We start from the raw sequence: 71,822 nt of genomic DNA on the forward strand, positions 1-71,822 counted from the left end.
ATGAAAATATTAAAATTCAGTTGAAAATGTCAGTTCCTATGGCTTTATGATGTATAAATATGAATTTAAAGCAAAGGTCAAAATCTAGAACGTCCAATTAACCTTTGACCTTGACCTCATTTTCAAGGTCATAGACTAAACATCTCGAATCAAAAGACACTAGTTCCTTAATATGTATGGTTCATGAGTAATATCACTTTACGCATAACTCTAAATATAAGAGGGGCGAAAACTCCCATTTATTGTCTACGCACCCTTGCAACCAAAATTTATAAGTTACGACATGTCGCAACTAACAATTTAGTAAAAATAATTTGTCGATATCTTATAAGGTTAATGAAAATAAGTGAAAATAAGCCAAAATCAAAATTTAGAATTTGACCTTGACCTTTGACCTTGACCTAATTTTCATTTTGTTGGACCAAGGATCTTAAATCAAAAGACCCTAGGTCTCTATCACTTATGGTTTACCAGTTAGAAATGCATATCACCTATATCATATATAAAAGGGGGGATAACTCTCATATGGAGTCTCCGGATAGCTTCGGTCAAAATTAATCAAATCATCTTGAGGATGTAACGAGCAATTTGGTAAAATAAATTTGTCTGTTTCTTATACGGTTGTGAAGCCTTAGAGATAACAAGAAAAACAGTGTTCGGGGAGATAACTCTTACAAGGTAAAGGTTTTTGTTACGCGGTGTCAGTTTCAGAAGCGTATTAACTGTTCGATATCATATACCATATATCTAAGCGACATCTTGCGAAACAAAAAAACAGTGAAGGAAAAAAAGTTGGCGGAAGAAAAAAAAAAATAATAATAATAATAATAATAATAATAATAATAATTAAAAACCAATTGTTCAGAGAACCATTGATGGTCTTTCCACCAGTTAGGACCTTTTTTATATAAAAATATTAAAATTTGGTTTTAAATGTCAATTTTAGCGCCAAATGACAGCTTATTGAACGCTTATTCAAAAAATATATGGTTTCTATAAAAAAAAATATATAGAAAAGGGAGATAATCTTTTACTTCCGGTTTAAAAAGTTTACTTCCGGTATTGTTTGATAGTTTACTTGACACTGATTCCAAAAATATATGGTTCTATATACTTTTACATTGATTTAGTACAAAAAATATCTACTTCCGGTTTACAAAAGGTCACTTCCGGTTGTGTTTTTTAAGTCACATTGCTTACAACTTCATGCAAAAAGTCCCATAGCTTTATCATGTGTACATATGAGGTAAAAGCAAAGGTCAAAATCTAGAACGTTTAATTAGCATATGACCTTGAGCTCAATTTCAAGGTCATAAACCAAGGACCTCAAATCAAAAGACTCTAGTCCTCTACTTTATATTGTTAATGAGTTATATTACCATACTTATGATATTAGATATAAAAAGGGGGAAAACTCGCGTCAAATGTCTACGTACCCTTTCGACTAAAATTTATGTGTAACGACATGTCGTAACTAACAATTGTGTGAAAATATTTTGTCGATATCTTGTATGATTTCTGAAAATAAGAGATAACAAGCCAAAAATCAAAATTTTAATCATGACCTTGACCTTTGACCTTGACCTCATTTTCATTTTTTGGGACCAAGGACCTCAAATCAAAAGACCCTAGGTCTCTACCACTTATGGTTTTCCAGTTAAAAATGCATATCACTTATATCAAATATAAAAGGGGAAATAACTCTCATATAGAGTCTCCGGATAGCTTCGGTCAAAATGAATCAAATCATCCTGAGGATATAACGAGCAATTTGGTAAAATAAATTTGTCGGTTTCTTATACGGTTGCGAAGATTAAGCGATAACAAGAAAAACAGTGTTCGGGGAGATAACTCTTATATGAGAAAGTATTCGGTTTAGCAGGGTCAGTTTCAAAAGCGCATAAACTGTTCGATATCATATTTCATTTATCTAAGCGACATCTTGCGAAACAAAAAAACAGCGAAGGAAAAAAAATTAGGCGGAAGAAAAAAAAAAATAATAATCAGAAGAAAACCAATAGGTCTTTCCACTGAAAAGTGGAAAGACCTAATAATCAGAACAAATACAATAGGTCTTTCAACTGAAAGGTTGAAAGACCTAATAATAATAATCAGAACAAAAACAATAGGTCTTTCACCTGAAAGGTTGAAAGACCTAATAATTAAAAACCAATTGTTCAAAGAACAATTGAAGGTCTTTCAACTAATAAAGATCTATTTTGATATGAAAATATTAAAATTCCGTTGAAAATGTCAGTTCCTATGGCTTTATGATGTATAAATATGAATTTAAAGCAAAGGTCAAAATCTAGAACGTCCAATTAACCTTTGACCTTGACCTTAATTTCAAGGTCATAGACTAAACATCTCGAATCAAAAGACACTAGTTCCTTAATATGTATGGTTCATGAGTAATATCACTTTACGCATAATTGTTAATATAAGAGGGGTGAAAACTCCCATTTATTGTCTACGCACCCTTGCAACCAAAATTTATAAGCTACGACATGTCGCAACTAACAATTTAGTAAAAATAATTTGTCTATATCTTATAAGGTTAATGAAAATAGTGAAAATAAGCCAAAATCAAAATTTAAAATTTGACCTTGACCTTTGACCTTGACCTAATTTTCATTTTTTTTTATCAAGGATCTTAAATCAAAAGACCCTAGGTCTCTATCACTTATGGTTTACCAGTTAGAAATGCATATCACTTATATCATATACAAAAGGGGGGATAACGCTCACATGGAGTCTCCGGATAGCTTCGGTCAAAATAAAACTGAACATCCTGAGGATATAACGAGCAATTTGGAAAAATAAATTTGTCGGTTTCTTATACGGTTGCGAAGCCTTAGAGATAACAAGAAAAACAGTGTTCGGGGAGATAACTCTTACAAGGTAAAGTTTTTTGTTACGCGGTGTCAATTTCAGAAGCGTATTAACTGTTCGATATCATATACCATATATCTAAGCGACATCTTGGGAAACAAAAAAACAGTGAAGGAAAAAAAAGTTGGCGGAAGAAAAAAAAAAATAATAATAATTAAAAACCAATTGTTCAAAGAACAATTGAAGGTCTTTCAACTAATAAAGATCTATTTTTATATGAAAATATTAAAATTCAGTTAAAAATGTCAGTTCCTATGGCTTTATGATGTATAAATATGAATTTTAAGCAAAGGTCAAAATCTAGAACGTCCAATTAACCTTTGACCTTGACCTCAATTTCAAGGTCATAGACTAAACATCTCGAATCAAAAGACACTAGTTCCTTAATATGTATGGTTCATTAGTAATATCACTTTACGCATAATTCTAAATATAAGAGGGGCGAAAACTCCCGTTTATTGTCTACGCACCCTTGCAACCAAAATTTATAAGTTACGACATGTTGCAACTAACAATTTAGTAAAAATAATTTGTCGATATCTTATAAGGTTAATGAAAATAAGTGAAAATAAGCCAAAATCAAAATTTAGAATTTGACCTTGACCTTTGACCTTGACCTAATTTTCATTTTTTTGGACCAAGGATCTTAAATCACAAGACCCTAGGTCTTTATCACTTATGGTTTACCAGTTAGAAATGCATATCACTTATATCATATACAAAAGGGGGGATAACGCTCATATGGAGTCTCCGGATAGCTTCGGTCAAAATAAAACAGAACATCCTGAGGATATAACGAGCAATTTGGAAAAATAAATTTGTCGGTTTCTTATACGGTTGCGAAGCCTTAGAGATAACAAGAAAAACAGTGTTCGGGGAGATAACTCTTACAAGATAAAGTTTTTTGTTACGCGGTGTCAGTTTGAGAAGCGTATTAACTGTTCGATAATATATACCATATATCTAAGCGACATCTTGGGAAACAAAAAAACAGTGAAGGAAAAAAAAGTTGGCGGAAGAAAAAAAATAATAATTATAATAATAATAATAATTAAAAACCAATTGTTCAGAGAACAATTGAAGGTCTTTCAACCAATAAGGATCTATTTAGATATGAAAATATTAAAATTCAGTTGAAAATGTCAGTTCCTATGGCTTAATGATGTATTAATATGAATTTCAAGCAAAGGTCAAAATCTAGAACGTCCAATTAACCTATGACCTTGACCTCAATTTCAAGGTCATAAACCAAGGATCCCAAATCAAAAGACCCTTGGTCTGTATTATGTATGGTTCATGAGTAATATCACTTTACGCATAATTCTAAATATAAGAGGGGCGAAAACTCCCATTTATTGTCTACGCACCCTTGCAACCAAAATTTATAAGTTACGACATGTCGCAACTAACAATTTAGTAAAAATAATTTGTCGATATCTTATAAGGTTAATGAAAATAAGTGAAAATAAGCCCAAATCAAAATTTAGAATTTGACCTTGACCTTTGACCTTGACCTAATTTTCATTTTTTTGGACCAAGGATCTTTAATCAAAAGACCCTGGGTCTCTATCACTTATGGTTTATCAGTTAGAAATGCATATCACCTATATCATATACAAAAGGGGGGATAACTCTCATATGGAGTCTCCGGATAGCTTCGGTCAAAATAAAACAGAACATCCTGAGGATGTAACGAGCAATTTGGAAAAATAAATTGGTCGGTTTCTTATACGGTTGCGAAGCCTTAGACATAACAAGAAAAACAGTGTTCGGGGAGATAACTCTTACATGGTAAAAGTTTTTGTTACGCGGTGTCAGTTTCAGAAGCGTATCAACTGTTCCATATCATATACTATATATCTAAGCGACATCTTGCGAAACAAAAAAACAGTGAAGGAAAAAAAATTTGGCGGAAGAAAAAAAAAATAATAATCAGAACAAAAACAATAGGTCTTTCACCTGAAAGGTTGAAAGACCTAATAATCAGAACAAATACAATAGGTCTTTCAACTGAAAGGTTGAAAGACCTAATAATAATAATAATAATAATAATAATAATCAGAACAAATACAATAGGTCTTTCACCTGAAAGGTTGAAAGACCTAATAATCAGAACAAAACCTATAGGTCTTTCAACTGAAAGGTTGAAAGACCTAATAATCAGAACAAACCCTATAGGTCTTTCAACTGAAAAGTTGAAAGACCTAATAATAATAATCAGAAGAAATACAGTAAGGTCTTTCCTTATAGAAAAGGAAAGACCTTAATTAAAAACCAATTCTTCAGAGAACAATTGAAGGTCTTTCCACCTCGATAATAAGAATGAAATTTAAAAATCGATGTTAGAAAATGTCACTCCTTGTTGATGTAATTTGGTTCTTCAAATTGATATAAAAAAAATAAGATTAATAGGTATATGCAGAAGACTTAATTGTTTTATTATGAACAGAAAATCATTTTTAGCAAAGGTCAAAATCTAGAATGTTAAATTGACCTTTGACCTTGACCATAATTTCAAGGTCATAGGTCAGTGATCTCAAATCAAAAGACCCCAGGTCAATCATTTGTATGGTTGTGGAGAAATACTGATTTGAATTACATAAGGGGAAAAAACTCCTATAAGGGTTAACCAAAACACTTCGACTGAAATAGGTTGAAGTTGCGCCTTTTTGTAAACAGTAATTTTGCAAACAAATCATACCATTAACTGTAACAGTTTCTTTTGAACAACGATAACAAGCAAAATTCAAAATTTATAACATGACCTTGACCTTCGACCTTGATCTCAATTTCGAGGTCATATTTCAGTGAACTCAAAACGGAAGACTGGAGGTCAATCACTTGTATGGTTGTCGAGAAATACTGATTTGAAATACATAAGGGGAGAAAACTCCTATAAGGGTTAACCAAAACACTTTCACTAAAATAGGTTGAAGTTGCGCCTAATTGTAAACAGTTATTTTGCAAACACATCATATCATTTACTGTCACAGTTTCTGTGGAATAACGATAACAAGCAAAATTCAAAATTTAGAACATGACCTTGACCTTTGACCTTGACCTCAATTTTCTTCAAATGGACCAAGGACTTCTTATCAAAAGACTGTAGGCCTCTACGACTTAAAACGTATGAATTGATCCAACAAATCGTCTATCTTAAATTTTCAAAGGGAAATAACTCCCATAAGATGTCTTCTGATCACTCAAGTCAAAATAAACAAAATCATTCTCAAGAGCAGACGAACAATTTGGTGAAAACAGTTTGCTAAAATCTTTTACGGTTTTAGAGATATAGCGATAACAAGAAAAAGGGGGCGCGGGGAGATAACTCCTATAAGAATAAGTGTTCGGTCACACAGGGTGAGTTTTGAAACCCCCATTACTGTACAACATCATTGGCCAAAAAATCCATTCGATATGTTGTAAGACAAAAAAGCATCTCAGACGGCAGAAGAAAAAAAAAAAAAAAAAAAAAAATAATCAGAAGAAAAACAAAAGGTCTTTCCACGAAAAGTGGAAAGACCTAATAATAATCAGAAGAAATACAGTAAGGTCTTTCCCTTTAGTAAAAGGAAAGACCTTAATAAAACATGTTGTTAAGATGATACACAACATCAGTACGCAGAATCTATACATCAAGACCATCGTGTATTATTTGAGAAGTTGATACGGAATATTTATCAACAAGGTCTTGGTACCTTCCGATGAACTTTTTTAGAAAAAGGACGAGACGCAATCATTAAAGAGAGAAAAAATATGATCAACAATTGTCAAAGAAATTTCAAGATAAAAAAAAAACGCACCAACTAATTTAACAAAAGTTGTATCAATGTTCGGTTATGCAAATAATGAGGCAGTTGGAGAATGGTCATCCTTGCTGTGTTACCAATGTAATCAGTTAAATGGAAGTCAAAATCTCCAAGAATAATGGTCCAAAGTTAAAATAATTTTGTTTTTCTATTTATAGAATTTATACAATATTTCCGACGGTACCAGATATGTGAGCAATTGGGGGGAAATAATTATTGGATTGAATCAACACAAAAAAATATGCGTTAGGAAAACACAAATTTGAATAAACGTGATAAGTCATTTTTACGTACGAAGCGATTTAGTCCAATCAGAATAACCTGATATCGGCTGTAGTTCAAATAATTATGACGTTTGACATTCAGTCTATTTTATTTTTTCTGTGACGCCTTCCTACGACGTCATAACGCTGACACCATTTTTTCCGTTGAGAATTTATGGGGATTTATCAAGTCCTATCAATGACACCAAATTTTGGCGTGACATCTTCAATAACGATAGAAAAAATGTTGCAAAGATTCAAAGTACTGAACTCCGAGGAAAATTCAATCGAAAAGTCCCTAATTTAATGACAGTACACATCAAACGAATGGACAACAACTGTCATTCCTGGCTTGGTACAGGTATTTTCAAATGTAGGAAATGGTGGATTCAACCTGGTTTTAAAGCGCTAAACCTCTTACTAATACGACAGTCGCATCAAAATCCATTACATTTCCAACAATGCGTGAACAAAGCAGACATGATAAACAAAAGTCAAAATATGGGTAGTCACCACTGTATTACAATCTCAAAACTAACAATCATTTACAAAAAGGCACAAAGGCATCTATAAAATTAAAGAACACATTCAAAGTTTGGCGTGTCTGGTGTCAGAAAATGTTATCATATCTCATAGGGAAAAAATGTTCAATGTTTATTCAAAACAATTAAAATTACACATCCGGAATGGTGGTATACGGGGTTTAAAAATCAAAAGTTATGTTAGAATTATTTCAGAAATAGACCGAGATTTAAAATTGTTCAGGAGTTTTTCAGAATTTTTTTAAATCATCATATAGTTTATACCATTACGCGAGTAAAATTATTTTGTCGTTCAAAGTATTTTCAGATTCATAATAGAACAACATAATGACATATAATAGAACAATAACATAATGACGGGATCTTTTAAAAAATGCAGAGTCACGTTATAAGAACCAACTTAACACACCATCCTAAATGACACATTGACGGGGTGTACAAGTACCGAGCCACGTCAAATAGATATCACAGAAAACGACAGTAAAAGTAATATTAATAATAGAACAAAGACAAATGAAAGAATAATATAACACATTGTTTTATAGATGATAAACAACGTCAGTACGTATAATCTATACATCCTTAAGATGTGAATTTGATGCTGAATATTTATCAACAAGGTCTTGGTACCTTCTAATGAACTTGTTTAGAAAAAGGACGTGACGTTCTTTGGCATATCCCTGTCTCATCAATTTTCTGCTCAGACACTGTTGACATTTTACAAAGTCTGAGTAGGAGCTGTAAGCTCTTGAATATCGAATAAGTTGGGAAATATATATCCCATATACAGGTGAAGTTAATATATTGCTGCTAAAGTGGGGGAAATTTATAATTCTGGTACTGAGATGACTGTGTATGTCAAATTCGAGATATAAGTCTAAAAATGAGGCGGAGGAAGCCGTGTCTGTTATTTCTTTAAATGTCTAGTGCTTGGGTATATATTAATGGAACCCAATCAGAAAAGTCCAAATTGTTAATGGAAAAAACATCATCAATATATCTGAAAGTAAAATTAAATAATCTGGCTTTTTTGATCTTCTTCTTTTTGACAATTGTCTGAAGAAACTCCGATTCATATAAAGAAAAAAGAGGTCGGCAAGGAGAGGCACAGTTAGGAAAAAATCACCTTTTTTGTGTTTATTGGTGAAAAGATATATTTTCAGAAATACTATACAATAAGATACGATTCCATTTGAGATGGGCAAAGAATTATTTTTATTTCAAATTTGTTTCCTAGAATTTCAAAGATACGTCACTTCCGTCAATTATTAAATACCTAACTCGGTAAAATTTCGGATATAAAAATCGAACGTTCCGGAAATTGTAGTTCATTTTTCAGTATTATTGAAGAAAGAGCTTACATTTTTTAATGACATCATGTCGAGTGTAACATTTTCTTCTTTTTTTCTTTTTATTTGGCCTTTTTAACTTTTTTGGATTTGATCGTCACCATATATTGAATACAAAATTCAATCGTGATATCTATGATGAGTTTATTTATTGCGTTCTTTTTTTACTATTTTAAGTATTTTGGATTTTATTGTTTCATATTTTTCATATCGTACTTTTTATAGCCAACAATGCGATTTAGATTTTTTCATTGCTGAAGGCCGTATGGTTGACTATATTACCTTGCATCCTCTTGATTTGAACTCATCTTCCGAATTTCATTACACTTTATCAATTGTTTGGAATGCGTAGAATATACCGAAAGTTTTGAATGAGTAAAGTTGTGGTGTAAAATACCAGCTTCAGTCAAAATAATCAGAGTATCTTATTCTTAAAATGGTCTTGATTTAACACGTTCAGTTGAGTAATTGGAATCATCCATAGCTAGACCTCATAGTCAGAAAAGCCTGGTGATACATTAATTACATAAGCTTGTGAGTTGGTAAACATGTACACTGAATTTCTCTTGAATTTCTTCCCTGCAATGTATTCATTTCTTTGGTTCACATGTTGCATGAACGTGTCTACATGTTTTGTAGGGGTTTAAATGACTCGCAACTGTGCATGCACAGGTTACAAAAGTATTGGGCCACTTCTGAGGCCAGTTGCTTCTTGTAAATGTAGGCCCTCATGCGTGTTATATCTTCCACGTGAGCTTCCTCCGTCCTCTTTTAGGCATACGTATTTGGGAAGTCATCTAAAAAACAAGGACAAATAAAAGTCTCCTGTTAAACACAGGGTCTCGTCTGTTGTAAAAGTTCCTATAATTATATCAGTTTGCTCAACAACAACACAAACAGATCATGACCATATAATAAATGGCCTATTATCCTATTTTATTTTTAGAAAACACGACAACTTTCCTTTTGCTATTGCTATCCATTTGAATTTTATAATTCAGGTCATTTATTTTCTTGCTCACTAGACAATGACCAATAATTAGTATATTTGTAGTTGTTATTTGTAATTCCTTCCCTTCAAATCTCATTACGGTACCTTTTGTTAGACTTAATATTCGTATAATTTTGTTAGGGGTAGAGCAGTCAACAATGAGTTGTAATCGTAATCACTATAATTAGATAACCAATAGGTCAACAAAGGACGAAAGACAAAAATACCAGAGCTCAATGACGGGATGTGTAAGTACCGAGCCACGTCAAATGGATATTACCAAAATTAGACAGAACAGTATACGTAAAAGTAACAATTTACAAAGATAATTAAACACTTTCTTAAAATGATTAACTACGTACAGTCGCTGTATAGAAATGTGTACTAGTTAAGTAATAATGGAAACTCAGCTCCGAAATATATATAAGAAATTGTTAAAATTAAAAAGCATACAAGATTACCAGAGGTCAGAGGCTCCTGATTTTGGAGAGGCGCAACAATGCGGTGGGGTTAAACATGTATTTTGAGATCTCAACCCTCCCCCTTTACCTCTAGCCAATGTTGAAAAATACAAGCACATAGCAATACGCACAGTAAAAATCAGTTTAAAGAAGTCCGATGTTAGAATAGGTAACAAAAGAAACTAAACAAAATGACAATGATACATATATGAACAAAAGATTACTAGCAGTTACTGACGTATCAACAACTGGTTTTAGTATAAGTGTGTTTATTTCCGATGCAAAGACCCTTTAAGTGAATCAATCTGTAATGACCTGACAATAGTATCGTAAATATATCCCTTCTTAATAAGTCTGTTTAAAGGTTTTGTTAGCTTAATATAAAAACAGAAGATGTGGTATAATTACCAATGAGACAACTCTCAACAAGAGACCAAAATGACACAGAAATAAACAATTAGAGGTCACCGTTCGACCTTCAACAATGAGCAAAACCTTTGCGAATGCCGACATTTTTGTGCTTTGTAATGAATACTACCATAAAAGATTGGATGTGAAATACCTGAACGTTTAAGATGTCTGCATGTTGATTTATATTTATGAATGATATCCTTGTACCGATGATAAAATTTATTAAATGTTTTGACTAGTTTGTGATATTGAAAATCAAGTGTAAAAATTAACAGTAACACATATAAAAAAAAAAATCAAAAATTAACAGTAACACATATAAAAAAAAATCCCTAAAATCTAATACGTTGCTACATACACGAGCGAATCGTACAAGTAGAGATTTTTAGATACCATAAGATGGTGACAAGGGAGCATCACCATCAAAAAAAGGATAATTTACAATAGGAAATGAATAGTAGCGGGACATTATGTTTTCTGGTTTGGGGGTCCGTTCGTTCGTCCGTTCGTCCCGCTTAAGGTTAAGGTTTTTGGTCAAGGTATAGTTTTTGATGAAGTTGAAGTCCAATCAACATAAAAGACAATAACAATCAAAACCAAGGAGTAAACAAAGAATCCTATAACCAAAAGACATTTACATCAATCAACAGTTATAAATGATAAATAAGAAACAACACGAACTCCACTAAAAACCGGGAGTGAAATCAGGTGCTCCGGAAGGGTAAGCATTTCATGCACCGTATACGGCACCCGTCGTGTTATTTCTTTGTTCAGTCCGGTAATGATGCAAGGTTATTATGACTGAAGAAGAATATCAGATATGATTTCTGACACACTTTTGTCATAATGGCCAATCAGCTCATGATGGCGACCGTCAAATTTCTTGAGTGATAACCTGTATTTGATTGATTCATAGCCCTAAGCAACTTTTAAGAAAGCAGTATTCCTCGTTCAACAAAATTAACGTACTTAGAGCTAGCTCTAGAGTAACGTATCAATTGAGACACATATACTCTATAAGCTGGTGCCGCTGGGATGTTGCTACACAGAAATGGAAAGTTGACTATAGGAAAATTAAAATCATCGCGTTTGTCATAAATTTTGGTATTTAACCTACCATCAGTAGTCATTTCGAGAAAAAGGTCTAAAAATGAAGTAGATTTATCTGTGTCGGTGGTGTCTTTAATTTGAAGTTTACTTAGATATATTAAATGTAAGTGATCACTGAATCTATTATTATTAAGAGACAGTACATCATCAATTTACCGAAAGGTGAAAAAATGACTGGGTTAATTTCTTTTCTCCTTTCGTTACTAGCCCTTGGATAAATTATACTTCATAGGAATACAAAAACAAATCTGCAAGTAGAGGATCGCAATTGGTACCCACTGGGATTCCAATAGTCTGTTGGAAGACCAAACCTCTAAATTCAACAAATATGTTGTCAATTAAAAAGTCCAGCATGGCAGTGATATCCTGGTCGGTGTATTTTTTGCTCGACTCTGTATTATTTTTAACAAAGTAAGCTGAATTCCTGCCCAAAACTAGATATCTTAAACGTCTAGTGCCCTTTTTGTTAAAGAAACATAAGCTGGCGAGTTCTTTCAGTCGAGCTTTAAGATAAGTATGTGGAATAGTGGTGTAAAGAGTTGAAAAATCAAAGGTTTTAATGTTAGTACAATGTTTTAGTGATTGAGATTGTAAATTCACCAATAACTCTTTTGAATTTTTCAATATCCACATCTGATTAAGACCGCTTCTTGAATATGCCGTTTCGGAATATTTCTGAAGTCCTTCATTGACTGTAGTGAGTATGGCAGTAAGAACTTTAGAAAGGGGTTTAGTGGAACACTTGGAAGAACCTGCAATATACCTTTCCTTATAAGGATTCTTGTGAAACTCAGGAATCCAATATAAGGATGGAAGATCCTTTGGATTAACACAAAAGGAGATTATAACCGATTTGTGATCTCCTGCTTCGTAAGCGTACTTAGTGTATATGTAAACATGTTCCCTATGATATTATCTTTCTAATTCTATTGCCATATTAGATTCTTGATCCCAATTTCACGGTCCACTGAACATAGTAAATGATAGTGCAAGTTCAGATTAAAGTTTTTGGTCAAGGTAGTTTTTGATGAAGTTGAAGTCCAGTCCACTTGAAACTTATTACAAATGTTCCCTATGATATTATCTTTCTAATTGAATGTCAAATTAGAGTTTTTACCCTAATTTCACGGTCCATTGAACATAGAAAATGATAGTGCGAGTGGGGCATCCGTGTACTTGGGACACATTCTTGTTTTGTATTAAGCTTCCCGTTAATGATATATATATATCAAGATCCAGTAAATGGCAGTGTTCATTTTTAGTATTGTCTTCATTTAAAAATAGTTCAACAGGATAAATCTCTTTAAAGTGCATACTGAAGTCGTAATAGATGAGAGCATATATATCATCCGAATATCTAAAGTGTTATTAATTTTTTGTAAAACTAAGGATTTTCTTATCCCAGGCATAGATTACCTTAGCCGTATTTGGACTTGACAATATACGGAATTTCCAAAGCAAACAAAAATGATATCTAGTAAAAGTTCAAGGGAAGTTATAGTATCAAAGCATAGTTCTTTTGTTACTAAAATTTACCTAAGAGAGTTTGAACATATACATTCGCATTCTGACTTTTATTTGCCTATTTGATAATATATTGAAAACAACACGTTATTAATTTCTTGCGTCCGAAGCGCTTTTCTGGATTTACCTTCATCAGGAACGCTCAAAGCCAAACATTTGAAATCCGAAGATGTATAAGTACCGAAACCGTTGAAGAGCTGAATGTAAAAAAATACCTAAAATAATTAGCCAAATTAATCTAAAGCCAACTTTGCCCGAGGGAGTTGAAACCTTAGTTTCTTAATAATTTATAAATTTATAAACGGACAATTTTAGTAAAGTTTGTTAAATCATGTCAGTACCGAAATACTGACTACCGAGCTGATGATACCCTCGGGGACTGATAGTCCACCAGCAGAGGTATCGACCCAGTGATGTAAAATATTGAAAACAACACGTTATTAATTTCTTGCGTCCGAAGCGCTTTTCTGGATTTACCTTCATCAGGAACGCTCAAAGCCAAACATTTGAAATCCGAAGATGTATAAGTACCGAAACCGTTGAAGAGCTGAATGTAAAAAAATACCTAAAATAATTAGCCAAATTAATCTAAAGCCAACTTTGCCTGAGGGAGTTGAAACCTTAGTTTCTTAATAATTTATAAATTTATAAACGGACAATTTTAGTAAAGTTTGTTAAATCATGTCAGTACCGAAATACTGACTACCGAGCTGATGATACCCTCGGGGACTGATAGTCCACCAGCAGAGGTATCGACCCAGTGATGTAAAATATTGAAAACAACACGTTATTAATTTCTTGCGTCCGAAGCGCTTTTCTGGATTTACCTTCATCAGGAACGCTCAAAGCCAAACATTTGAAATCCGAAGATGTATAAGTACCGAAACCGTTGAAGAGCTGAATGTAAAAAAATACCTAAAATAATTAGCCAAATTAATCTAAAGCCAACTTTGCCTGAGGGAGTTGAAACCTTAGTTTCTTAATAATTTATAAATTTATAAACGGACAATTTTAGTAAAGTTTGTTAAATCATGTCAGTACCGAAATACTGACTACCGAGCTGATGATACCCTCGGGGACTGATAGTCCACCAGCAGAGGTATCGACCCAGTGATGTAAAATATTGAAAACAACACGTTATTAATTTCTTGCGTCCGAAGCGCTTTTCTGGATTTACCTTCATCAGGAACGCTCAAAGCCAAACATTTGAAATCCGAAGATGTATAAGTACCGAAACCGTTGAAGAGCTGAATGTAAAAAAATACCTAAAATAATTAGCCAAATTAATCTAAAGCCAACTTTGCCTGAGGGAGTTGAAACCTTAGTTTCTTAATAATTTATAAATTTATAAACGGACAATTTTAGTAAAGTTTGTTAAATCATGTCAGTACCGAAATACTGACTACCGAGCTGATGATACCCTCGGGGACTGATAGTCCACCAGCAGAGGTATCGACCCAGTGATGTAAAATATTGAAAACAACACGTTATTAATTTCTTGCGTCCGAAGCGCTTTTCTGGATTTACCTTCATCAGGAACGCTCAAAGCCAAACATTTGAAATCCGAAGATGTATAAGTACCGAAACCGTTGAAGAGCTGAATGTAAAAAAATACCTAAAATAATTAGCCAAATTAATCTAAAGCCAACTTTGCCTGAGGGAGTTGAAACCTTAGTTTCTTAATAATTTATAAATTTATAAACGGACAATTTTAGTAAAGTCTGTTAAATCATGTCAGTACCGAAATACTGACTACCGAGCTGATGATACCCTCGGGGACTGATAGTCCACCAGCAGAGGTATCGACCCAGTGATGTAAAATATTGAAAACAACACGTTATTAATTTCTTGCGTCCGAAGCGCTTTTCTGGATTTACCTTCATCAGGAACGCTCAAAGCCAAACATTTGAAATCCGAAGATGTATAAGTACCGAAACCGTTGAAGAGCTGAATGTAAAAAAATACCTAAAATAATTAGCCAAATTAATCTAAAGCCAACTTTGCCTGAGGGAGTTGAAACCTTAGTTTCTTAATAATTTATAAATTTATAAACGGACAATTTTAGTAAAGTCTGTTAAATCATGTCAGTACCGAAATACTGACTACCGAGCTGATGATACCCTCGGGGACTGATAGTCCACCAGCAGAGGTATCGACCCAGTGATGTAAAATATTGAAAACAACACGTTATTAATTTCTTGCGTCCGAAGCGCTTTTCTGGATTTACCTTCATCGATGTGTGGGTTTTTTTCTTAATAAGATTAAGAGACTTTGAGACATCATTTTCTCAAGCTACAGGTTGTGACAAAATGACACATTTTGTATGGATTGTACAGGAAAAAGCACCATTATGTGATTAGGACTTAACTAAATGATAGAATTGTAAAATAAAGTATGAGAATAAAGCTTTCAGATAATGCTTTGAGAATATCAAAAGAAAAGATAGGGTCACCAATTTTTTTCCTTGCTAAAATACAAAAGACACCCATACCACCTTAATAGCCAGCCATACGGTATGTTTTTTTCTCATTTTTGAAGGTCGTATATGCAGTGGCCTACCATTGCTTCTACCACTCCAATTGAATTATGGTGGATAGTAGCCTCAATGGCAATCATACCACATCTTATTTGTATACGTACAAGATAAACCAGTTAACTTATTCGATTGTAATGGTTTGGCACAATAATTGGTGTTGGAATATGTCATGTATTTTGAACCTATATTAATTATAGATTGAAACAACGTTGATAAACCACAATAGGTTACAGAAAAATGCGGTTATATAGAAAGGAATCGACAGTATGCATTGCATTGATGGTCATTTGAGAGAAAGACTTGGAGTAATTGCAAGTTAAAGTTTTACATGCATGTCCTGGTAACTTTGATAACTATTTCCGTATTCACGACTTGTCTCTGTATTTTCCCGTCATATTTAAAACAACAAGTGTTACTGATGGAGCATGAAAAACATACGTCTAAGAACACCTACAGCGACTGGGTTATAAAAAATAAGTTCTACCTTAACTGAATTTTCCAACTCCGGGCTGAAAATGTCCGTATTTGTTGGTGAAGAAATTGTGGCATGAAAATATTTAGCGAACTAAAGGATGCCTCATCGCTACATTCCCGCCTATGGAGCTACCTGTTGTTTGTATTGATTGTCATGGATATGAATGCATTAAATACTGGGAAGTTAAGCCGACAACCAGTCAGATTTGTAGTGTAAATCGTGTTTGTTAATCTTTCGTTTATAATTTATTCTGATCTTTGTATATTTAATTGCACCTTGGTATCATTGTTCACAGAGCATACATCATAGTTTTCAAAAAGAGCATACATGGTTGTTGGTGTTTATTTTCTATCAATGTGTAAATAATTACAATTTTTTATTTAAAAATTAATACCACTTTTAGTTCATGAGGTACTGCAACATAACTTTTGTTTTTTAAGATCTACGAGTAGAAAAAGGAACACAATAAATGTGATAGTTATCAACGCAAGGTCTTTTCTTAAATTCATATTGTGACCAGTTACTTTTTAAAATTTTCAATGCAATGCAAAAAAATACGAATTTGAAGATCATTGAACACCCAAAATCCAGAAAGTTGTTGCCAATTACAGCTGAGAATAACTTGACTGTCTGAGTATTTACAATTTTTTCGCTATAATTCTATTTTTATTTTGGTCAACTGATAAAAACAGTTAATAGATTGCAAAAATAAAGGAAGCAGGAGCGAAAGTAAACTGTGATTGGAATTGACGAATTATTTTTTTTAAACGCACCAAATGCGAACGTCTTTAACCCATTATTAACCGATTATACCATTTTCATAGAACCACGAAGCTAGTAAATATGCTTGAAAAAATATAGTTGGTACGTTCAAAGAGTTTTATTTTACTTATCTTCATTAAAACTCCATACCAAAGGGAAATAGAAGTTCAAGTGAAATTAAATACATTAAATTAGTTTTTGTGAAAAATGTAGAAATAATATGTTCTGGTTCAAATTATAAAACATACCCCCAACTTCGAATACCATATTTGTACGTAAGCTAATTAAGTAATGTCTTCAATTAAATAAAATGTGTTAATTATTTTACATTACTCAAAACAAGACGAAAAAATACAAAACAAAAATTGCAGATTACTCGTTCTACTAATGTAGACTTCTAAACAAGTAATTTCTGCAATTCAGTTAATAATATAAAACCATACATATATACATTATTCAACAGAATCATGCGTCACTTTATATTTTCTTTATGATACAATAAAACATCTAATTTTGCGTTTTACTGTAGGTAATTTTGTCTTTTTAATTAATGGGAGCTGGCTTTTGTCATTGGAACATTCATAGGCGGATCCAGGGGAGGGCCCTTAGGTCAGTCAGTGGGCCCTCCCCTTATGAAAAGTTCTGGATCCGCCACTGACATTGATATGTTTCTTTATTCCTGGTCCGTTTGTTCGTTTGAAGTGTAAAAAAAAATATATTTCAGATGATACATGTCGTCTGCACTTCTATAAACAATGAACGAATATTTCAATCGAAAGGGCAAATCATGTTTCCTAGGTTATAAGATATATTGAAGAGGAAAAGGTTACCATAATTGACTAAACACGTTGTCGTAAAACAGACAGATTATCTTCCAGTTACATATCTTTTAGACGATATTTACTCGGTAAACTTCGGAATCAACATATGATTTATGATTTTATAGTAGGTCTCTGTTTGTCGTTTGGCAACTTTTCGTTTGATTGCGGTCTCGTTGAAGTACATTTTACTTTTATTCTTAATTGCAATTGCGGATAAATATAGCTTACTTCTAACAATTTTTTGGACAATTTTCCAACATTCATCAAAATCAGTCATTGATTTTATATATAAACAAATATGTTTTTAACATTTACGATTGACATCAACATCTGAAATACTAGATCGCTACAGTAAACATTGTTATATACCACAGAACAAAATTATCAGAATGAAAAGTTAGAAATGATATTCTATCACTGTTTTTGTACAGTACAAAAGGCTTTGCTCGTCTAGAGACGGAGTGATCTAATGTTAAATCCAGGCCAAGCACATGATAGATTCAGAACACATTTTTAAACTCAAAGAAACTGCAAAAAGATGTGGCTAAATCTCACAACAATACTCGACCATATTAGATCTTCTTATTTACTGAAATGTCTTCTTCGTTTGCGTTTGTGTTAGAACAATTTAAGAGTTGCATATTTGTGTTATACTTGAAAATGAATTATTTGTCCAGTACAGTTTAACTACCATATATACAATGTTGTTCATTAAATAATTGCCATGTAGTTATTTTAACACTTAACCTCCTCCACCTAGACGATTAATATAATCGGTAACATTCCTCCTATTAATATAGTCCATATAATTGCCATCTAATAATCGTTTGCCATTATTTTGAACCATCCAGCATTCTATTTTAGAGTTAGTTGCTAAATTCAACCGCCTGCCTAGTGATGCAAATACTTTTCGTGGCTTTCTAGTGTTTCCGTGAACTTTTAACTTGCCACGAGTGCGTCCATTTTTAAGAGTCTTTTTCTTCTCTAATGTCACTTTTCTGTATAAAAATTGCCCTAAAATGTAATATTAAGAATTATACTGCACTCGTTCTATTTAAGCAGTCAAAATGCGTTGACCGTATATTTCTATGTCATATACAGTCACTGACCTGATATCACTTTTCCTCATGAATATTTAAATAGAAATTGTCGAAATTATGTTTAATTATTCATACGACCTCTTCAACCTGTTCTTGTTTTCAATGTAAACAACGATGCGTTTTTAAAACGACTTAAACTTGTTTCTTTTGCAATTTTTTTAATATGTTTTTGTTTGCAACCTATAAATCATTATGTTTTATGTTTATTGTTGATATTTTAGTCTGCAACGAATTCGTTCACCATTGATTGCGGTAATGATGTACATTTCATCGTGTTTTATATTTCTCCGTCTGTGTGATATGAGGCCTTTTTAAAGGGTGATTTTTCCCAATATTTAAATTTAAAAAAATAACATTAACACAATAAACAACAATTGAAAATGTTTTTTTAGATTGCAGTATAAAGACAATAATAGTGCATTGACTTGACATATCAACGATATAAGGATTCGGCCCGAAACGGGGAAATGCTCGGCACAGCCTCGCATTTCCCCGTTTCTAAGCCTCATCCTTATATCGTTGATATGTCAAGTCAATGCACTATTATTGTCTATTTATGTTTTTCTTGAATGGAAAATGAGAAAATACTACGCAAGAGCAAAACAATATCAATATGATGAGAAAACTGAAAGCTCCTAATATTTCAATGAATATTCACCAAACCGGATTTATTTTAATTGCCGAGGATCATTGGTTTTGGTTGTAAAAGAACTTTTCTATACCACATAACGGTTACATGTATGTTTTCTGTCATCAGTCATTGGGCTTACGAGTGTTAGTGCCAAACCTAGGGCATTATGTTTTTCAATCAACTTGAAACTTAAAATATACAATGTATGTTCTTTATGATATGATCTTTCTAAATTTAATGCCAAATTAGAGTTTTTGTCCCAAATTCACGGTCCACTAAATATAGAAATTGATAGTGAGAGTGGGACCCTATGAACACATTCTTGTTCATAAATTAAGTATCTTTGATAATCACAGAAATTCTATGGTTTTTCTATTAATGATTTACTTTTATATTTGCAATTAAAAGATGCGGTAATACAATTTTAGTTTTGTATTCAACATTGTGTGATACTAGTAAATGCTATACAACTGTCTTACCAGACTAGTTAATAGAGAATGATATTTTTAAGAAATAAAAAGTCTTTGCATATGTCAATTTGAGTTCATTTATATTTTTGGAGTTTAGTATGAAGCTAGTACACTTTTTTTATTTAAAATTCAGCTTAAGCCCGCTCTGGGTGTTGGATTTTCTCGCTGTGTTGAAGACCTATTAGTAACCTCCGGCTGTTATCTGCTCTTTTGTCGGGTTGTTGTCACTTTGAAATATCCCCTATTTCGATTCTCAATATTATTTTGAATAACTTACCTAGTAGCCCATGAGTGGACTCAGAAAATCCACGATCTTCTACTATATAAAACCCCAGAAAATCGACCTTTCCTGCACGTTTCTGTGACTTGGTTCTCGTATGTTTCATGACTAATAATGTTATTCTGTTTGGAAACATTACAACAATCATTTCGCCTGTCCCGTCTGTTACAATTTTTGTTTTATATGACGTCATTACTTCTGATGACAACCATTTATGAACATCACCATTCAATATCCATCTTTCAGGGGTGATGCTTATATGTGTACCAAAGCCAGAGATTACTATACTTCCAAGGTAAGTTTTTAGCTCTTGGCTGCTGTCTGTTGAATCATCTTTTCGTTTCTTTCTGATAAATATTCGTTTGTTTGATACAATTATGCCATTAACAACAATACCTGTGAAAAAAAACAAAACTGTTTACTCATAAAGAAAAGTTGTATTACCAATTTTGAATATGATGTCTGTTTTAAATAACATCAAGACTATGTATGTAAGCTAATACTAACAATTACCACTGCCCTTTCCTCGATCTTGATATCTATATCACTAACGGAAAGCTGAATACTAAATGAGATCTCACAAACATGTTTAACCCCGCCGCATTTTTGCGCCTGTCCCAAGTCAGGTGCCTCTGGCCTTTGTTAGTCTTGTATTATTTTAATTTTAGTTTCTTGTGTACAATTTGGAAATTAGTATGGCGTTCATTATCACTGAACTAGTATATATTTGTTTAGGGGCAAGTTGAAGGACGCCTTCAGGTGCGGGAATTTCTCGCTACATTGAAGACCTGTTGGTGACCTTCTGCTGTTGTTTTTTTCTATGGTCGGGTTGTTGTCTCTTTGGCACATTCCCCACTTCCATTCTCAATTTTATGTAACTATGTATTAAAAAAAGATTGGAAATGGTAGATGAACACTCAATTAAATAGGCTTAGTAAATGCAGTGAATCTACAGAAAGAAATTTTTCTAACGATTTTCAATGTTAGAAAAACTTATACAAAACATACATGTAAAGACAATATAACACACTTTAATATCACTTTTTAAAAATTAAAATGAAGAAAACTATTACTTTAATAAACACAAATCTCATACTAAATAAAACGGAGAATGGAAATGGGGAGTGTGCCAAAGAGACAACAACCCGACCATAGAACAGACAACAGCAGAAGGTCACCAACAGGTCTTCAATGCAGCGAGAAATTCCCGCACCCGGAGGCGTCCTTCAGCTAAACAAATATATATACTATTTCAGTGATAATGAACGCCACACTAAACTCCAAATTATACACAAGAAACTAAAATTAAAAATAATGACAAGACTAACAAAGGCCAGAGGCTCCTGACTTGGGACAGGCGCAAAAATGCGGCGGGGTTAAACATGTTTATGAGATCTCAACCCTCCCTCTATAACTCTAGCCAATGTAGAAAAGTAAACGCATAACAATACGCACATTAAAATTCGGTTCAAGAGAAGTCCGAGTCTTATGTCAAAAGTGGTAACCAAAGAAAATAAACAAAATGACAATAATACATAAATAACAACAGACTACTAGCAGTTAACTGACATGCCAGCTCCAGACTTCAATTAAACTGATTGACAGATTATGTCTTCATCATATAAATATCAGGCACAATCCTTCTCGTTAGGGGTTTAGTATCATACCATCATAACCTATATGAGAAGAACATAATCCGTGTCATGCCAACAACTGGTTTTTAAATAAATGTCTTTAGTTCCGATGCAAAGCCGACCCTATAAGTGAATCAATATTAACTCCAAAATATGCAATCTTTAATGACATGACAACAGTATCGTAACTATATCCCTTCTTAATAAGTTCAAAGGTTTTGTAAGCTTCTGATGTGAATACTGACATTTTTGTGCTTTATAAAGACTATTTCCATAAAAGATTGGATGTGAAATACCTGAACGTATAAGAAGTCTGCATGTTGAGCTATATTTACGAATGATGTCCTTATACCTTATATCAAGTTTTCATGGATTCTATTGCATGTGTTATTGTTGTTTTATTTGTTCGTTTTTCGTATTTTGCTCTGGCATTGTTGATTTTGTTTGCCCCTCTTTTTTAAAGCCAGAAAGAATCTACAAATATTCCCTGTAATTTGATAAAACAGAATTTTTTTTCAGTACCATACAATCAGTCGTAAGTGTAAAACCATTTACCTGAAATTTCGTCTCTGACTAGATTAATAATGTCTCCAGGTATACCCATGATATCAAAGCATACCGATGTATCAATCCCTTTCATGTGTACTATAAAATGGGGATCGTTGTCAACTACAATAAAAAAAAAACTATTTAATTATATTACATCAAATATTTCCTTCGGTCGTTTAAGTCAGTTAAGCCATTTAAAAATATCTGACTATTTATTTTATTTAGTTCAAATGACTAATCGATGACCAAAACATTTTGATGTACATAAATGGTGTTTCATTTTATCTAAAAATCGAAAATGAAAATGGGAATGGGACGTGTCCAAGAACAAACAACCCGACTAAAGAGCAGTAACAACCGAAGGCCGACAATGGGTCTGCAATACCGCAAGAAAAGCAAGCAACCGGAGGCGAGCTTCATCTGGACCATTGAAAAAATGAATACTTAGATAGTTCAACGAAAATGAACGTCAAACTAAACTACGAAACATATAATGAACCATATCAATTTAAAAGAAAAACAACATGCATTAAACTTTAAGACTTACAAATGCAAGAGGTTCGTGACTAGTTCTAACCGTAAACACGTTGTCCATATGAGTTTTAACCAAATAGACCGAAAACACTCTTAATTTCTTCGTAACATAACCATGATCACGAAATTGACTTAACCCTCAGTCAAACATAATAATGATCACGAAGTTGATTCAACGTTCCGTCAAACATATTTTTGTCCTTTCAACAAATGATCATTTTTTAAATGTAAAAATTTGCTTATTCAAAATCTTAATCTGTAAAAAAATTTAATTTAATTATGCATTCTTAAACTTCAAAATTTTATATGAAATACTATCAACATTAATTCATACAAAAATATACTCGTACCAAAGGACGGAGAAGTCATCGTAAAAGCTTGTGCTTGTGGAATGTTGTTACTCCAATAAGAATATGGATCATCTGAAGCTCCAAATTCATTGTCTGAAAGAATGAAAAAATTGATATTAACGCTATACAAAATATGAAAACAAAGGACCTATTTTGATAAAGTATACATTGAAACAATAAAAATTACAAAATAAATTACAAAAACTGCATCGAAATTCATTGCACAATTCCTATGGATAAATGGATGTGCACTGTATACCGTTTTCCACTGATTGTACTCGTTCTTGTAATTCTCAAGCGAACTTTATACATTGATGTTAATAGAATTATGTTGTACAGTGACTATACTCGACATTTTCTTGTATCTTATAGCCACGTATAACATATCTATAATACTATATACCTAAAGTACATTTGATGTCGTTGTTGAATAATATATGATATAATAAGACATAGGCGAACTGCTATAGGAATACAAAACAGAAGGTCTCTCTTTGAACAGTTAGGGACGACATCAAAAGTTCAATGTAGGATAAAAAAAAAAAAAAAAAAAAACTTAATTCATATAGTTTTTTTCACTACCCCCCCCCTCCCCCCTTTACCTCCATCTTAACTTAATTTGGGAAAGATGCCAATTAAGCAAAACTTGCAGCAATGTTGACCCCCACGGCCCCACCCTTTTAAACTATTTGAATTAAGTTTTTTATCCTTCATTGATTTTTTTATGTCGTCCCTTAAAATTTCGACACAAACAATCATATTAAGTTTTGGGCAAGTACACAAACGTATTTCTAATGTGATATTTCATATGATATTCGCTTGAATAATAAAATTTTGATGCGGTCTCTGATCTTTTTAACATCATACGTCAATTACGATTTATCTTTTACGCGAATAGGTCACCAACTTTGTGTACGCACAAACATACAGATATGGTCATGCTTTATCCAGAATTCGACAAAGCTTACATACTGATAAAAGAAATAAACATAAAACAACACATTTTAAATTGCATGCATCCGAAGTGCTTCCCTGGATTTATCTTCATCAGGAATGCTCAATGTCGAATATTTGAAAGCCAAGTATAAGAACCAAATCAGTTGCATTTATTTATTTTATTTATTAACCTATGTATTTTATTATTCCTCACCCTGGATAAAGAATTGCACAATGTTAACATAATGCACGTTTCAATTTTCTATATGTTGTTATTTGTATATATAGGTCTTTTCGTTCGCAATAGTTATTGACCTGTTCTAAACGATTTGGATTAAGAAAATACTGCAGTCGGACATCTATAAAAAAAAAAACAGATGCTCCGCAAGGGGCGTCTATACGACCGCAGAGGTTGAACCCTGAACAGTTGGGGTTAGTATGGACACAACATTCAAGCTGGATTCAGCTCTAAATTTGGATTGTGATTAAATAGTTGACACAGCATAGGTTTCTGACACAGAATGAATGTGGTCTAATGAACTTAAAATAATTTGTTTGCCTTTGAGCAATTCACTATGCAGTTGAATATTAATCCTTTTTTTTCTCACATCCCCCTTTCCCTTATTCCAAAACTGATCTCAATTTAAATTTCTAATGGAGTTTGCAACAATAACTACTCATTTAAATTCATCATAAAATATTAAAATGTAAAACAAGTGCTTGTAATCACTGAATGGTAAAGATTGTTTTAATTTATTAGTTGGTAGTAAAAGTGAATATACTTACTATTCTGGACAAAGAAAAATAACTCTAATTTTCAAAGAATATTTCATAAAAACTGCAATTGAAAATTTCTTGCTATTGCGCAATATTGTGAAATTAGATATTTCTTGCTATTGCGCAATACTGTGCAATTGAAAATTTCTTGCTATTGCACAATACTGTGCAGTTGAAGATTTGTTGCTATTGCACAATACTGTGCAATTGAAAATTTTCTTGCTATTGCACAATACTTAATATAATAATGTTGGACTCCGATTGGGACCAACTTGAAAACTGGGCCCACAAAAATCTAAGTACATGTTTAGATCAGCATATCAATTTTTGTTAAAATCAAGCTAAGTTTAATTTTGGACCCTTTGGACCTTAATGTAGACCAATTTGAAAACAGGACCAAAAATTAAGAATCTGAATACACGGTTAGGTTTGGCATATCAAAGAACCCCAATAATTCATTTTTTCATGAAATCAAACAAAGTTTAATTTTGGAACCTTTTGGCCCCTAATTCGTAGGGACCAAAGCTCCCAAAATCAATCCAAAACCAAGAAAAATGCTTATTTGGGACCTGTTTTTGCCCCTTATTCCTAAACTGTTGGGATTAAAACTCCCAAAATCAATCCCAGCCTTCCTTTTGTGGTAATAGACCTTGTGTTTAAATTTCATATATTTCTATTTACTTTTACTAAAGTTAGAGTTCGAAACCAAATGTCTTCGGACGACGACGACGACGCCGACGCCAACGTGATACCAATATACGACCCAAAAAAAAATTTTTTTTTAATTTTTGCGGTTGTATAAAAATGAAAACAGCACGTTATAAATGTCATGCATCCATAGCGCTTTTCTGAATTTACCTTCATCAGGAATGCTCAAAGCCAATGATTTATAAACTATTTTAAAACATGTTGATCATATGTCTTAAGAGTAGATAAATCTTATCTCGCCGATGCACAAATACAAAAAAAAAATACTCACCGTTCGGATCTATAACGTTGTTTTGGCCTCTATTTAAAGGCGTGGTAACAACCATAGATGTTAATGGTGTTACAAAGTTATACTGTAAAAAAAGAAAGAAAAAATCTTATATTTACCACAGACTATAATACTTATTTATCGCTGCAGAATGATGTATGTGAGAAAGAAAAAAGAAAAAAAATCTAAAACACACTTCAATCTAATAATTATGAGTACATTAAAATATCAAGTATTGTTTTCTAACAGAACTTTTGAATTTCTGTTTATGCATTTGCAGGATTAGTTTTAATTCATTTAAGTGTTTGTCAGAGAAAATAAATAGTTGGTATTCTTGGTTTGCTAACAATTAAACTTCAAACAATTCTGCATCAAATTATTTCTAGAATTGAACTCCGGTTGATATAAAACATAACTTTTTGCCTTGATGAAAAAGTCTAAATATGACCAACCAATGACCTAGCCCTGTTCAAATTCATTTTAAACTTACGGAACATAAAATTAGAAACACATGAATCATACATCATCTTTCAAAACAAGACATTAAAATGTAACTTGGAGTTCGTACTTTATTTTGCATTTAAATTTTTGTGATTGGAGGAGTTTTTTTGTAGACGAATTGCGCGTATGGCGTACAAAATGATAATCCATGTATCCTTGATGATGTTTTTTATACATTCCCAATAAATATGTGTGTTTTGTTCATAAAATAAAATAATAAAAAGAATCATAAAACCATACCTTAAGAGCTAGCTTTAAAGCTCGATATTTCATATCATGTCTCGTTGTCGTATTCAACTCTCGCAGTCTATCGTTTAAAAGTTGTTTTATTGTTAAATAAGCCCACATTTTCTCTGCAATGTGAGAATAACTAAATCCTTCAAAATTCTTTTTTTCACTATGATCCGCTCCGTGTATATAAATATTAGAAGCTGATCTCAGTTCCATTGTGCCATTTAATCCGTTACCCGTGACGGAAAGTCTCAACTCTTGCAAATCTCGCGAGGCTAGTTGTCCAGTAATAATAATTTCTGAACCTTCAAAATAATTTGGAATTAAGGCATTCGTAATTGATGACTTAACTGTCTCTTTACCGATAAACTGGAATGTTAAATTAGAAATTAAAACTGATGACACTTCATCATAAAAACCTGTCAATTGTAGTGTTGCGTCAGAAGCTTCATATATTTTTCTACAAAATGCATTATTCTGAGCTGACATTTTCTTCATAAAATTATAATCAGCATTTTCACCAAAAGCAAGACTAAAAATCGGAACACCTCTAGTGTTTCGTCCTTGTATCGAGTTTAATATTTTAGCAGTATCGGTTTCACCAGCTGTTGGGTCGCCGTCTGTTAGAAATATTATCACAGGTGTAGTGTCACTATCACTTATGTTTTTATTCAAAATGGCACTTAATCCTTCTAATACAGCGTCATTTATATTCGTCCCTGAAAATTATAATATAAAGCAATCACTTGTGCTCATAGTAAACACATCTGATAAAGGAGAGACGAAAGACATTGAATGGACATTCTCACTTATAAGTAAAAAATAAACTGACAACGTCAAAGAAAATAAAAACAGACAAACAACAGTTCACAAAATACAACATAGAAAATTAAAACCGAGCAACACGAATCCCATCAAAACTGGTATTGATGTCACGTGTTCCTGAAGGGTAGGCAGATGAATAAAATATATTGCTGGAGTTGACTTAATATAGGTTCCCTAATATAGAATTTGCGGGGGCTATTGAACAAAATGTTACGAATCGTAAACTTAAAGTTGTCCTTTTGGAAGTTTAACCGACACCGTAATGATTTGGTTGACCGTTATATAACATATGTTGACAACAGGCATGGTTCTCTTGTCATTTCTACAATCGTGTTATTTTTTCTGTGTTTGGCGTGTTTTGTTGGATATTGTTTTGTTGGTGTTGTTTTTTTTTTTTTTTTTTTTTTTTTTTTCGTTTTCGCTTTTCTTTATGATCATGATGTTGTCTGTGTATATAATAAAACAATTCTTATTATGAAGTTTTGATTTGGTTTATTGTTAGTTTACTTTACAGAAATATTAAAAAGATGTAATACGATTGCAAATGATAAAATTGAGAATGGAAACGGGGAATGTGTCAAAGATACAACAACCCGACCACAGAGCAGACAACAGCAGAAGGCCACCAACGAGACTATCTACCAAAGAGGAGATAACATATATATACATTTGTATTAAAGAGTGTCCTTACCTCCTCAATAAATCATGTGTTTATCAAACACTCACATATGGTGTGCTGCAGCTTTTCAGTTTATAAAAATACACATAAATAGAAAAGAGGTGTTACTCTTGAAAATGTGCACACAAAACTTGTATTTGTCTACTATAGCAGCATCATTTAAATTTGTTCTGATGTCATTTCTCTAGCGAAAATCTTTAACATAGGCATATCACAAGAACAGGAAGGCATATTGGGAAATTGTTGGAGACAGTTTAATGGTTTTAAAGTAAAAAGATCTTTAATACTAAAAGAATGTTTTGGGTAGATAACAATTGTTAATTCCTGTTTGTTGTTATGGCTTAAACTTTTATGACAGCCAATCCAGAGATCGCATGAATCGTAGTTTTACTATATAATTGTTAAAACTCAAATAAGAAACGAACTTAAACCAATCTATATTATTAGACGACTTCCGTATACATGTTCACATACTTACATCCATCAGCAGTTAAATTCTTGATAAACGTTTTTGCAGAATCTATTGCATCAGGTGTGGCATATTCAACTGGCAAATCGGTTGACCATCTTGATATTTTATCATTAAATTCTATGATGTTGAATAAATCATTTTCTTGTAAATCGTCTAAAATTTGCATCATAGCATCTTTTAGTTGTTGCATTTTAGTTCCAATCATTGAACCACTTGTATCCAATATAAACAAAATTCTTCTGGCCATTCGATGGAGACCAGTCGGGGCAAAGAAATGCACAAAGAAGCCATCGACGATCTGTAAATAAATAGTAAGATTAGATTGAGTAATGCTTGCTTAACGACTAGTCAATTATTAACTTCAAAAATTCATATTTAGATAGAGTCAAAGTCAGAGTTATTAGCAAGATTAGAGTTATTCCGCTTATGATAAGACCAACACAATTTAATTTGATATCTGTCCTTATATATATATTTTTTTTCAAATGAAAGTATAACTTGGTAATGGCAATGGTCTTATTTCGAGATACGCTAAAATATTATTCTTTTTCTGTTTCGATTGAACAATAATAAATGCAACATTCTGATTATTGATATGAAATAATTGTGTTGTTGCATTTCGCAGACAAGTCATTTCTTAAAGGTTTTGCGCAATGGATAAATTTTTATAAGTGTTCGTTTCATATTCAAAATTATTCAATAAACTTGACATAAACTTAAAGAAGTCAGAGTTATCAGACATATTTTCCGATTTATAATAGAATAAATTTATGCGATGTATACGTTATTGAAACAACAACAAAATACACAAAAACATGGGGCACCCGAAGGTCAAAATATGGTCTTCAATGATAATCATTTGCAAGTATCTATAAAACATATCAAGATCTAAATCTAGAAACGCTGTGAATAAATTAAATAGTTACTATGATCAAAGATCATAAATCAATTCTAGATTATCTAAATGAAAGAAACACAAACAAAACACGAATACTACTAACTATATTCCTTATTACTTGGGAACAATCATATTTTGTGAAATTTAACAAGTTTTGGTAGGGAGCAGTTCATACGTTTATGAGCAACCGAATACATTTTTTAAGTCTATATTCATTTAATTTTTACTTCGTTCTATATTAGTAGATCAATCAGAATAAGTCATCAGTTACAATTGAAATGTAATATTGTGGCAGTTTGGAAAGCCATCACCATAATTCGGGATATCTTGGTGTTTGTCTTGATAAATTCCACTAAATTTTTTAACTGATACATGTATATACCGAAATTTTCTCGTGTATTTTTAATTCAAAAAAATATTATTTTGCTCAGAAATAGATGACGACTGCATCAGCCAAGTAGCAGTTTCGCTGTATCGTCGAGATACAACTACCCAATTTACAGTCACATATAACATACGATATAAACACGAGATGTTCATATTTTGGTGTGGTATAAGTGAAGATTGGCAGTTCTTATAGCAGCATCTTAAAGGTCTTCAATATCACAGAGAGATATATTCAAGTAAATTTTGCTACCACCACTAAAGGTAAACTATACCAAAAAATTGTCTAACTCGTGTCACATATATATATATCCCTAAATAGATATAACCAGATGTGGTAGAAGTGTCAATGAGACAAGTTGAACTCTCCATCCATGTCACAATTTGTAAAAGTAAACCATTATAAGTCAAAGTAAGGTCGTCAATACGGAGCCTTGGCATCAAGCTATCAAGGGCCCAAAAAATAGTATAAAACAATTCAAACTAGAAAATCAACGGTTTAATCTTTATAAAAATAGTGTACAATTTCGATCTAAAACTAACTTACTAGCACATCGCCAGCATCCAATTTTCTATCAACATCATATTCAACGATGAACAAGCCCGAGAGTCCATGCATCGAAGCTCGAATTTGATCTTCACGTGATGGATTATATCTTATAAAGGCTGATGTCGGCGAAGTTCTATCCACTACTGCATATCTGTTTCGAACTGTGCAGAAAATAAAATTAAAAGTTATATTCTTCCATGCAAATGCAGAGTTAATAGCGTGTCAGTTGTTCTTCTATCATGCATTTTTGTATCGTATACTAGTATTTATTCTTAATATATGCATAGTACAATTAAAGCTGAATAATTTATTTAGATATATAATCATTATTATGTTATGGGAACCTGCTGAAAAATAAAATAATTTGATGTAAAAAGGTTTTTTGTTTCTACAGTACAACAAGTGGCTATCAATCAATATTTTTATATATAGTGTATATAATATATATCTAAAGCAGATTTACGATAAACATCATTTTACAAAACAAAAAAATACATTCCGGAGTTTGCAATAATGTCGTCCAAAATGACTTGTAATCGGCAACGGTTACATTAGACGGTGCTCTATAGTTGTTAATATCTGTGTCAGTAGGTCTTTTGTGAAGAGTAGTCTAATTGGTAATCATACCATATCTACAGTACAATATACTTAAGACTCAAGACTGCAGACAACTAGTATGAAAATAAGAAGTGTAGTCTTAAGGTCAGTACATATTTCTTAAATAATTGAGGATTTATAGCTTTCAAAAGCATGAATCCCTATAAATTGATACATTCCAGCGTCAAATACAAAACGCACCTCCAGTGTTCCGTGTCATGATCCGGGTCAGGAGTCATAATATACAACGGAAAGAAAACAATTATACTAACAAGTATCGTTTGTGATCTACTGATTGGCCTCATTACGATATTCTTTATAAGTGCATAAATTACATGTTCTCTGTAATATATCAAGTGGGCTTCAAGTACTATCACTTGACTTAGTTATATTTAGATCGTTTATAGTCCTTAAAAAAATTCCAACAACGGGAAATATTCTTAATGAATTGAGTTGTTTTAGTCATAATGACTGTGATAATAATTTTACATTTAACAAAAAATAGTTGTACACCTTGACTTTGCAAATAGACACTTTTTGATAGTACCAATTTTTCTGCACCAGATGCGCATTTTTAACCTTTCTTGATTTGCATGCTAAGATATTAGAAAAAAAAAATAACTGTCAAATTCAGAAGCGGTACTCAGTATGAAAATATTAGAGTATTCCATTCAAATTCATGAATGAGTTTGTGACCATGATAATCAGAACACATTCTCGTTATCATCTTCAAACATTTTAACGTTACGACAAAAGAACTTTAAGAGCTTCAACCTTACCATTAAGAAACCTAGTAACATTAACAATGTTCTGATTGTCGAAATTTTATTTCATTGGCCATATAAATATCTACAGCTTGTACCGATACCTTTTTCTGTATTTTTCTCAATTTTTAACACCTGCACTTTTTTTTTTCATTATAAATATACGTTTTAGCAGTTTGAATTTAAGGTTGTTCTACATTTTGGTCACCGATCCTTACTTTTTTTTGTTCTTTTATCGTTTTCCTGTAAGGTACCAATAAAACAGATGTAAAAACTGCAAGACTGTTTCGAGTTCAAAGAGAAGACACTATTTATAAAACCCGATTGCAGTGATACTTCTATCAAGGTTATCCAAGGGGGGAGTCAAAAGATTAAGATGCGCTTAAAATAACTTGTTACCTTTGATGTTATGACCACTGCGTTTGAGATTCCGTTAAACTTTGATCCTATTAGATTGCTTACTATACATACTAATTGAGAACAGAATTATCACATGATTTCTACGAAAACTTATGATATAGAATGTGTTGTGAGAAATTGTCTGTTTATATTTTTTTAAATGCATGTAGCAATAATAAAAAAAAAAGATTTTACTTGACCGGCATTTGTCAGTTAATGATGTACTTTTGTGAAATTTGAAAAATCAAGAAATTGTTAATAAAATGTATACTAGCTATAAGTCGAAAGAGCATCAGTTAAAGAGAACACATTGAGATAAAACTATTGATAGGTTATGGGGTTCTTTTTTAAGATATTTTAGTTTTAAAAAATGACGTGGAAAAGGCTGACTCGGACTTTTACCTTACACTTGCACTGGTATTATTTTGGTCTCAACTCGAAAAGAAAAAAATCTAGAATTTCGGGAAATGGGTGTTATGGGGCAAAAATATTCGTAGGAAAAAAATAAGGAGTCCCAACATCTGACACAAATTTCCAAAACCTCACCTAAGTTCATACTCAAGTATAAGTACCTGCTGTATTATAATTTGAAAGAATATCATTTCGCAAAGGTGGAACTCTTAGTAAGGTTATCTCTCTTGATTCCTGTATATATACTTCTATTCGGAAGTCGTCAACTATCTGTTGAGGATTTATGTAAATAGTATGGTCGTAACTGCCACGCCGACGCTGTAAAATCTCATTATATGTCAAGTAAAACGTGACTTCACTTAGGGCTGCGACGTTGATGGCAACTTTGAATTTGTTCGTATCTCTTGGTCTGAAAATAAATGAAGTTTTTGTTTAGTAATTTGTATAAAGATTTGTTTTATGATCTCATTGTAAAGTGAATGTCCTGATTTTTAATGTTGTATTCAAAAAATAAAGTTAAGATTCAGATAGACCCTCCTCTTTCTAAATTTCTTTAAAGTTATAATTAATTATATCATAGTGTAAACTTGATTCAAAGCATCGGGCTAACGCCCTCGGGAATATATACATAGCCGATGACTGGTACGTCTTTCGATCTTGTCAAATACTGAATAAGATGTATTATGATAAATAGCTAGAAAACTTCATGGAGTTTCTATGTTTTATTTGTTCTTGTTCAATATATTATATTTATCCCAGTAAACGTCAGACATAAATCTCAATGAGTCGTTGCTGATTATTTCGACACGCGTTTTACATTTACTTAAATGGAAATATTACATAACCAGTGTAAGGCCTTATTTTTGATTGTATCTGCTTTCAACATTAGATTAGGGTTTGGACTTTCAAATAGTTTTGACGTCGATCATCACCGAAGAGACATTACTTGCTGAATGCATATCTGAAATGGAACCGTCAATGTTATTTAAGCTCTATTTAATGTGTAATAAGAAATCCATCACTGCCAACCAATGCGCAGGAAAGTTAAGCATAATTTGTTCACATGCGATATTTAGCGTGATCTTTCTTTTACATGTTTATGACATCTTCTGGATATTACAATAGTCTCTTCTGTACGAAATTTCCTAGCTTATATTATCTTATTTTATTCATAACATTTAATTGATATAGTTTTGAAAATGTTGACTATATTTTGCAATTTCAGGAGCCAAATACTGGCTCGTATCATACCTCCTCGTTTGAGGGAACTTTTGAATCTCTTACTTCATTCCAACGTGTCCTGCCGATTGTCCACGTTGACGTGCTTGTTCGTACTGCTTCTTTGCGGTTTCTTTATCTTTAATTTCTCCAATATATCGTTTGCCCATTATCTCTCTGCAAAAGTAAATAAATCGTAAAAGCATTTTTTAACCATTTATCTCCGAGTTTCTTTTTTTCTTTTTAAAGATCGACATTTTTTCTGTGCAAATGGCTATCTTTTGTATGTAGACACATTTGTACGCAGCGACTTTCTTGCTTTGATTTCTTTTGTTTGTGTCAGTAAGTATAAATAGAAGAGAAAGAAACAGAATGGAGAAAAAAGAATACCCTATCTCTTCATACAAACATTAATCATTTTTTTCATAGTCTGCACTTGTCTACTGTACTAAAACAGATTTTGATTAAAACGCCTCTTACAACAATAAATCTTTATCATAATCTGTACTTGTCAAACAAAGGAACACTTTAAAAAAAAACTTGCCTATGAAATTAATAAGACTTGAACTTGAATATGTTGAACAGGTTTGTGAGTTAATTTAATACAGCGAATTTAAAAGTAGTGGGCTACCTTTTTTCTCTCTAACAATATCCCTACTTATTGATGGTTTGCCCTTTCTGTTGTGCGGGTGAAAAACAGATGCCATGAATTGGGTAAGTGCATGACACTGTGCGCCTTCGTGAATAAATGTGTTCTTCGGTCACTCGTTCGACATGTTTCTCTATTTGAATTCTTCGATTAGTTATTCTATAATTTATTGTAACTCATCATATAGAAAACTAAAAAAAAAAGTTACACGAGTCATATACAGAGGTGAAAGTTCTAAGATACTACAATTCTATAAACCCCAAATTTTGGTTAAATGGAGCATTTGAACGAATGTGTAAACTTTAATCTATAGTAATATGATCAAATAACTACATGTATATACTTGCAGTGAAAAGTTTGAAATGAAAGCAGCTTCTGGTAGGGTAACGTCAAATATGGTTTCTCTGTCTTTTAAGTCTTCGTTTAGAATAGAGCTCGTCACGTGGGTGGTTGCAAATCTGTACTGAATTTCGGAACGTATATGAAGTGCGACAATTCTTAAACTCTGCAAATAAATAACAGGAAATTTAGAAATGTGTAACTTTGGTACAAAAAAATGCATCATGTTCCTATACATTTATACAATTGTACGTATAGCTTGCAAGACTCAATCATAAAACAATTTTGTTTTTCCAATCGAATGTCTATGGATTATGTCAATTTTTACACTCACTTGTTCACACTCTGCATGCTTTATTAATTGTGTTAATGTGCATTTGATCATTTGGGTGTGTTATTTGTTTTGCTTGAAGATTTCAGCTCCGAACAAAATGAATATAAGTCGATGCTGAGTATGCGTTGATGAGACGGCAACTTAGCGATGCAGATATCAAAATTATATCAAATATATTCTTTTTTAAATGTGGCAGAAGTTCACTTTGAAATATTAGATAAGAGACAGTGTAAAAGACAAAAAAATATGTCATGCATCTCCATGCATTTTGAGATGCTGTAAAAATATTTGAAATGTAAGTAAAGACAACAATAGTATACCGATGTTTAATCGATTAAGCGAAAACAAATCCGGGTCACAAATCAAAACCGAGAGAAACACATCAACATCAGAGGAAAGAACGAACAACAGAAACACTGAACTGCAATAAAACAAACACCATCATGTATACATAGAAACGGACTATTTGATAAAAATTGCTATTGTATTCCATTAAAAATGCCAAGATCTATGTTTTGGGCTTATATACAAGAAAGAAGGCGGACATTATGTGTCTGAAGATATATATTGCTATGTAAATTAATACTCTTGCTGTTCTGTATTCAAGAACATAAACATGTCTACACTGTATCACGCACGCCTTTGTATTGATAACAATGGATTCACATTGATTTTTGACATATTGATATGTTCAACACATATTTTTATATCATACATATGTTTATAAACTTGTGCTATTGTTTTGCATACTGTCAGGGTAATTGATAAGAAAACATTGTTATTGGTTTTTACTATTTCACTTGCCAATTAATTAGCAATTTAGTATCGTAAATTGTTCTTATCATTCTCAAATCGACGTGGAGGGAAAAAGATATTGGAGCTTTGTGTTTAATCTATCCGTCATCAATAACAAGTGTCTATTTGCAACACCTCAAAATAAACAAAAGATTTAAATAAGAATCAGAACACCTGGTTTTGACGTTGATGCATTCGAAGACATACTGAAAACATAAAATTAGGGGTATCAAATAACTAAATGCATCCATTAAAATTATATTTAATGCTTAACCTGCCTTTCAACATCAAAGAGTCTCGGTTCGATAATTCAGCTGTTAACAATTCCTGGGAGAATGTGTATTTCTGCAATTTCAAAATTTTTATTCTGATATCATATTAAAAAACATTATGCATTAATTTTTTTAAAGACGTGTGTTGTTCACTGAATCTATCAATTTGAAATTCAGCACTTAAAACTTTAGGTAGAAAGACGATAAATTTTGCAGGTTACCTTATTCTATTATCGAACAATTGTCCATGATAAAATTTCAACATATAAAACCGGTACCCTAAACTTTCAGGACGGTGGTCGTTGGTTGTTGTCTGCGTATTGAATATGATTTTCGTTTGTTTGCAATTTCATGACATTTGCATAATAAAAGAACAAACATGGTTCTACGTCATTTGAAAACCGAAGACTTACAGAAAAGGGTAAGTAGTTCCTGCTACACTAAAGACACTAATCTTGTTACTCATTGCAAGTCGTCAAAGTGAGAGATTATGACACAGTTAGCACTAGTGGATGTCATAATTCAAGGAAAAAAGCGCAGCAAACTGAGCACATGCATAGTTTTTGAATGAAATTTGGCGTCCACCATATGATAATATTGTTTAACGGAATATATTCATTGCTTTTTGTCATGAGTCACACTTCATGCATATTTAGGTTTTTAAATGTGTTTGATTGATCGGTTATTGCTTTCTTAGCGCCCAGTCACAAATATAATCTAAACGCCCAGTTACAAATATTTCATGCATATTCAATGACAATTAAAACATTAGACAAGTCGACTGGAATAAAGGGCGGGAATTTGACTGACAATAAACAAAGGGGCGTGTAGTATAAGGACAGGCAGTTTGCTTTACCCATATGTGTTATTACAAGAGTTCTCTCAACATCTGCAAGAGAGCCTGCATGTCAGTCTCACAAGTACTATTGGAGGCATCGGACTTAACCAAACTTCTGACACTGAAAAACAAGTGACAGATTATTTGCGTCACAACCGGCTAGGTTCGGAGCTGTCGGTTGGTACCAGGCTTCTCTTTCTGAACTATATCTAAATTATATACAGTAATGCATGATTATGTCTATGACCAATCTGCACTTTACAAACATGCATGTGATACACATTACCTCTTATCAAATGTGTTTATTGTTTCTCCAACAGCAGCTGGGATGTTTAAACTTAAAAACAGATGCTACTCGTTTCATTTGACTCAATATATCAGACTTATTTAGATGTTCTTCCGTATTTTTTGTCTTTGTGTCATGGTAATAATGATTAATGTAAATACACCTAACGTCATCTACTTTTGATAGGATTAATGATTGTTTGTGCTTTTGCGTTCAGTTGCAAGTATTTGATTTGTATTTGTATTCAGGAGAACAAATTAACAATAAATACAATCAGTAGGTTCTGTAATAGAGGCAGTCCGGGTTACGGTCAAGGAAATTTCGACTGCCACAGGGTTTCAAGTATTTGATATAGGGACAGAAATTTCTCCTTGCATGCAATATACCACCTACGAGCCCTCAAAGAGTTGTTGCAAAGGTTCTTATCGTGTAGACAGCAGCGCTTTTATCAGGAACGCACAAAACAAACAGGCCATACAACTTTACTCATTACTCAGAATACAAAATGTGTACTCAAAACACCAAATGCAATAATTTGATTGGTTGATATCGGCGGAGTCTGAGAACGTGCTCTAAAGTTGTATGACCGCAAGACAAGCAAATGGCTTATTAGAAGATTGCATTTTTCTATAATCCAGTGGCAAATATGTTATCTTCATTCAGGGAGACCCCAAATTAATTAATCAACTAGGTAGTGTTCAATCCGATGGAGGGCGGGCATTTCGACTGCCATTGAACAAAGTGATATGAACAAGGGCAAACATGTCTTTCCAAATGGACACACATGGAACTACAAACGACTTGTTTTAAGAGTTCTTTAAGGTCATACAATACAGTTTTAATCCCGTATTTACAGTTTGATGAAAATTTCCATATAGGTTTTTTTTGCCTGATTAAATCAAATATACCTTCATGTGCTACTTGTTTGAGTTAAATGACGTCAAATTTTGTACATTTGCTAAAAATTCGGATTTGTGGCCGTATTTTTTCTTTCGAAAGAAAGAAATAACTTTTTTGTTTTAAAAGATAAACACAAATTGTTTTTTGTTAAATAATTTGTAATTTCTGTATTTTATAAGTATCCCTAAAAATGTATGCTTTTTTATTTAAGGAATGACTTTAATATTATTTCTGTCTATGAAGAAATAACATAAAAAATTTGGTGCACACTGAATAACGCGCGTAGCGAGTTATTTAACAGTGTGCGCCACATTTTTTATGTTGTTTCGAATAGACAGAAAAAATATTACAGTCATTTCTTATAATTTAATTCTAAATTCCATTTTAAACTGTAGAAAACCATGAAAAAACGTTGATGACGTCGCAGTCACATGACTAAATTATGTCTATGGGCTGATAAAAAAAAATAACGTCAGCCAATCAGAAGACGCGTTACATCCAAAATTAAATTATTCAAAAATAACTCATATTAATCAAATGGTCATGAATTGAGAAAAAAACGTCATTTTTTGCTGTATATTTATCAAAATTTAAAAAAATGCACTATTTACAGTTTTATAAAATTTGTTCCACATAATCTCCCTGCAAAATGAAACAAAAAATTTAAAAAAGAGGGGTCCATGTACTCGTTTTCAAATTAAATCAGTTTGAATGATAAAAATCAGTCGAAAAATGCATCTTTTCCCGATATGTCAGTTTGACGTCGCGAAAATAACATTTTACGTTAGCAACGTCATTACCTCCCCTGTAAATGTATCGTATGCCCTAAAGATACAGTTTTGATCCCGTATTTACATGTTGATAAAAATTTCAATATAGACTATTTTTTACCTGATTAAGTCAAATATGTAATAAAAAATATATCTTCATGTGCTACTTTTTGAGTAAATTGAGGTCGAAATTTTGCATATTTGCTCAAAATTCGGATTAGTGGCCGTATTTTACCTTTCGAAAGAAACACAAACCTATTTTTGTTTTAAAAAGATAAACAGAAATTTTTTTTTTGTTAAATAATTTGTAATTACTGTATTTTATAAGAATCATAAAATTTATACTTTTTTTATACAGCAATAACTCATATTTATCAAATGTTCATGAATGTAGAAGACATCATTTTTTGCTGTATATTTATCAAATTCAAAAAAATTGCTCTATTTACGTTTTCATGAAAATTGGCACAAATAATCTTCTTACGATAAGATAAGATAAGATAAAGATAAGATTTATTTTATTAAGTGTCACCATCCATTACAATATCAATATATATATACACATAAAGTCATAAGAACCTAACATTTAAGTAAAAGGATGCCAGCCGAAAACGACTTATGAGACACTATCATTAAAACAAACATCTAATACATACATAAAAGGACAGCTTTGTTACATTTAAAAAGTATTTCGTAAATAAAAAAAAATAATAATAAAAAAAAACATATATAATTTCTAGATGACATGTTTTCGTCGATAAAACATATGATAAAGGGAACTAGCTAAAAGAGGAACCATATTCTCATTACACATAAGATAACGAAGTTTTTCAATATCGCATAAATACTCAAAATCCACATTTAAAAGACAGGCTTTGGCATATAGTTCATGTCTGATATCAGAGTAAAAACAACAATTAAAAAGAAAGTGTTTTTCATCTTCAATTTGGCAACTATCACAAAAAATACATAAACGGTCTTGTAGAGGTTCTGGTGGTCTAGCATATCGACCTGTTTCAACTTTAAGTTGTAACGAACCAGCTCTGAATAGTGACAAAATACGTCGGTGGCATCTATTATTAACTTCCTTTACATAAGGCTCCGTACCAATACAAGTTTTAAACAATCTATAAAATCTTAATTTATTACCATTGACATTATTTTTATCATTCCATACTTCATGGTGCCAAGATTCTTTTTCAAAAGTTTGTATAGAGTCCCATACATTACACATATTAATTTCATCTTCTACATTTATAATCAAACTATATTTACGAGCTAACTGTAAAACTCTATAATCCCATGACGATTTTCTTCTAATCCCCCAGGTATGAACCTTTTTACATATATTACTGGTATTGTCACATTTAAGACGATTCCATAGTTTAAAAACTTCAACTTTTAGTAGTGCATCACCTGATAAAAAACCCATATCACCTCAAGCAGCTAAGTTGCTGCTTCTTTTGCTTAAGCCTAAGAAAAATTTACAAGCATTGTTTTGCAAATTATTTATACAATTATGTATATTAATGCCCCATACACCAGAAGCATATGTAAAAATGGGTTTGACTAAAGTGTCATATAATTTAGTAAATACATCAAAATTCATACCACCAGTTTTACAAAATTTTGCTTTAATAACACCAAGAGCTCTATTAGCTGATTTATACAATGCTTTGGCAATTATAGAATAATCTGAAAATTCATTCAAAAATACACCAAGATATTTATAACAAGCTGCATATTCAAGACAAAGTTCACCACATTTGAACTGAAAATTACTTTTTAGTGAAGATTTATTTCTAAAATGAACAATTTTGGTTTTGTTTTTATTTAGAGTTAATCTCCACTTTTCACACCACTTGTTTAAAATGTCCAACTGCTTTTGCAGTTTCTCTGCATCTGGTGCAATCAATGCAATATCATCAGCATATAATAACATAGAGACCATTATGTCATCTATTTGAATACCACAATTTGCTTCTTTAATATCTGAGACTAAATCATTAACATAGATAGAAAATAAAGTCGGCGATAAAACACAGCCTTGTTTTACACCAAGAGCAACAGGAAAAAAGGATGTCATAAAGTTATTTACTCTGACTGCACAATTGACATTACTGTATAAAGAAGTAATACAATTTAAAAATATACCGCTTATACCAATTTTTCTCAATTTAAATAGGAGACAGTCTCTATCAACGGTATCAAATGCTTTCTTTGCGTCAACAAAACATACAAATGTATCCTTTTTTGCATTTTTTCTACTTTTGACAATATTATCTAATACATAAACATGATCTGTACAGTTTCTACCTTTTCGAAAACCGTTCTGTTCATCACATAAAATTTCATTTTCACTAAGCCATTTATTCAAACGCTTATTCAAAATGTCAGCAAAAATTTTACATGGGATGGATAAAATAGTTATACCTCTATATGACATAGGATCGAATTTACAACCACTATCATTTTTTGGAATAGGATTAATAATTCCATTTAACCATAAATCAGGCACTTTACCATTTTGAAAGCAGAACGAAATACGTTTAAATAACAGATCTATACATATGCTATTGCGTATACTTTCCGCAGGAATATAGTCAAAACCGACGGCTTTATTCAATTTAGTCCTATTTACAGCGTCAATGACATCTTGTCTCGTAACAGAGCAGTTCAAAGTGTCACAGTTCCTAGTCGGTAATCAAACCAAACGGCATTTTGAAAAAGAGGGGTCCATGAACTCGTTTTCAAGCTAAATAAGTTTGAATGACAAAAATCAGTCGAAAACTGAATCTTTTCCCGATAAGTCATAGTTTGACGTCTCGAAAATAACAATATACGTTAGCAAAGTCATTTCCTTCCCTGTAACTGTATCGTATTCCCTTAATGTGCCAAGTGTCTGAATATCAGTCTCTTCACACAGCAACAGGTTTACTGGCCATATTCTAAACGGACATGGCCTTGTATACATGTTTCCCTTACAGTCACACCTACCCCCTTCTTTTTAATAATGGGATTTACTGCCTGGCGAAAAAGAACAGGAATTATTATATTGCTATTAACTGACTATGGTGCGGTCGGTTAGATATATAGTGAAACTCTGATTCAAAATGACAAGAAGCAAAGGAACAATTACAGACTGTCGTCGGGTTGCTTTTTTATTGACGAATTCCAACACGTCTTATTTTCATTTATCAATCATTGCCATTTGACCTTTGATTTGCACTGTTCTGGCACACAGACAATCTTAACGACAGGTATTTGGCAGAAGTTGTGCAATTCACAAAACATACATCAGCAAACATGCACTGACAGTTCAAGAAAGTGACCTCCAGCCTTTTCCATATGCCTAAAATATTGTATAGAACAAAGCTATGATCTTTTGCAACCCAAAATATTGACTTTTGGCAGAAATGTGGTTCTCTGGACTTTTCCTACCTGCAGTTACACACATGATTTACAGGTAAATTCATTTGACTGTTTTGGGATGTATATATACGCAGCCACATCATTACGGAAGATGATTTTTTGGTGGTCTATTGAAAGAAAATTATATGCCCTAAACGAACCAGTCATTTTTGTATTTCTTTGACAATCTTCCATCACACGATCACAAACGACTCACTATGCTTCGCAGCAGAACCTTTTTTACCTATTGTTCAAGATGTTCTTGTCCTGGATTTGATATTTGGAACTAGACATCAAGGAAACGTCAATCACTCAATCATTATGTATGATTTTTTATTACATTTGATGAGAGATTATTGTAATGATAAATTACATCAGACCAAGTAAAAAACACACACTGTATGAATTTTTTATTTTTTTTTATATATTTATGATATCAAGAAGGAGAAAATAAAACATCATACTAATTCAATATTTAGAAAAGTAAACTCCATTTATATATTTGTTTTCTTTAAAGTAGGAAGTCAGTCACGTGTTGAACTTACAGCACTATATACAATATATATATGTATACGTATCAACAGTAGAATCAATGCTACGCAATTCCCCAAAATAAGAGAGTAAATTTTGGCATCAAAACATATGAATTGTTTTCATTCACCTACTTTCTAACGGAACCTATAGTCACACATGCATAAATGCATTATACGAGTGAAGGTTACTTTATTAGTTGTTTATATAACATCAGAGTCTTAATTCATTAACATAAATATTACCAGGCTGACCTTTATATTTTGTCTGTCTCAATGGCAGATTTCTGGCATGAGGTTATAAAAATTGTGTAGCTGATGTTTTCACGTTAATAAAAAAAAGTTTGGAAGTACCGAATTCATAATTTAGATATTGAAAAGCAATTTTGTTTCTATTTTAGTTTAATATTTTGATTGATTGTTTGTCGGTTGTTTAACGTCCAGCTGCAAATATTTCATGTATTTTCAGGAAGAGAATAAATTAACAATGAATAATAAAAAAAAAAAAAGGTCTTGTAATAGAGGCAGTCTGTGGTGGAGGTCGGGGATATTTAGCATACCACTTGAAAATGAGGCTACACAGCTACTTTTGCATATTTTTGTAATTATTTCTGTACCAAAAATCTGTAGTACTGGAAGAGGGACGAAAGATACCAAAGGGACAGTCAAACTCATAAATCGAAAATAAACCGAGAACGCCATGGCTAAAAATGAAAAGGACAAACAGACAAAACAATAGTACACATGACACAACATAGAAAACTAAAGAATAAACAACACGAACCCCACCAAAAACTAGGGGTGATCTCAGGTGCTCAGGAATGGAAATCTACATTTAATATTCAGTACAATTTTGTTACTTTAAAATTATTGTAATATTTTGGTTCCTGTATTTTACACTACTTGATTTGTACTTGAAATTTAAGTACTACAGATTTTTGGTTTCACTGTTACATTAGTTAAGCATTTTGAAGGTTTGTCTATTTCAAATATCTTACAGTTATGATTTTCAGACATGGAATTTTGTGATCACCGTTGGTATTATTTCTGTTATAAATTTCTAAGTACAAATCAAGTACTGTAAATTATAGATACCTAAATATTAAAATAATTTTAGAGTAAAGAAATAGTACTAATTATTAAAAGTATAAATTTCCAGTACTACAGATTATAAGTACAGAAATAGTACCTATGCAAAAGTAACAGTGTATATTGGATAGGATTGTAAATATTGCCTTGCAACAGGCCACCATGCAAGAACCCTCAAAGATTTGTTGCATTGGTTCTTAACGGGTTGAGAGCGTCGCTCTCTATGAACGAGGCATCAGACGTGGCTGCGTACTTGTATATCCCACAAAGCTAAAAGGAATCCCCACTTTTGGAAGGGTTTTACAGCCGGTCGGAAGGAGACCTGTAGTGATCATATTTCGATTTCCCGTCAACTTTGGGGATTATAATATTTTGAAATGCGTCTTATTTAACTAGAATGTGTTATATGAGACTGAAATTTCAGTAAAATATTTACTTAGTTCTAATGTCATGTGAACATTTTTAGGGATTTTGTTTGTTAAGTTGTAGAATTTGACTATTTTTGTGGGGCCTAAAATGACCTTGTAATTTACTGAAATGATATATTATTTATACCATAGGAATGACATATAATAAGTCTTCTAAAAACTGATGTAAAGGCTTTAAAGTTAGTTAAAACTTTGGAAAAGAATACCTTGACATTTTTCTTCCGACTACAAATGCGAATGCAAATATAAGTAAATGGGGAATGTGTCCGTGGGGAACCTATGACGGTCTCACTTCCATATCGTATAAAGTTATAGAGGGACATTCTCACAGTGATACATATCTTATTTATTTGGTAATATTCATCAAGCCATTGATTATGCATGAATGATCTCAGGACTATGAGTAATGTTGATAGGGTTTTTTTTAAATACTTGTATATCTTTATTCTCACTATTTCTGCTCTTAATATGGTTTGCAGTCATTAGATCCATTAACATGCAGTATACCAATTAAAGTGGTTCACACACTTGTACTTGAATTAAATTCGCATCAATTGAAGAAATTCATTTTTCCTGAATTACCAAAAGTACTTCATCATTGACCGTGTTGTTATTAAAACATCTCAATGTTAGCTGCAAATTGTATCCGGCACTCATGATCAATGTTGAAATTAAAGTGCAATATACTTATTGTACAATTATTTCAACTTAAGAACCAGTCTTTTGTGAATAGCCAAATAAGAGCAACTGTTTTAAAAATGAAGGAATCAGCGATATGCATAAATGGTGGAGTAGAACTACATGTTTTTTTCTTGGTAAATGTACATCGCACTAAAATAAGGTCTCAGCAACGGCTTACTACTTCGAAGAGGGGGTTAAAAATACCAAAGGAACATTCAAACTCAAAAGTCGAAAACAAACTGACAACGCCAAAGCCCATGGCAAAAATAAAAATTAAAAAAAAAGACAAACAACAGTACACAAATCACAACAGAGACAACTTATATAAAGACTGAGCAACACGACCCAAGGGGGATCTCAGGTGCTCTGGAAGGATAGGCAGATCCCGCTTCACATGTGGCTCTCGTCAAATCAAAACAGTTGTTACAGAACTGGAATCATGTCATGACATTATAAAGAGATGATGATGCCGGGAATACGTCAATGATACATGCAAACTAATTAAACAATTATAGAAATGCATATCGAGGTTATCACAAATCATTAAAAAAAGACATTAAGCACCATGCGTCCAATTCTTAATTATCCGACTCTATCAATTTATGAATACATTTTCCAGTATCTATACTCAAGATCATTAACGCAAAATTGTGTAAGAAACAAATATAACTCTTAAGAAACATTAAATCAAAACACTCATTAAAGACAACGGGCTTATAATTTTACTACAAACACATGTTTTGTCTGAAAAAAAATACTAATCAAGACAATAAGAAGGCCAGATCAGATTGACATTGGGTCTCCTTTGGTTCGTATCGTAAATGAACCTACCCACTTTGACCAATCATTAACCTTGAACTATGGGTAATCCCAAAGGTGTTGCTTACGATGCCGGGTACTAACTAGTATGCAATCATTTCTGAGCGAACTAAGACCACTGTCTACTTAAGTATGAGCTCATTTTACCAAAATATCTAGTTTGTTAGTTGCTCAAGCTGTTTGCTAATCAGATGCGTAGTTACTTCAGCAATAGTACAAATCAAATAAACATTACTAGAATTACATGTGTAAGAAGGAATAATTACCATTGATATGCAAGGCATTATCTTAATTAATACAAATGTTTTAGTGCCCTCAGCTATTTGATTGAAACCAGAATCATATGTCGATATCCTAAAAATAACAAACATCATATCTAATCATATACCTAAACGATAATCATCCACAAAACAGACAGGTACCAATTATCAAGGTTGTCTGTTGATTCTGTTTAATGAAAAGGAATGACCTTAAACTCTGAAACAAAACATGAAACTAATCTGTTAGTTAGAACATCATTAAAACCAACATTTTCTCTATTTTGAATCGTACAAGCAAACAACAGAAATATATAATTATAACTATCTTCAATTTGATTGAGTAATAGTTGTCAGTTTTAAAAATGGCCAGTGACAAATATTTCATGCATAGTAATGCTTCTAACAGATTGAAGGATTATTCTGAAAAGTTTTGAATACAAACGGAAATGTGTCGCACAACAGACAACCTACAGACCTCTTAAAAGAGTGTTTGCAAGGATTTTAAACAAACAGATTGTGTCATCGGGTAAAACATCTCATGATCGACCGGCCGACAATAATAAGCATGGGTCGATCAGCCGGATAGGAGACGCGGTAGTGACTAACCAGTAACTATATAAAAAGCATTGAAACCATAAAGTACTAAACATTTGTGTCAAATCTGACTACGTTTAGGCCAAGTTTGCCATTGGGTTTACAAACTACATGATTGAAAGGGTTATAAGACGTCAATTTACAGAAAATAACTGCATCCTTGATTTTTCATGTCATCACGTAGCACTTACTACTGTGTTGGCGATATCCATGTGAACGAATCGTGCCCCAGAAGTGTCACACTCGTCAAAAGATCCTATGGTTATAATGACTCTAAAAATGTGCTTCGTCTACATAAGACTCGGTTGGCATTCGAAAGAAAACCAGTTAAAAGCCGAATCAATGAAGAAATTGTAGAATTGAAAGTGCCAAAAAAGTTATAAAACTGACTAAGAAGCTGAAAAACTGTTGGTTCTAGAATGATTCAGACATACCTAAGTATTTCGAATGTAAACGATGAATACGAAACAATATGCAGTACACAAATAAAGTGATATCATGGTTCATAAAAACTATGCATGTACCTATTGTACAATATCGTATTGTTTATTCTATAACGTTTTCCAATAAGGTGTAATAAGAAAACTGCTCGAGAATGCTTACTGATGATTGTAATGTTATACATAAGTTGGCACAAAGTTTAAGAAAATAGAAATTGTATTTTTTAGCAAATCAGTTTAAAAGATGTAAATTTATGAATGGATACTTGGGAATAATTTGCAACAAATAAGTTAAACGTTGGTAAAGATAGTTAATTAGCTGTTGAATGAAGTTAATTACCACGCCTCTTAGGAATGGGTTAAAATAATAATCTTCTTTACGAGTTGCAGACACACCTACACCTTGTATATAGGATTGCCAATCATTGTTGATATTTACCATTGACCATGAAAATGCTTATAACACTGTGAACAGTACATGCAAGTGAGAATGCAAGGTTCTTATGCGATGTGTGTAATTTCTTTGTTATATACAGGACTTAAACAAAATGTACGCATTAATACTTTCCAAAGTAAATAGTTATTGCCTTTCCCAAAAACAGGAGCTTGTTATTAAGTGGTTGTCGTTTGCTGCTATGTTACGTATTGGTTTTACATTTGTTACTTCGGGGTCTTTTATAGCTAATTATCGGTATGGGGTTTTCTCATTGTTGAAAGCAGTACGGTAACCTATAGTTGGTAATTTCTGTGTCATTTTGGTCTCTTGTGGGGAATTGCCTCATTGGCAATCATATTACATCTTCTCTTTATATTAAAATGTGATATGCACATTTTTCCTTATAGTAACTTGAATTGACATTTGTTCATTATGTTAATTGATGGAACTAAATTCCTTCATTTTCCCCCCAAATATTTATCTAAAATGTTAATCCTTTAGCATTAAATTGTCGTCCTATACAACATACATATATAATGAAACTGCATTAAAACGTGAAGTTGCTCCGAAAGCACTGCTCAGTATGAAAGCAAACTTCACATGGGAATAATAGTTTTTAGAGAGATTCGAATGTAATTTGAATAGGACCTGAACAGTGCAAAAAAGTTGTCCTTGGAATTGTTTGGGTTCAACATTTACACAGCCGTGGTACAATCTAATGCTTCTAGCTTGTTATAGGGTGAATAAAAACCACCAAAGATACCAGGCTTTTTATTTTGTGTACGCTAGACGCGCTTTTCGTGTACATTAGACTCATCAGTACCACTCAAATTTAAAAAAAGGTCAAATAATAAGACAATCTCTGCTCGTTAAAGAACCCTTGTTACATATCTTCGAAGATTCCGAAAGTTAGATGTTGCCATGTATTGTTCTGCCCCTTTCAACACACCAGCTTTTCAACGTGTCAGTTTAAATTTTAGCACATTTAAAAGTTGGAGATATATTTTATGACCTCTTGTTGTCTCCTCCAACTACCAACTTATTAAAGTGTTGGGTGTTAACCGGTACGATCTCAAGTTTATACATAGTCCTAGTTATTAAATCTTCTAATAAGTAAGCATGTAACCATTGTTACTTGAATGGAGAGTTGTCTCATTGGCACTCGTTACTACATCTTCTTATATGTATATATGTGAATGTTTTCTGAACTGTCAAATTATCATATTCTTCTAAATCGAAGAAAACGGAATACTAAAGGTTAAAGAAAAACGAAAAAAAGACAAACAGCAGACAACTAAACAGTATACATAGTCAAATTCAATACTAATGTTGTAATTTGATAGAACATTAAGGAATAAAAGACAAAAATTATTAATATTTAGAACATGGAAAGATTTGTTCATTCAGAATAACATTCCTTAATTCCAATTTTTCCATTTGAATGCTTTTCATGCAAGTAATCAATTTCGTTTTAGAGAGTTTTGGTGCACGGAAAATATTTCATGAATATACATGTACATCAAAACAAGAGTACTGTATACAACATAACACAACACTCTTGATGATATACATGTATATTGAAAACTTATCCAAATTCCATTAAAAAAAACATCTATATGATTCGGTTCAATTTATATCATAAGTTCTCAATTATTAATTAAATAATTTGATGATTTCTGACAACTTTAATTCATTCTATCTCAGTTATTTACACTTAAATTTGTTAACAGAATTTATCCCCGTTTTGTATAAAAATAGAAGTGTGGTATGATTGCCAATGAGACTCTTCACAAGAGATCAGATAACATAGAAATCAACAGGTCACTGTACGGCCTTCAACAATGATCAAATGGATATAAGTAGGTGTGATGTGAGTGCCAATGAGACAACTCTCCATCCAAGTCACATTTATTTAGTAAACCATAATAGGACGTCTCGGCTCATATCAAACAGCCCATACCGCATAGTCAGCTATAGCTATAAAGGGCACGAAAATGACAAATATAAAACAATTCAAACGAAAAATTAACGTCCAATTTTATGTACAAAAAAATGAACGAAAGCAAATATGTAACTTAGCATTTCTTTGTTCGCTTGGTAAAAAAAGATACCGCCCCAAAGGTGCTTCTAGATTGTGCCAGATTGTTTGATTAAGTATAACATTATTACTGATAAAAATGGCAGGTTTGAAATGAAATGACTGACAGATACGATTTAAAATTGTTATATACACGATAAAGCTTCATTACTCAGATGTAATTACATGATATATCAAAGTATATATTAAAGATTACATATAAATTAAGTCAAGCAAGTCGTAAAGTTGCTAGATAAGTATATGAAAATAATTGTATTATAAAAAATAGAGAATGGCGTGAAAACTCTTTTATTTAAAATTCGATAACATCTAAAAACACAAGTGTAGCTGCCGCAAAATGTAACAACATCTGTCAAACTGGGACGAAACAGACCGTAAAAAGATTATGAATAAACGGGTTTAAACTCATTTCTTGATAGATTGTCAGGCTGGTTTTGATATATCGTGCAGTCAAAATATATGTTTGTAAAACGTACAGTGCAAGGTGAGCAGTTACAGGTTACAAGAGCGCATTTATTCGTAATGCATTTTCCATAGGGTACCACTGGTGTTCCGTATTTTTTTCGTCGAAGATTACACAAACTAGGGAAAACGGTTACCAGTTCCTGTTACTAGAAATGCCAGTGTTGCATTACAACCAAAAAAAATATATGGTCGCTAAATGAAAAAGGCATATTTTAATGGCTACGACGTGCAGAAATGGAAGGTATTTTCTAAACTTTGTAAAATGTGAATATGATTTTCTGCATTTTTTTTTTAAACCTAATTGGATATATAAGCTTTCGGTTAAATGTAATTCCTATCCTGTAGCATCCAATCAGAAGCCGTATAGGATTCTATTCTTATTACCATCTTGGGGTAAAAGTTAAAATGTAAACAAATAATGGCGCTCTTGTAACCCACAATACCAGTATCGAAGAAGACATGTTACTTTGTATATATTTGTGGTTAATCTTCAGGACGACCACACATCGATTAAGGATTATAGGCCAGTTGTTAACTCTTGTGTATCGTGCTTAGAGAGTATCACGATCACTCCGTAATTAAGACTCATTTCCAAACTCTTTCGGGGTCAATGGTTGGATTTTGAAGCAAAGTTTTCGTTTCAATTATGCATTAAATATTTGCCATGCACTACAAGTTAGGCAAGCATGAATCAATCCATTATGTTGTACATCCTTAAACAAACAAAACACAATCAATTCGTAGCATTAACAGTTTCCATTATATTCTGAACCAATATTGCACTATCTGTGTCCTAAAGAAATTACGACTGTTAAAGTCGAGTTCGTGAATCCAAATAACCCCCCTTGAAAATTCCTGGCTACGGGCCTGGATCTAATATAACTGAATAAGTTATTATGTGAATGGGTTAAGTTTATTTTCCATAGAAATAAATTCAGAAACAAGCCTACGTTGTACTAGTATGTTAAATTGAAATAAATTCGGAACAAACATATGTTAAATTGAAACGAATTCACGGACGGTGTGCTTTAAAAATTAATTTAAGAACTGTCTAAATTATATGTTTTACTGGTTGAATAAAGGTGTTTACTGTCATTGTTACGACGGAGAAGCTTAAGATCTAAACTTACCAGCATTTAGACTACGCATTTAAAAAAAAAACATATATATATATATATATACACATTCAAAAGATGCCCTTTGCTTATTTTTCATGGTATTTTACAGTTTCCGCGACATTTTTCTGTCACAGAAACTCCGAAATATTTGATCTTGAAAAGGGTAGCATATTGAGGGAAAAAAATTGCCATTAAAATGGTGATTCAAGACTGTAAGAAAATAGTTCTGTTAACAGTTCTTTATTTAACCTTCGATTTTTCTGACACGAAAGTGTTTAGTTTATTTGTGATTATTGCTAACGTCTGGCATATCTGGGAATTCAACCCATGCAAAAAAACAATCTTGTTCTCTGATATTTTACATTTAAATTGACTTCACGTTTCATTTTTACACAATCAGAAAACAGATGAAACCTTCACACTTCGAAAACCTGAATAATGAATTAAATTTTAGAGAAGCATAATCTGTGTAATGACCCTTTCAGTGCGCCATAATATCGACCCCGGTTTTGGTTGGGTGCGTGTTGGTCCTTCTTTGTTATTTTTTTTTAAATGTTTTGTAGATTTGTATATCTGTTTCTGTTATGATTTTGTCAGTCTTTCTCCGACCTCTGTTTGTATTTTCCGTCCATTTTTTTCATTTGCATGTATTAACAATAGAAGTGAAGTATTATATATATCAGGGATGAAACAAATGAATAAAACGGATAGACGTAGCTTACAATTTTAGAAAAAATAAAACTTAAACCATTTGCAACACAGTCGTTCTCTAATATTTCACATGCTTTTTTTTTTATGTTCAAGTCACCAAATGTCAGAAATGTGAGGCAGCATTCAGGGATTCTTGAGAGTTTGATTATAGAAAAACACAACTGTGACAAAATTGGACGCGTACGTTAACAACCATTCAAAAATATCGTAGAAAAAGTTATAGTTTGACGGCATCGGTCATTTGATATAGACATGCATGGTAGATAGATTTTTTTTTTATTTTGATAGATTACTCGGCTATATATGGTGCACTTTATAAACTGAGAATTTTTCTGAAATATACCTATATACTTAGTGAATATGGTATTCAGTGTGGCGATTGCACCGGAATAATTCCGTTGTTATATTTCGCTGCTGCTCAACAATGGCTATAAAGTAGGAGAAAACGGTTACAGGGAGGAACTGATTTATTCGGGTCAACATGATTTCATTTGTTGAAATTAAAGACAACGACTATTACAAATGGTATTAAAATGATTATAGCACAGTGTACACTCGTCCATACTCAAATGAAAGAATACAGAACACAACTCATCGCCCAAAAAACCAGAATACAGAACACAAATCATCGCTCAAATAACAGAATACAGAACACAACTCATCGCCCAAATAACATAATACAGCACGCATTCAACTAATCGCTCAAATGACATAATACAGCACACAAATCGTCGCTCAAATAAAAGAATACACCACGCATTTAACTAATCGCTCAAATAACATTATACAGTACACAACTAATCATGCTAATTAGAAAATTATTTAGAAAAAATAAAAAATGTTTACTGAATCTGTATTGTTATATTCTAAAGATAAAAGTCCATTTATCGGTTCTTTTTAGAAGTAGGTGGTAGGTAGTAAATTTCGCGGCCGCCAAAGAACGGTTTACTAAATATATTTCTATGGGAAAGTCAAGTAGCAGTCGACTCTGACAGCTTGAAACAGCTTTTTCTCAAATCTTTATTTAGATCTGAGCTATAATTGGAACTTATTATCATTTAATTGCTTTATTATGTTTTGCATGTTCAGGAATATTGTTTTACAAACTAAATGCAATGTACTAAGAAACGGAATTCAGAAAAGAAAAAACCTTATCATTTAATCAAAAGATTGAAAGTTTTATTTTTGGAAAATTAACTAGCTTTTACTGTGTTCAAAAGGGAAACAATTTTTACAATGTTATCATGACGCAGTCTGGTTATCGAAGAATCTACAGAAAATTATAGGTTTTCAAATATATAGTGTGCGAAAGCGTGGTCTTTTCATTGTCCAAGTGTAAGATTGATTTTTAAGTTTGATCTTTCAGTTGACACCCCCCCCCCTTTTTCCCCCTATAATAAAAAGTTTAGTTTAAACGTGTTCTATTTAGAAGAATAGCGAAAGAGATGGTATACAAATTGAAACAACAGAAGGGACGTCCTCTCCCAATACAATTTTAAAGCATAAAACTTAAATTTGAACCATATTGAGTAATTCCATCCCAATACTCGCATGTATATTATAAGATTGGTATATTAGGGAAAAATAATTTCTATAACAAACAAAAACATTTTTTTTTTATTTTAAGGACATTTAATATTGTAAATGTGCACAATGAATTATGTTTTCTATATGTATATGGAATTAACCATTCTTACCATAAGTAAATTTGTCACTTTGTGAGAGGAGAAAAATGGATCTGCTTTATTGTGAAACATGATATCGATATCACCTAGGATATTTTATAAACCTGGTTCAACCAACCATTTTTTTCTTGAAATGTCATGTTTCAAGTCACGAATATGGCAGTTGTTTTCAAGTTGTTCGTTTCTATGTTTGTTGGCGTTTACTTTTGTTGCACTTCAGTGTTTCTGTTGTTCCATTGTTATACTCTTGCAGTTGATGTGTTCCCCTCAGTTTTAGATTGTAACCCGGATCTGTTTTCTCTCAATCGATTTATGACTTTTGAACAACGGCATACAATTGTTGCCTTTATTTTAAATTCCATAATTATTTTTGTAGAAATCATAATTTTCCACGCTTTATTCTATTAATACAACATTATTTTTGGACAAGGAACTTTGTTCACACAATTATATACAATATCGTTATTGCAAATCTCTTTTAGTTATTCTTTATCGTTAAATCTATATGACATTAGGTAGTTTTATACTCTCAGAAACAATTCTGCATCTGCTCAATCATATTCAATTATCTATGCCGTTTGTAATCAATCTGAGACATTTATTCTATACTTAGAATTGAAGATGACGGAGCAGAAATACTGTCGACAGGAGAGTATAATGAGATTGTAATGAGAGGTATAATACATGTACTTGAATCATGTCAATCTTTTTTTCCCCTTGGAAATCTCTCGAAGATACCAAGAGGCCGTAAAACCATGGCAAAACAGAAATACAGACTAAATGATTAAAGACAAGTTAGGAATTAGGGACGACATCAAAAGATCGATGTAGGATAAAAAAAAAAAACTTAATTCAAATAGTTTGGGGGTGGGGGTCAACATTGCTGCAAGTTTTGTTAATCCAAAATCGATTTTACATATATCCCTATTGGTCAATCAATTTTTCCCAAATTAAGTTAAGAGGGGGTGTGGGGGTCAGTGATAAAACTATGTGAATTAAGTTTTTTTGTATCCTACATTGAACTTTTGATGTCGTCCCTTACCGAACAACACAATCCAAAACAAAAAAATAAGAGGGAATCATGTGCTAAGGAATGGTAAACAGTTCCTGATTCACTACTGGCACCCGTCCTGTTGCGCATGACGAATAAAATGTCGGTGACAAGTCGCAAATGTTTTAAACCAGGAAAGGAGGACGTACTATATTGTGCAATAAAGGTCAACTCTATATATTCATTTTAACTGGGTTTTTTCAATTTGTTCTTATGCTTTGCTGTTATACAACTATCAAACAATACAGTACAGTATGGCAAGGGTTTCGATTATTGTTTAACTATGTATTGTGACCTGCAGTTATTTACATGCACATCATTTGGACTCTGATGGATCGTTGTCTCACTGACAATTATATGTAATATGTCCTTATAGTATTGTTTTTTTCAAGCAATTCGCTTACTAGCAAAAAACAGTTTACCGTAAGTTCCAAATGTTAATTTGAGAATGGAAAATGGGAAATTAATATGTAAAAGAGACAATAACACGACCAAAGCGCAGAAAAAAAGTCTAAGGCCACCTATAGGTATTCAACGCAATAATGTATACTAGTTCAGCGAAATGGAAATTGTTGGGGTTTGTTTTGTGTGTTATTCATATAAACTCAAAGTCCCGATGTATACACTGTGTTTGATCTATTGCCTTGCCAGCTTTTCTCGTCTTAAAAAGTAATTGTACCAATTGGACTGTTAAAAGATATTAAACGATTGATTGATTGATTGATTGATTGATTGATTGATTCATTCATTCATTCATTCAATCATTCATTATCAGTTGCTTTAACGTCCAGTGGAAAATATTTCATGAATGTTCATGACGATTCCTCATTGAAAGCAACACATTCTTATTTAAAGAACGGGGTAAGTCATTATGAATTTTTACATCAACTAACACTCATTACATTAATTTTCTGTACAACTTTAAAACATATGGCATAATATGACGAGCTGGTATAAAAGTCGTTCTGCAGCACAATTAGACTTTTGTCTATACATCATAATTATATATAACAGTTACTAACAATTTGGTCCACAAATAGACGATATGTCTAATTACCGACAGTGCAAGTTACATTATTTGCTGCTACAGAAATGATGCATAGTCTAACAAAGAACTGCAAGACACTAATCATATGTTAATAACACAACCGTAAAATAATATTATTGTCATCTCTCCAGGTATATCGTAGAGAAAACAATTAGATATCGATTATACATAAGCAATCAGTTTTCAAATCGTTTGATGTATTGACATTTACGTAAATCACCTTGCAGAAATTAATTATTTTGATCGTGATGATCAGGTTTTGATAGCCTCTGCTGCGAAATTCAGGGCGTTTTGCAATAAAGAAGATAATTTCACAGGTAGCAAATACATAGATTTTCTGCTACGCTGTCGCTATAAAGTTGCAGACAATAAGATTGATATCTATTTAATCATTATTCAAATTAAATGTAAGATATTCCTCTGAAAAGAGAAATTTTCACAATAGCATTTGGAACATGATGGAAAAGATCAATATAAAATATTCCAATGAAAACCTTCCATGTGCATGATGTGATTTTATTTTATTAAATTTTTATTTCTAAAAGTTTATTACAAGCTGGTAACCCTTATTACAATGAATAGCAAAAAGTCATGTTTATTATAATTATTATCATTACCAATTGTGAGTACTAAAACTACAAAAACATCTTTCTGATAATTAACTTTTTTATGATATTTTTTATACATTTTATAATTAAACATTTGTATACATGTATGACATGTATACTGAATACTCATACCTTAGACATTTGACGTGTGATTAAATTATATTAATATAAGATGAAATATAAAGTTGTGTACATGTATATTAATAAAAAATTTAAACCAATAAAAAGTACTTACGTTACGTTGTTGATCAAGGGAATTGGCAAATTGATAGCTGTAGGAAGAGTTGACACAACAGAACACGGATAAAATAAATATAAATATCCATGCCATCATAAGTTCATTCCCTTGGATAGTTAATAATTCCAGAAAGTTACATAATGTTTTAAACTTTTTGTGATTTTTGTATTTTGCAGCGATCACGTATAATCCAATCCCTTTGTGTGATGGTGCGTTTTACAACACATGTTTTCAATAATTCTTTATTTTTGCACAGTCACAAGTTTTGCTTACTTAATCCCATTACTATAAATTTAGATTTTTTTTTAACAATTCCTTTGTAATTATATTCTAGAAAGCTGCAAATCACATTATATATTACTAGGCGTCAAGTTAAAAATTCAAGATTTTTCTCTCAGGTCCATATGTATAAAACATTTAGTATTTAAATCAACCAATCAAATACATGCTTTAAAATCCATCATTATCAAGATTTTACGGTTCCATTGAAGCTGTCTTTGTACAATCATCACGATATACTTCAAATGAACCTCTGTCAACACACGTGTCGATAACTAAATACAAATGCATAAACTTAACCACTGATTACAATCAGTAGTTCCGACTATACTATCACAGAGGAAGTCATGAAGCATACTTGTAACGTATTTAGTTACTCACAGTACTTCACAATTACAGGAAATGCTTGATGAGAAAACGAAAAGAAAGTTTTGATATATTTATTGTATGTAGATGTTAATAAGAGGAAACAACATCTTCTCAAGTTTAAATTATGTAATTTTACGGACTGAGAATTTTTACATCTTGACAAAATTTCGTGTGCTAGATTTTATCATTCTTTCTCATGTGAAAACGTTGGGTTTTTTCCCCCCTAAAACTTTCAGCAACAATTTGTTCGTTACTGAAGCTACATGTATAGTCTTTGAAATGGTTAACCTTCTTTGTGTATATGTACGATATACTAGTATTCGAACTCTCGATGATGATCGATGGTTCGATGGATCGACTCAAACGATTGAAGTACTTATAAAAGAGAAGCAAAAGATCACAAATGGATATCCAATCTCATAAGTCGAAAATGAACTAACAATGCCATGGCAAAAAAGAAAAAGATAAAAAGATAAAAACAACATCAGAACACAAAACGCAACATAGAAAACTAATGACCAGGCAATACGAACTCCTTCTTATGCCGGGGGTAATATGATGTTATAATTTTTTGTAAATTGTTTATCAAAAGCATTAAACAATACTGTCAAATTTAATCCAATATGGAAATAGAGTTACTTACTTGCATAATTTTGGTTCATATTAAAAATGGATTAAGGAGATTTAAAGATAGGTAAACTACCGATGTTCAGATGTTTGTTTGTTTGTTGTTGCTTTGTTTTAGGGTTTATTTCTGGTTCGTGAAGAGAAGGGGATAAGTATGACTTGTACATTTTTGTCTTACCACTTTTACTATACAACTTCGATATCCAGTGGGTACGTATACTGTCCCGCTTATTTGTCTATCCAAGTGTGTATGCAACCACCTTTGACGATAATGTAACATCTCAATTTCTGTTTTGCTTTGTTTGTTGTTGTAGGATTGTGATTTCTTGGTGAAGCCTACCACATGCTTGTTTTTCTTCATATTGGTATTTTTCAAAGTTTCAATGCAATTGTAATGCAATGGACATTAATAAATGCAAAACAATAGAGTCAATCTTTTCAGTCATAGCACAGGCACTTGTCGCTAAAAACTATTCTTATAAATCTTAGTATATTGAGGTATAAAGGAATATTTTGGTCGGGTATTTAGGAAACTTTTTCAGTGGTAAGTGCTTTAGAGTCATAGTCTCAAAGAGCAGAAGGCAACCAATAATTCGCACAGTCTTCAACACGGCGAGAAAATCCCGCACCAGCACCCGGAAGCAGGCTTCATCTGCTTCCTTTAAAAATGTATACATTTATAGTCACGTTCGGTCAGTAATTGAGCTTTGACCCGTTTTGCGAGAGTTGCACGACCACAGTACCTTACACTTTTCTTACAACAATTCCTCTGTTAAAGTTAACAAGTGACCGGCTGCAATGCAGGGCATTTAAACAGTAACTCTACCGAGCTGATGTTTGACGGGTTAAAAATTTACTCTACCGATCTGTATGACGCGTTTAAAATTTACTCTGCCGAGCTGATGTTTGACTTGTTTAAAATTTACTCTACAGAGCTGATGTTTGACTGGTTTAAAATTTACTCTATACAGAGCTGATGTATGACGCGTTTAAAATTTACTCTGCCGAGCTGATGTTTGACGAGTTTAAAATTTACTCTACAGAGCTGATGTATGACGTGTTTAAAATTTACTCTACAGAGCTGATGTTTGACGGGTTTGAAATTTAAATTTATAAGAAAAGCTATAAAATAGACGACCTTTTTAACAGGGTACATTCAAAGAAGAGATCAAAATCGCTTCTCCTTGCAACCATGCCTTACGGTCTGTATAATTTCTGATTTTTAGATCTATCATCTTAACTTCTGTTTAATCCTTTGAAACAGTAAATACCTCTAGAAATCATTTGTTTTATCTGAAAATACAAATTAACAAATTTCTTATCAATCTTGAACCAAATCTCATCTGGCAGAAAGCCGTAAATCAAACTGAATCAAAGAAAAGATACCGCGTTATTTTTATGAGATAAAAGTGAAGGCAATAATCCCATTTCATTTGAATTACACACATCATAAAGTACTCTGACCCTTTTGTTTATTTTATATGCAGAGCAATCCTTCTTTACTTATATTAAATATCAAAAGAAAACAGAGCCAGTGTTTGTTTTAAATTCTTATCTGATGCTGAGTTTGTCGAAAAATATAAGGTTCTCAATTCAAGAAAAAAAAGTTGCATGCACTTAATACATGCGGTTTTCAAATTGTACTTTCTGTATCTTCGAGTACATAAAACTTTCTTTATTCAGTATCATACCCAGCTGAACCATATATATAAGGAGATGTGGTATGATTGCCAACAAGAAAACTATCCACGAAAGAATTAAAGGGAACATACAGCCTACAACAATGAGAACACTGATATCGTATGGTAGACAATAAAAAGGCACCGACATGAATTATATGAAACAATTCAATTAAAAAAATAAAATATTACAGACATGAACAAACGACAACCACTGTACGGTATGACAAATAAAAGATTATCGGACGTTCATTAACACACTTTTTAAAGCTCCCCTAAGAATAATAACTGTTGAATATAACGGCTTTTGTTGTTAAATAATTTCGGTTCGGAACAGAATATATATAATATCAGAGTAGGTGCTTTACATTTAAGATATCCCTTAGACAGGTTAAGAATCACGAATGCATATAATTAGAGAATATTATATATATAACTTTATTTCCTCTATTATAGAGATCATTTGGTGTGACATGAAATATATAAATCAGAAAATCAAAACAAAGAATTAAAGTCATTGAAGTTGATATAAGAAAACATGAGCACTGTCAATAATATCGATAACGGACACATATTCTGTCGATTGTAGAAATCTCTGCAGATTTTTTCAACGTGACGAACACACGTCTTAGAGAACAAAGTTAATTCATCATTTTCTAATTCATATGACGTATTGCAAGAGAAAATTGTTGTTGTGAATTCATGTGCCGAAAGACTGTCCATAAAAACACTGAAACAATGGGATTAACAGAGGTGGATTTAGAGGGGCCAGGAGGCCCGCCCCCCCCCCCTTTTTCAGAAAAAATTTGGTTGGTTATATAGGGAATCACTGAAGCGTGACGGAATCCCCCCTTTGGGCAGTCAGTGGGCCCCCTCTTTTGACTAGATCCGCCACTGATTAATGTTAATAATGTCTTGCCATAGATCATCTCTTTTGTCTTGTATAGAATCACAGGATACCGGTAAGTGTTCAACGATATTCAAGAAGAACTTTCCACATTTGTCGCAAAGTAAATGTTCATCTTCATAACGTACTATAGAACATAAGTCAATAACATACTTGGCAGAGACACGAAGTTCGGGAAACTGTTTCGCAATTGTCCATGCTTTATGCGGTTTGATTGCAGAATGAATATGTCTAAACATATAAAAGTCATTGTCGCATGAAATTCGGTAAGACCACCATGTCTCGGATATATCGATTCAAATAATAAACTTGATGATGAGATTTTTCTGTAGGATTAAAAGGTTATTTTGCCCGATAATGTTTTCTAAAATATATTCGAGCGTTTTCAGTTTATTTTTCTATTTAGAAGATTAAAAGAAACAATGTATATGTTTTTGTGTTATGCATGTCTATCATGATAAGAGAATCATATATGTGAAAAAATAGGTCTAGTATGTGAAAAAAGTTGGTCTAGTATACCCATTTTTTTCCCGATTTCATAAAATTCTCAAACTGTTTTTTGTAGACAGAAATATTCTAATTGAAATCTAAACGATAAAATATCGACAACGCTTAGATTTCAGAATAATAAATATACGAGTTAAAAATAATAATGCATTTGAGTTTTCTATAAAATTATTATATGTATAAGAGTGGTAAACATCTATGCTTCTTATATTTTTTGTGTCAACTCATAATTAATTGCTTCTTTATTTAAATTTAGTTCATAATGTACATACTCTCTGATTAAAAATATACTGCAGTTGTTTCTCGTCAAAACCGTTGATCTCAATAGAGACCGCCGTATTTCAATAATTTTACATGGCTTGAATATGGAATTCTTGCAAATGCTGAGGTCTTATTGGTGCACATAATATTTTTGCAAGGACTATATATCTTCTCCTTCTTTGTACAAGGAAAAAATCAATTTGTTGGTTTTCATGCTTTAGTAGGTTCTGTGTTAAAACAATGCCGTAATTCACCAATCATAATTTCATGCGCTACAGATATTGGAATAAATAATAAAAAGAATACAAAGAGTTCTTTGAATAGCTGCAGGTGTGTAAGACTAGAATTCCAAACATTCTGAAGAGTAGGGTTTGTCAGTTTTGATACTGTTGAATAGGAACAAATGATGCACGTAACGACAGTTTTATTGGTTAATTGGTGCACATGATATTAATAGTTAATGTTGTAAGAGTGTAATAGCTTATAAGTGTAAAACATTGGATTTACGAGATATAAACAACATGCTGCACGAACGTATGATACACGTGTAAAGATGCTTCGGCCAATAAACAATCATCGTAAACAAATTCTTGGGACTTACCTATGTTAACCCCGTACACGTTAACATTCTTTTGTTTCAGTACTTCGTAATGCCCGCGTCACACTGTCCCGATTTTTACGCCGATGGCAACACGATTATGGAAATGTTCAAAATCGGGACTGATCGTATCCAGATCGGGCTATTCGTAGTGCCAAAGTTAACTATCGTAGAACCATCGGCCACTTTTTCTAGCCTTCGGGGACAACTTCGGGAAGGGTTCTAAATTTTTTAACATGTTAAAAAATCCCCGAAGGTGCGTCCGATGTTGAGGGTTCGTATTGAGTTCGTATCACCATCCTCACCATCGTAATGTCACCGGGAATGCATCTTTGAACATCGTATTGCATTCGTGTTTCCATCGTTTCCATCGGGCAGTTATGACATTACGATGTCTACACGAATGAATCACGAAGTTACCCGAAGGTCTTACGATGGCAACACGACTTCGTGAAGACCTCGTAATCCCGTCGTGTTGCCATCGAATAAAAGTACGAAGGCGACAAGATGGAACTACGACAGTAATAAATCCAGCTTAATGTAAGTTAATTTTCGCGCTAAAATACATTTAAAGTGCCATGCGCGATATGCACTGGTCAGTTTAATACGACAGTTAAGAAAGACGTTCACAAAGCATGGAGCTTATATCATATGATTCTATGAGAACAAGAAAGGCGACAGCGTTTTTTCTATTAATTCAAATGGAACAAGAAGAGCAGCTATTACAGGCTCAGGATTTACTTTAACAAGTAAAATATTATTTTTCGTCAATTTTTCATATCAAGTAACATAACGAAAATCATAAACGCGCCTCGTACACCAACACTGCAGGCACACGTATATAGGGAAATCAACTTTTTCTTCATTATTCTGATTTTTTATGTATCGTCTGAGTTGTTGTCCCACGAATGTTTACTCCATAAACATTTTGTTTTCTATATTTTATATTTTTCCGCATTTGTTGCTTTTCCCACATCCTTCCTTTTGTCTATATTATTATGATATTCTCCTGGAAAGAGCTCTTTTTGAACAAAAGGGATCAACGAACCCATTACCTTACCTTTTAGATAGATCAGTTAACATGGGCATAATTATGGGTGATTATTCAGACTAGTGCACACATTTTACAGTTCAAACAAGGCAATGCCGAGCGTGGCACCACCTCGTATATAACATATTGGGGACAAATATGGACACTATATTTGTATATGCCACATGCAGAAAATGGTAAATTAATATGCATATTTGATACATAAACTATTTTTTTAGAAATCAACCAAAACAATCAGTAACTGGAAATACCTTTAATATTGTCTTTAGAACCAGCAGGTAAAAAAATGAGCAACCAATTTCCTGTGTATTATTCTATTTTAAGGAGAAAAAACAAGTCCATCTGCATGACCTTGACCTTAGGCCTTGAACGTAAAAAAATGTCAGATCATTACAAGGAGGAACAATATACCAAATGTGGTTAAAATCTTTTGAAGCATATTGGTTTTAGAGTGTCCACAACTTCAGGGTGATATTACCTTGTATTACAACTGCCACTGTGACCTTGACCTTTGAACTTTAAAGTCAATAGCGCTTAAGATATTCTAAACGAGTAACATCATACCAAGTTTTGAGCATTTTGGTTCTAGAGTGTCCATAACAATTTTATCTACACGCAACTTACATGTAGTAGGCGAGGGGATGATAAACTAAGTTTTATAAGAATTAGACAAAAAGACAGATGTCCCGCCTATAATTTAAATGCATCGTAAGCTGTACACGACGTCTTTTAGACATCGTATGGCCATCGCGCCATCATCGTAATCTATCGTGTAGTCTTCGTAATCCATCGTGTAGCCTTCAACTGAGATATGAAGCTTAAATACCCGTCTTCGGTTAACCTTCGTATGTCCATCTTTTGCTATCGTATATAATTTAGGCACCATCGTATAGACTTCGTTATTCATCGTACTTGCTTTGGTCACTTTTTGATATTTTAACGAGTACGGGACCAACTTCGTACGAACTTACAATTTTCGCATTCGGGTGTCCATCGTATATAAAAATCGGGACAGTGTGACGCGGGCATAACGGGGGAACGGGTATCGACAAGGGCACTTCTTGCTGCCCCTTCAATTCAGAAGTCAAGAGGTATTGTCACAATATTTAATTTTTAGTAAACGTATTCGTATATGACAACAATAGAGTCAATAATTTTGAATCTATCAAATGGTTCAATATTTATTATACTGTCTAACAGGGAACAGTATTTGTATTTTCGAATTTTGCTACACATGTTTTATAGGTCTTCAAATGTCTTTGCATTTCAGAAAAAAAACCAATGATTTAAAAATTATCTATGGTCCTGGTCCAACATATATATATATATATATATATATATACAACTCGTCTAAACATCAACCTAACAATGTTAGATCTGTAAATTTGCTTTCGCAAATTTTTGGTTCTTCCCTCGCCGGGATTCGAACCCATGCTACTGTAATATCGTGACACCAAATCGCCTGCACTGCAGCCGTCCCGCTAGACCACACGACCACCTGGGCTCTCAAAAAAAGAGCTTTCGCTGGCCGTGTGTTACCTTTCTTCGTCAGTTTTAATCTAGCGGCGTACTACAGTACATGATATATAAGGCATGAAGATGTTATTGTTACAGATCAGCTAAATTATCTATAGTAAAGGATCCTACAAATTAATGTAATATACAGTCACAGAAAATAATTATATTTATAAGTACGTCTGAGTCAGTGACAAATCCCGGCGAGGGAAGAACCAAAAATTTGCGAAAGCAAATTTACAGATCTAACATTGTTGGGTTGATGTTTAGACGAGTTGTATATACATTATGTACACAGCCATGTATCACCATCATTGATGGCGATCCGATGGATACATCTGTTGTAGAGTTGTTTTTTGGTTACTACCGTTACATTTTCAGCATTTTGAAAGATTTTTCTATTTCAAATCTCGTACTGTAAAATACAAGTACCTAAATATTACAATAATTTTAAAGTAAAGAAATAGTACTAAATATTAAATAGTAAATTTCCAGTACTGCATATTTTTAGTACAGAAATAGTACCTATGCAAAAGTAGCTGTGTAGGCGGAAGAAGTTGTTTCTAAATTAACAAGTCCGACCAAGTAATAATTTGCTATAAAGGTAGTTTATGTTTTGCAAATATTATATTTCATGTAAAATAAATTTTTAAAAAGTCGGAGCGTATTGAATATTTGGATAATCGGTGTAGATTGCCGCTCACTCTAATGTTACAACCTACCTCCTGTTACATTTTTCTGAAAATTAAAAATCCCTGATTCGTTCATTGTCGGAATATGTACATAAGCTTAAATCTAAATACGAGAGAAATGCAATGTTCGCCGAGATTTCTCCTTTTGCATATTTTTCTACAATATACAGTACGAACTTATGTTTGAGAAGATAATTTATAGTTAACGCATGAAAACATGTATCTCTATTATACCGACGTTACTTTTCATTAAAATCGACGGCATTTTAACGTGGTTCACAGAGTAAACTGCCACATAAACAATGATTCGAATGTATCCGTTCGCTTCAAATAGAAGCAGGACAATTATGCGTATACAGTTTTGTATTTATATAGTAAAATGATCGACTGTAGGATACAAGTCCTTTTTCCAGCACTCGAAAAAAAATAAACATTGTGATTCAGCCGACAAAGAACGGTTAAATTCAATCAATTACTCGTAAGTCATGGAAATATGGTGTAAAAAATTGTTAATTAAATATTCCTAATATATTTACCGGTATGCTCATTTTTAGTTTGTATAAACAACTGTTAACGTCATTATCGAACTACGTTTTTACATCTATATTTTCCCGGACCATCGCACTTTAGCGTATGGAACCACGTACTTTAGCGTAGACCATCGCACTTTAGCGTGACCATCGTATACTTTGAAGTCCCCATCGCACTTTAGAGTCCTACATATATAAGTCTAATTTTATTGCTCTTACAGTATTAATTTTATGCAACAGGTTAGTCTGCTGAATAGCGGAAAATCAGCTTAATCTCAAGTTTTTCACAGAACTCGCGTCACGTTTCGCTATAAGTCAAGCATACATGTACTTGATAGATTTCATTTGTTAAAAACTGTTACGATATTATATAAATGGACGAATGAGTGTCTTATGAGCAATTTCTCGGCTATGATATGACGAGAACAAGTTATATTCAAAAATGAGATGGACACGCTGAACCTTTTTTTTTTTGGCGCACTTGACATTTCCTCCAACTCGAATCGCGTATACTAAATCAATGCCATCTAGCCCATTTTTTTCTGACTCCATACTTCTCCGTGCTAAGCGGATGATTAGCAAATTAGAATTGTATGTATTTTTTATTAGACCCGACTAAAAATTGAAACCGATCTCCCAAATGCGAAGCTAGAACGCTAACCACTACACCACACCTCATTCAATATAGAGTTCTTACTTCAGACCATCGCATTTAGCTGGAATAAACCATCACACTTAATAGTTTCATTAAAGTCAACTTTATAGTTAGACATCTCTGACAGAGCCACCATCACACTTCATCGTAGATATCAACAAGTTAACGTCACAATGTTACCATCGCACTTCAGCGTGTTAACCAACGCACTTCAGCGTGACCATAGCGGTTCGGAGTACCATCACGGTTTCGAGTCCTACATATGATAAAAAGGAAAAAGTTTCAAGATAGGGATACAGCAGTCAACATTTAGTTATAATCTTAATGGCAATGAAAACAAACAAAGAAAGAAACACAAAAAGGCATATAATAGACAAAGCACTTTAGCAAAAATGAAAGACAGGAATATAAAAATTAACAATCGCACAATAACACAATGACGGGATGAGTACAGATGCATCGTCTAATGGATATAAACAAAAACCGACTAAACAGTAAAAGTAATATTCATAAATGTATAATAATTCTGTCCTCAAAAAGTATATCATTCAATTTAATGTGTTATAAAAAAAAAATAGTTTTGACAGGTCTAAAGAATTTATTTATACAATTCAACATTCTGCATAAAGGTTCTAATCATACATACTCCTCCTTGAATTAATTAATGTAGGATATTCTATTGCTTAATCTGATTGTTTCTCTTGTATTGATACTTAAGAAACACGACGGTGCCACATGTGAAGCAGGAACTGCTTACCCTTCAGGAGCACCTGAGATTATCCCCAGTTTTTTGTGGGGTTCGTGTTGCTTAGCTAGTCTTTAGTTTTCTATGTTGTGTCTTGTGTAGTATTATATGTCGTCTTTTTTTTTTGGCCATTGCATTGTCAATTTGTTTCTATCTATGAGTATGAATGTTCCTCTGGTATCTTTCGGTTTGACATTATAAAAAAGCCTTTCTACGTGTTATTGTAAAATAAATACAAAATTCATTGTGAAATATTTGTTACCCGCAAATATAGCGCTTGCTTTATCACAATGTCTGTTATTAGAAATATAAACTTTCATCCATATATGTAATATTGTTTTTGGTATCAGATAAGAATTTTAATCTAATCAAGAACCCATAAAAGGCATCATTTTACAACAATATTATGCACATTATAATTGGAAATTTAAAACGAAAAACAAATAATAATGTAATACCTGTGAAATGGCGCAAATAAAGTATAAAGGACGACATCAAAAGTTCAATGAAGGATAAAAAAAACTTAATTCACATAATTTTTACATTGACCCCCCCCCCCCCCCCCCCCTCTCTTCTTAACTTTAATTGGGAAAAATTAATTGACCAATAGGGATATATGTAAAATCGATTTTAGATTTAAAAAACTTGCAGCCATGTTGAAACCCCACCCCCACCACCACCCCAAACTATTTGATTTCAGTTTTTTTTTTTACCCTACATCGATCTTTTGATGTCGTCCCTAACCTTGTGGCGCAAATGAAAGATTGAATATTTTAAAAATTGGCGCAAATGCAATGCGCCCAATAAATTATAATTCTTTTTACTAACATGCGCTCAATATTCCCCAATATATATATGCGAAAATATGTAATTTTGTCCCTTTAGAAAAACAAAACAGGTCTTTTGCTTTCTTTGATTACACAATCTTTTAATGTTTATGATATTTCAAAGATGTAACACCTTTAACCTTGTCCATACACGATTATCTATAAACTACACTCATTCAGACTTTATAAGTATATCTCCACTTTAAAATGCAATTTTTCGAAAACATTTCCTCATAATTTTAATAATATTTAAAACAATTTTAACAAAAAATCCAATGGCCCTATTTATTAAAATGCAATTATTTTTCAAGAATCAACGCTTATTAGTTATATCTATAAGAAATAATTATGACAGTCAGCAACCATGGAGAGACATTAACTGAATTTCAGACTCCTGACTTTGGAAAGGCACATACACAGCTTCTTTTGCATAGGTACTATTTCTGTACTAAAAATCTGTAGTACTGAAAATCTACTTTTAATATTCAGTACTATTTTTTTACTTTAAAATTATTGTAATATTTAGGTACCTGTATTTTACAGTACTTAATTTGTACTTGAAATGTAGGTACTACAGATTTTTGGTTACTACCATTAAATTTTCAGCATTTTGAAAGTTTTTCTATTTCAAATCTCTTAAAATTATGATTTTCAAACACCAGACTCAAGCTGGCAGCCACTTTTATCGGCCAATCAAGATAGCAGCCACTTTTTTCCAGCAGCCAATTTTGACGATATGTCTAAAAACCAAAAAACTGCGTGAGGCTCAAACGTTCCAAAAATCGCTAAATCTTAGTTCAAACCTGGAATATTGTATTATTTCTGTACCAAAATATTTAGTACAAATCAAGTACTGTAAAATACAAGTACCTAAATATTACAATAATTTTAAAGTACAGAAATAGTACTAAATATTTAAAGTAAATTTCCAGTACTGCAAAAGTAGATGTGTATAGAATGGGTGGGGATATTTAACAGTATAATTACTTGGGACAGTGGTTTAAACTTTAACCCTGGGTATAACAGCATAACATAATAATTTATAAGAACAATTAAAAAATACGTTGGAAAGTGCAGAACTAATCAGATCGGCACAAAGCACCCGGGATATTACAGATTACAGATTAAATCTTTTATTCTCATAAACTATACATTCAAATATATCTAACGCAAAAAAAAAGACACATAGATTAGTGTCGATCTAAGAGAACATATAATCGGTACATATCCGACCAATTTGGTGTAAAACAGTCTGCGAGAAGCATGCACAACAGTGCAACACAAAAATATAAGTACATAAAATAGCCAGGATGTAGGACGATAAGCTTTCATAAATGTATAGAAATATTTAGTTCTGATTAAATTATTCACCAGAATGCATCTTACCATTATAATAAAATTAACGGTACCATTTTTTTTGCACCAGATGCGCATTTCGACAATACATGTCTCTTCAGCGATGCTCGTGGCCAAAATATTTGAAATCCAAAGCTTATATAAAAGATGAAGAGCTATATTGCACACTTGAAATGAAAAGTACTGGGAAAAGGGAGATAATCCAATTGGTTTGATTTCAAGTTTTTTTTTTACTTCTCTAAATTTCGATAGAATCTCACTATAAGGCTTTAAACGTAAATAATTGATGGGGAGTCTTATTTAGATAATTAAGCTTTTTTCGGATTTTACATGTGTGATTTCAAAAGTAACAAAATTTGCAAATATTGATGTTGTAAAGAATTATCAAATCCATAATTGGGGCTAATTAGATGTAAATATGAAACCATAAGGTATTATGAAGACTTTATTTTCGTTGAAAAATTCTTTTTTTAAAGAGCAACCATTTTAATTAATTTTGTTTCAATCCGTGTAATCATATATGTCTTTGTCACGGTGCTGTCCACGATTCCAATTAACTACAAGTTTGTTTAAAAAAGAAAATCTTTAATGTGTGCCTTATTATAATTGGTTTGAATTGAATTTAATTTATAGATTAAAACAGTATTTTATTTTAAAAAGCGTAAAAATGCAACCTACATTGAGCGGTTTAAATTGTGAAGATAATTTTTCATAAACGGGTATTTGCTAAAATTAACAGTATTATAATACCTTAGTCCCCATAACTGATCAAAATTTAAACAAATGCATCTATTTTCAATTTCAAATTTTTCAACAACAAAAATAAAAAAAATATTGTTGTTTTGCATATTATATATCCTGTAATGCGCCCAATTTAGCTAGGGAATAATAACATGATAAGGTAGAAATTGTCTGAAATGAATAATATATAAGAAATGTCATGCAGTTTTAGTAAAACGTCATTTTACAATACATTTAGACATATATCCTATATACACTAAATTTGGGATAAATAACAAATATGGAAGAACATTTGAAAATAAAAAAAAAAACATGAAAGCAATGTGAATACCCCAACATTCATCGAAGTATAATGTATTGAGGCAGTGTGGAAAGTTAGAACGTGTGTACGCGAACTAATTTGTTTCAACACTTTTTAATTGCATTGTGCTTTGAACTAATGAATTGAAGGTTACCTATGTTTGATTAATCTTCAGCGTTTATGACATTAGTCAGTATTATAATGTAAGATGCTGTCGGTACTAGTATATTGCATCCCATGTGCACATAGATCAGCATTGACAGCACTTTGTCGTATAAATGCTGATGGTGTTGAAGTTACTATTTTTTTTAATTGCGTTTGTTGTGTTTTTCAGGGGGGGGGGGGGGGGGGTCTTTACTTCTTTTCTTGTGTTACCATAAAAGTTTTGAAATCTTATCCATTTTCGACATGTTAATGCTTTAATTGAACCGCTTCGTGTCCCATATAAATACTGTCCCATACATTGTACCTTCTATTTCTCTTTAATACGTAGATTTCTCGGAAAAACTACAGCTATGCCACCAAAATTTACAAGAACTGGTGTACATAGTGGTAGGGTAGAGGTAGAGGTAGTGGGGAGAGAACTCTGTAAAAAGTTCATTGAACATTTTTGGTGGCATTTTCAAAAAAAATAAAGAAAGTTCCTTGATTATTAAATCGTTCATCAACTGATCATAATGAGCAAACTGGAGTCTCCTTTCGGCTGATAACCAAGGACAAACCCAACAGGACCCTCGCCGTCTAACATTTCTCCTTGTTCTTCTTTTTCGCTCTCTTAATAACAATATCATTTGTGTGTGTTAGTGACTGTAGAAGCATTGCTATACATGTTCATGGTCTTTGTGTTTCTATGGTTCAATTAAAATTGATGTTTCAAACAAAACCTGGAGAGCGTTTATATATTTTATGTAACAATGACAATGAGCATAACTAGAACTCGAAATGGTCGTAGTATGAACGTAGCCTCAGGTCGTAAGACGAGCGTGATGAGGAGTCCAATATATCAATGTGTGCCATCTGTTGCATAGGTACTTGGGGTAGGACAATTTGCTTGCCCTCCGTTTAATTGTTTCCAAACTCTATAACTTTTCGGCGTTTCCCGTATTAATTTCATTTATTTTTTCTTGCGTTTTTCTGTTTTATAAAGTCACAGTACCCAATTTGCTACGAGTACCCA

At 32.5% G+C, this 71,822-nt stretch overlaps 1 protein-coding gene across 2 annotated transcripts; it reads right to left on the reverse strand.

Moving 5' to 3' along the window:
• Positions 1-18,214: 18,214 nt before the first annotated feature.
• LOC139482313 (inter-alpha-trypsin inhibitor heavy chain H3-like) lies at positions 18,215-57,692 on the reverse strand. 2 transcript variants are annotated; one of them, XM_071266118.1, is made up of 12 exons: positions 57,003-57,692; positions 35,109-35,266; positions 34,179-34,289; positions 33,056-33,303; positions 30,721-30,884; positions 28,898-29,189; positions 26,925-27,634; positions 26,187-26,268; positions 23,495-23,587; positions 22,617-22,730; positions 20,425-20,823; positions 18,215-18,960 (listed from the first exon to the last, which is right to left on the reverse strand). In XM_071266118.1, exons 1-12 carry the CDS (start codon positions 57,099-57,101, stop codon positions 18,689-18,691), a joined length of 2,742 nt encoding a protein of 913 aa, XP_071122219.1. In that variant the 5' UTR covers positions 57,102-57,692; the 3' UTR covers positions 18,215-18,688. The 2 variants fall into 2 exon arrangements, with proteins under 2 accessions (XP_071122219.1, XP_071122229.1); XM_071266128.1 differs by having other exon boundaries at positions 35,105-35,266; positions 57,003-57,588.
• Between the last annotated feature and the right edge of the window lie 14,130 nt (positions 57,693-71,822).

Source organism: Mytilus edulis, chromosome 1 (genome assembly GCF_963676685.1).
Source record: "Mytilus edulis chromosome 1, xbMytEdul2.2, whole genome shotgun sequence".
Classification (NCBI taxonomy): Eukaryota; Metazoa; Mollusca; class Bivalvia; order Mytilida; family Mytilidae; genus Mytilus; species Mytilus edulis.

Coding starts and splice junctions, on each gene's coding strand:
- LOC139482313 (XM_071266118.1), bottom strand. CDS start 57,101: ATGATGGCATGGATATTTATATTTATTTTATCCGTGTTCTGTTGTGTC. Junction 27,635..28,897: donor GAATTTAACTGCTGATGGAT/GTAAGTATGTGA, acceptor TATAATTTTCAG/GGACGAATATAAATGACGCT. Junction 18,961..20,424: donor GTCCACTCATGGGCTACTAG/GTAAGTTATTCA, acceptor ATTACATTTTAG/GGCAATTTTTATACAGAAAA.